The sequence below is a fragment of the Mustelus asterias genome, chromosome 13 (assembly GCF_964213995.1).
Source record: "Mustelus asterias chromosome 13, sMusAst1.hap1.1, whole genome shotgun sequence".
NCBI lineage: Eukaryota > Metazoa > Chordata > Chondrichthyes > Carcharhiniformes > Triakidae > Mustelus > Mustelus asterias.
The window spans coordinates 1,908,699-1,980,571 of NC_135813.1; the positions used below are offsets into that span (position 1 = coordinate 1,908,699).

General features: G+C 51.1%; 1 protein-coding gene across 1 annotated transcript; it reads left to right on the forward strand.

Moving 5' to 3' along the window:
- Positions 1-5,646: 5,646 nt before the first annotated feature.
- LOC144502329 (noelin-like) lies at positions 5,647-39,803 on the forward strand. The gene is made up of 6 exons (XM_078226152.1): positions 5,647-6,004; positions 15,534-15,683; positions 20,620-20,775; positions 27,681-27,900; positions 29,042-29,148; positions 38,989-39,803. Exons 1-6 carry the CDS (start codon positions 5,855-5,857, stop codon positions 39,661-39,663), a joined length of 1,458 nt encoding a protein of 485 aa, XP_078082278.1. The 5' UTR covers positions 5,647-5,854; the 3' UTR covers positions 39,664-39,803.
- The last annotated feature ends 32,070 nt before the right edge of the window (positions 39,804-71,873 follow it).

Genomic DNA, 71,873 nt, shown 5'->3' on the forward strand with positions numbered 1-71,873 from the left:
CAATATATCCTTCCGCAAATAAGGGGACCAATACTGCACACAGTATTCCAGCTGCGGCCTCACCAATGCCCTGTCCAGATGCAGCAAGACATCTCTGCTTTTATATTCTATCCCCCTTGCGATATAGGCCAACATCCAATTTGCCTTCTTGATCACCTGTTGCACCTGCAGACTGGGTTTTTGCGTCTCATGCACAAGGACCCCCAGGTCCCTCTGCACAGCAGCATGTTGTAATATTTTTCCATTTAGATAATAATCCAATTTGCTATTATTTCCTCCAAAGTGAATAACCTCACATTTGTCAATGTTATACTCCATCTGCCAGATCCTCGCCCACTCACTCAGCCTGTCCAAATTTCTCTGCAGACCTTCTACACCCTCCACACGATTCACTTTTCCACTGATCTTTGTGTCGTCTGCAAACTTTGTTACCCAACACTCAGTCCCCTCCTCCAGATCGTCTATATAAATATGTAGATGGTGCGAGATCTTGGTGTCCAAATACACAGGTCCTTCAAGTAGACAAGGCTGTAAAGAAGGAATATGGAATGCTCTCCTTCATTGGCAGAGATATAGAATATAAAAGGAAGGATGTAATGTTGGAATTGTAATAAAACATTGGTGAGGCCACAACTGGAGTATTGTGTGCAGTTCTGGTCACCACGTTACAGGAAGGAGGTCATTGCCCTGGAGAGAGTGTAGAGGAGGTTCACAAGAATATCGCCAGGGCTGGAAAATTGGAGCTATGAGGAGAAGCTGGAGAGGTTGGGTTTGGCGGAGTGGTGACTTGATAGAGGTGTATAAAATTATGAGGGAAAGAGATAGAGTAGTTCACCAGGATGTTGCCTGGTCGCGAGGGTGTTGGCTATGAGGAGAGATTGAATAAACTAGGATTGTTTTCACTGGAAAGACGGAGGCTGAGGGAGACCTGATAGAGGTCTACACACTGAGAGGCACAGACAGGGTGGATAGTCAGAGGCTTTTCCCCAGGGTGGAAGTGTCAATTACAAGGGGGCACAGGTTCAAGGTGAGAGGGGGAAAGTTTAAGGGAGATGTGCGGGGGAAGTTTTTCACACAGAGAGTTGGTGGGTGCCTGGAACGCGCTGCCAGAGGAGGTGGTGGAAGCAGGCACATTAGCAACATTTAAGAGGCATCTGGATGGGTCCATGAATAGGGAGGGAATAGAGGGACAGGGACCGAGTAAGGGCAGAAGGTTTATTTTTTAGTTCAGTTCGAGCATCATGATCGGCACAGGCTTGGAGGGCCGAATGGCCTGTTCCTGTGCTGTACTTTTCTTTGTTCTTTGGACAGGATAAAATTGAGTGTCGCACTGTCAGAGGGTCAGTGCTGAGGGAGTGCCGCACTGTCAGAGGGTCAGTGCTGAGGGAGTGCCGCACTGTCAGAGGGTCAGTACTGAGGGAGTGCCGCACTGTCAGAGGGTCAGTGCTGAGGGAGTGCCGCACTGTCAGAGGGTCAGTACTGAGGGAGTGCCGCACTGTCAGAGGGTCAGTGCTGAGGGAGTGCCGCACTGTCAGAGGGTCAGTACTGAGGGTGTGCTGCACTGTCAGAGGGTCAGTACTGAGGGAGTGCTGCACTGTCAGAGGGTCAGTACTGAGGGAGTGCCGCACTGTCAGAGGGTCAGTACTGAGGGAGTGCTGCACTGTCAGAGGGTCAGTACTGAGGGAGTGCCGCACTGTCAGAGGGTCAGTACTGAGGGAGTGCCGCACTGTCAGAGGGTCAGTACTGAGGGAGTGCCGCATTGTCAGAGGGTCAGTACTGAGGGAGTGCTGCACTGTCAGAGGGTCAGTGCTGAGGGAGTGCCGCATTGTCAGAGGGTCAGTACTGAGGGAGTGCCGCATTGTCAGAGGGCTGGTGTGGTTCACATTTCTGTTTGTGAAGCTCATTCTCATCCTCGGATCTGAGAGAATCTCACTGCAGTAAAACCGGGAGAGACAGTTGCTACGGACCATGCCCCGTTTCCATGGCAACACACTGCCTTGAGAATTCACTACACATTCCAACTCTGAACTAATAAATCATTCCAGTTTCTAAATCTCATATTCAATGCAGATTTCTTTGTAAATTTCTTCTGAATGTGTAACGGATCCCACACACACTGACTCTCACTGGGGTACGGGACCCACACACACTGACTCTCACTGGGGTACGGATCCCACACACACTGACTCTCACTGGGGTATGGGTCCCACACACACTGATTCTCACTGGGGTACGGGTTCCACACACACTGACTCTCACTGGGGTACGGGTCCCACACACTGACTCTCACTGGGGTACGGGTCCCACACACACTGATTCTCACTGGGGTACGGGTTCCACACACACTGAATCTCACTGGGGTACGGGTTCCACACACACTGACTCTCACTGGGGTACGGGTCCCACACACTGACTCTCACTGGGGTACGGGTCCCACACACTGACTCTCACTGGGGTACGGGTCCCACACACGCTGACTCTCACTGGGGTACAGGTCCCACACACACTGACTCTCACTGGGGTACGGGTTCCACACACACTGACTCTCACTGGGGTACGGGTTCCACACACACTGACTCTCACTGGGGTACGGGTTCCACACACACTGACTCTCACTGGGGTACGGGTCCCACACACTGACCCTCACTGGGGTACGGGTCCCACACACACTGATTCTCACTGGGGTACGGGTTCCCACACACTGACTCTCACTGGGGTACGGGTCCCACACACACTGACTCTCACTGGGGTACGGGTTCCACACACACTGACTCTCACTGGGGTACGGGTTCCACACACACTGACTCTCACTGGGATACGGGTTCCACACACACTGACTCTCACTGGGGTACGGGTTCCACACACACTGACTCTCACTGGGGTACGGGTTCCACACACACTGACTCTCACTGGGGTACGGGTCCCACACACACTGACTCTCACTGGGGTATGGGTCCCACACACACTGACTCTCACTGGGGTACGGGTTCCACACACACTGACTCTCACTGGGGTACGGGTTCCACACACACTGACTCTCACTGGGATACGGGTTCCACACACACTGACTCTCACTGGTGTACGGGTTCCACACACACTGACTCTCACTGGGGTACGGGTTCCACACACACTGACTCTCACTGGGGTACGGGTTCCACACACACTGACTCTCACTGGGGTACGGGTCCCACACACTGACCCTCACTGGGGTACGGGTCCCACACACACTGATTCTCACTGGGGTACGGGTTCCCACACACTGACTCTCACTGGGGTACGGGTCCCACACACACTGACTCTCACTGGGGTACGGGTTCCACACACACTGACTCTCACTGGGGTACGGGTTCCACACACACTGACTCTCACTGGGATACGGGTTCCACACACACTGACTCTCACTGGGGTACGGGTCCCACACACACTGACTCTCACTGGGGTACGGGTTCCACACACACTGACTCTCACTGGGATACGGGTTCCACACACACTGACTCTCACTGGGGTACGGGTTCCACACACACTGACTCTCACTGGGATACGGGTTCCACACACACTGACTCTCACTGGGGTACGGGTTCCACACACACTGACTCTCACTGGGGTACGGGTCCCACACACACTGACTCTCACTGGGATACGGGTTCCACACACACTGACTCTCACTGGGGTATTTTCATTAGAATCATACAATCATAACTTCAATGCTCCGTCCCAGGCAGCATCCTGGTGAATCTCCTCTGCACCCACTCCAGTCCAATCACATCCTTCGATAATGTGGTGACCAGAATTGCACCCAGTGCTCCAGCTGTGGTCTCACCAAAGTTCGATACAACGCCAACATGACTTCCTTGCTTTTGTAATCTGTGCCTCGATTGATAAAGGCGAGTGTCCCATTTGCCTTTTTCACCACCCTAACATGCCCTTCCGCCTTCAGAGATCTGTGGACAAACACGTCAAGGTCCATTTGTTCCACAGAACGTCCTACTGTCCTCCCATTCATTGAATACTTCCTTGTCAAATTACTCCTTCCAAAGTGTATCACATCACACTTTTCAGGGTTAAATTCCATCTGCCACTTCTCTGCCCATTTGCCCATTCCGTCTTTATCTTCCTGTAGCCCAAGACACTCCGCCTCACTGTTACCCACCCGGCCAATCTGTGTGTCATCCGCAAACTTACTAATCCCACCCCCCATATCGTCATCAATGTCATTTTATGTTATTTTATAAATGATGTGGAGATGCCGGCGTTGGGCTGGGGTGGGCACAGTAAGAAGTCTCACAACACCAGGTTAAAGTCCAACAGGTTTATTTGGAATCACGAGCTTTCGGAGCACTGCTCCTTCATCAGGTGAGTGGAACTTCTGTTCACAAACAGGGCATGTATAGACACAAACTCAATTACAAGATAATGGTTGGAATGTGAGTCTAAAGTAAAGTTTATTTATTAGTCACAAGTGGGCTTACAGTAACACAGCAATGAAGTTACTGTGAAAATCCCCTAGTCGCTACACTCCGGGGCCTGTTCGGGTACACTGAGGGAGAATTTAGCATAGCCAATGCACCCTAACCAGCACGTCTTTCGGACTGTGGGAGGAAACCGGAGCACCCGGAGGAAACCCACGCAGACATGGGGAGAACGTGCAGGCTCCACACAGACAGTGACCCGAGCCGGGAATCGAACCCGGGTCCCTGGCGCTGAGAGGCAGCAGTGCTGAGAACTCTGCCACTGTGGAGGTAATCAGGTCGTTACAGGCACAGACTGTGAGTGGAGAGAGGGATAATTTGTATAAATGGTGAATAACACGGGTTATTATCCCTGTGGCAGAGAATAAATATTGTTTGGTATTTTCTGGGTGTGAATGTTGGTCTATTTAGGTTGTGAGGCGGTGGGAGGTGTGGGGGGGCGGTGGGAGGTGTGGGGGAGCGGGGTGTATAAACCTATCACTGAGGCATTGGGGCAGTGTGTGGGTCGGTGTGTGTGTGTGGCGTTGTTGGGTTGGGAGCTGTGTGGTTTGGGGGGGGGTGTTTGGGAGGTTGCTGTGTGGTTTGGGGGGCGGTGTTTGGGAGGTTGCTGTGTGGTTTTGGGGGGGGTTTGGGAGGTTGCTGTGTGGTTTTGGGGGGGGTGTTTGGGAGGTTGCTGTGTGGTTTTGGGGGGGGTTTGGGAGGTTGCTGTGTGGTTTTGGGGGGGGTTTGGGAGGTTGCTGTGTGGTTTTGGGGGGGGGGGTTTGGGAGGTTGCTGTGTGGTTTGGGGGGGGGGGGTTTGGGAGGTTGCTGTGTGGTTTGGGGGGGGGGGGGTTTGGGAGGTTGCTGTGTGGTTTGGGGGGGGGGGGGGTTTGGGAGGTTGCTGTGTGGTTTGGGGGGGGGGGGTTTGGGAGGTTGCTGTGTGGTTTGGGAGGTTGCTGTGTGGTTTGGGGGGGGGGTTTGGGAGGTTGCTGTGTGGTTTGGGAGGTTGCTGTGTGGTTTGGGAGGGGGTTTGGGAGGTTGCTGTGTGGTTTTGGGGGGGTGGGTGTGTGGTTTGGTGGGGGGGTTGGGAGGTTGCTGTGTGGTTTGGGGGGGGGGGTTTAACCTGTAGCTGTGGGTTGGGCAGTGTCGGGGGCGGGGGGAGTGTCTCAGGCGGGCGGGGTTTGGGGCGGATTCTACGGGGGGGCGGGTTTTGCGCAGCCGCCGGGTGAGTGCGGCGCGGCTCCCGCTCCCCTTCCCGCTGCAGTTGCTCCGCTCCCGGCTCCAGCCCCGGCTCCGCTCCCGCTGCCCCCGCTCCGATGCCCCGCTGCCGCCGCCCCGCCGGCCCCCCGGCCCGGTGAAGCCCCCTCCCCGCCTCCCCGCTATGCGAGAGCCGCAGAGTCCCCGCAATGTCGGTGCCGCTGCTGAAGATCGGCATCGTCCTCAGCACCATGGCCATGATCAGCAACTGGATGTCCCAGACCCTGCCCTCGCTGGTGGGACTCAACTCAACCCGCCTGAGCGCAGCCAGCGCCGGCAGCCCGGACCGCAGCACCGGGGTAAGGGGGAGAGAAGGGGGAGGGGGGGAGAGAAGGGAGGAGGGGGGGAGGAGGGGGAGAGAAGGGGGGAGGGGGGGAGAGAAGAGGGGGAGGGGGGAGAGAAGAGGGGGGAGGGGGGAGAGAAGAGGGGGGAGGGGGGAGAGAAGAGGGGGGAGGGGGGAGAGAAGAGGGGGGAGGGGGGAGAGAAGAGGGGGGAGGGGGGAGAGAAGAGGGGGAGGGGGGAGAGAAGAGGGGGGAGGGGGGAGAGAAGAGGGGGGAGGGGGGAGAGAAGAGGGGAGGGGGGAGAGAAGAGGGGGGAGGGGGGCAGGGAAGAGGGGAGGGGGGAGAGAAGAGAGGGGGGAGGGGGAGTGGGAATGGGGGGGAAGAGAGGGAGGGTGGAATGGGGGGGGAAGAGAGGGAGGGGGGGGGGAGAGAGGGAGGGGGGAATGGGGGGGGAGAGAGGGAGGGGGAATGGGGGGGAGAGAGGGAGGGGGGAATGGGGGGGAGAGAGGGAGGGGGGAATGGGGGGGGAGAGAGGGAGGGGGGAATGGGGGGGGAGAGAGGGAGGGGGGAATGCGGGGGGAGAGAGGGAGGGGGGAATGGGGGGGGAGAGAGGGAGGGGGGAATGGGGGGGAGAGAGGGAGGGGGGAATGGGGGGAGAGAGGGAGGGGGGAATGGGGGGGGGAGAGAGGGAGGGGGGATGCGGGGGAGAGAGGGAGGGGGGAATGGGGGGGAGAGAGGGAGGGGGGAATGGGGGGGGAGAGAGGGAGGGGGGAATGGGGGAGAGAGGGAGGGGGGAATGGGGGAGGAGAGGGAGGGGGGAATGGGGGAGGAGAGAGGGAGGGGGGATGGGGGAGGAGAGAGGGAGGGGGGCAATGGGGGGGGGAGAGGGAGGGGGGAATGGGGGGGGAGAGAGGGAGGGGGGGAATGAGAGGGATGGGGGAGAGGGAGGGGGGAATGGGGGGGGAGAGAAGGAGGGGGGAATGAGAGGGATGGGCGAGAGGGAGGGGGGAATGGGGGGGGAGAGAGAGGGAGGGGGGAATGGGGGGAGAGAGAGGGAGGGGGTAATGGGGAGAGAGGGGAATGGGGGGGAGAGAGAGGGAGGGGGGAATGGGGGGGAGAGAGGGAGGAGGGAATGGGGGGAGAGAGAGGGAGGAGGGAATGGGGGGAGACAGAGGGAGGGGGGAATGGGGGGGGAGACAGAGGGAGGGGGGAATGGGGGGGGAGACAGAGGGAGGGGGAAGGGGGGGGAGACAGAGGGAGGGGGGAATGGGGGGGGAGAGAGGGAGGGGGGAGTGGGGGGGGAGAGAGAGGGAGGGGGAAATGGGGGAGAGAGAGGGAGGGGGGAATGGGGGGGAGAGAGGGAGGGGGGAATGGGGGGGAGAGAGGGAGGGGGGAATGGGGGGTAGAGAGGGGGCAGGGAATGGGGGGAGAGAGGGAGGGGGGAATGGGGGGAGAGAGAGGGAGAAGGGAATGGGGGGAGAGAGAGGGAGGGGGGAATGGGGGGGGAGACAGAGGGAGGGGGGAATGGGGGGGGAGAGAGGGAGGGGGGAATGGGGGGGGAGAGAGGGAGGGGGATGGGGGGGAGAGAGGGAGGGGGGATGGGGGAGAGAGAGGGAGGGGGGAATGGGGGGGAGAGAGGGAGGGGGGAATGGGGGGAGAGAGGGAGGGGGGAATGGGGGGTAGAGAGGGGGCAGGGAATGGGGGGGAGAGGGGGAGGGGGGGAATGGGGGCGGGAGAGAGGGGACAGGGAATGGGGGGGAGAGGGAAGGGGGACTGGGGGGAGGGGTGTTAGGGTGAAGGAGGGGGGGCAAGGATGGGAAGGAGTAGGGGGTGGGGTGGCTGAGAGAGGGACAGGGGGGTAAGGAGGATGGGATGAGGGCTGGAGGGGGAGAGGGATGGGAGGAAAAGGGGGCAGGGTGGGGGGAAGGGAGAGGCTGATTCCGGGGATGGCGGGACTGATGTATGAGGAGAGATTGATTCGATGAGGATTGTTTTCGCTGGAATTCAGATGAATGAGGGGGAGGGGGGATCTTGTTCTGAATTCGCGCAAAAACTGGTGTAAATCACAATTGTTTTTTCAGCGGGGGTTCAGGTTCGAACCTCCCACACTCTGTACAACGCAGACGTCGCAATCGGGAATATCAATAACAGCTCGGCGGGGTGGGGGTGGGGTTCGCGCCGGAGTCTTGACAGTTCCGGAACACTCCGCGTGCGCAGTGGCCCCGATCTGCCAGCCTGCAGTTTGCTGGCCAAACTCGATCACTCGCCCGCCCGGGACCCTTGCAGTGCTGCCCCCGCACCTCCCCCCACGGTCCGATCGCGGTCCCCCACAACCATTCCTGAGCCAGCCCAGACCACCACCATCCCCCCTCCCCCGTCACGGAGCACCCCAATCTCCCTCCCACCCCGACAGCCCACCCCGAGCACTGGCCTCCCTCCAGCCTGAACAATCCCAATGCAGAGTGGTAGCGGGATACCCCACCCCCACTGATTGCCCCACCCCCACTGATTGCCCCAAGCCCTGCCCCCTAGGCTCTGCCCCATGCCCGGTGGGCAGTGCCAGGGGCACAGGCTGGCATTGCCACGGTGCCCTCGCCCAGGGCCTGATAATGACATTCAAATAACATTTTTAAAAATTAAAATTCTTTATGGCCTTCCCACCAGTTTCCTGCGTGGTCTCGACCACACCGGAGCTCCGGTGGCGGGAGACACATGCGCGAATCGGCAGACACACACACTTCCCGACCCGACCCATCAAAATACTGGCAGGTCGGAATGGCAGAATCGCACCCTCTTTTCCACTGCCTTTTGTAGATGACCCTCTGAAGAGAAAAAATATTCCCCTCATCTCTAAGTTAAATAAACAACTCCTTCCCCTTAAATATTAACCCCTCGTTCTAGATTCTCCCACAAGAGGAAACATCCTCTCCACATCCATCCTATCAAACCCCCCCCCCCAAGGATCTTGGTCTCAATAAAGTCGCCTCTTACTCTTCCAAACTCTAATGGATACAAACCGAACCTCTCCAACCTTTCCTCATCAGACAACCCGCCCTGGTTTTAGTCTGGCGAACCTTCTCTGAACTGCCTCCAGTACAGTTACATCCTTCCTTAGACAAGGAGACCAATACTGTATCTGGAACTCCAAATGTGACCTCACCGATGCCGTGTACAACTGAAGCATAACCGTCCTACTTTTGTATTCAGTTCCCCTCATAATAAACAATAACATCCTATTAACGTTCCTAATTACTTGCTGTACCTCTATACTAGCCTTTTGCAATCCATGCACTCGGGCACCCAGATCCCTCTGTATCTCAGAGCTCTGTCATCTCTCACCGTTTAGATAATATGCTTCGTTTTTATTCTCACTGCCAAAATGGACAATTTCACATTTCCCTACATTGTGCTCCATTTGCCAGATCTCTGCCACTCACTATGTCCCTCTCTATATCCTCCTGTAGCCTCCTACATCCTCTTCACAATTTACTTTCCTACCTGGCCTTGTCAACATATTTCTCAGCCATGCCTGCGGTCCCTCCGTCCCAGTCATTTATATAAATTGTAAAGCTGAAACTCCAGCACTGATCCCTGTGGCACGCCACTCGTTACATCCTGCTCACCAGAAAGTGATGCTTTCATGCCTACTCTCTGCTTCCTATTGGCTACAGTAAGAGTCTTAACAACACCAGGTTAAAGTCCAACAGGTTTATTTGGTAGCAAATACCATTAGCTTTCGGAGCGCTGCTCCTTCGTCAGATGGAGTGGAAATGTGACGAAGGAGCATCTGACGAAGGAGCAGCGCTCCAAAAGCTAATGGTATTTGTTACCAAATAAACCTGTTGGACTTTAACCTGGTGTTGTTAAAACTCTTACTGTGTTTACCCCAGTCCAACGCCGGCATCTCCACATCATGACTCCTATTGGCTAGCCATTCTTCTATCCATGCCAATATGCTACCCCCTATACCAGGAGCTTTTATTTTCCACAACCTTTAATGTGACATTTTATCAAATGCCTTCTGGAAATCAAGGCTCACAACACCAGGTTAAAGTCCAACGGGTTTATTTGATATCAAAGAGCTACCAAGAGCGCTGCTCTTTCATCAGGTGAGTGCTACCAAATAAGCCTGTTGGACTTTAACCTGGTATTGTGAGACTTCTTAGTGTGCTTACCCCAGTCCAACGCCGGCAACTCCACATTCTGGAAATCTGGTACATCCACCGGTTCCCCTTTATCCACAGCACATGTTACTCCCTCAAAGAACTCCAGTAAACTGATTAAACATGATTTCCCTTTCACAAAACCATGTTGACTCTGCCTGATAACTTCTTCAATAATAGAACATAGAAAAAATACAGCACAAACAGGCCCTTTGGCCCACAAGTTGCACTGGTCATGTCCCTACCTACCTAGGCTTATATATAGGCTTACCTATAACCCTCAATCCTATTAAGTCCCATGTACTCATCCAGAAGTCTCTTAAAAGACCCTATCGCGTTTGCCTCCACCACCACTGACGGCAGCCGATTCCACTCACCCACCACCCTCTGAGTGAAAAACTTACCCCTGACATCTCCTCTGTACCTACTCCCCAGCACCTTAAACCTGTGTCCTCTCGTAGCAGCCATTTCAGCCCTGGGAAAAAGCCTCCGAGAATCCACCCGATCTATACCTCTCAACATCTTGTACACCTCTATCAGGTCACCTCTCATCCTTCGTCTCTCCAAGGAGAAAAGACTGAGCTCCCTCAGCCTATCCTCATAAGGCATGCCAACCAATCCAGGCAACATTTTTGTAAATCTTCTCTGCACCCTTTCAATCATTTCCACATCCCTCCTGTAATGAGGCGACCAGAACTGAGCGCAGTACTCCAAGTGGGGTCTGACGCGGGTCTTATAAAGCTGCATCATTATCTCCCGACTCCTAAACTCAATCCCTCGATTGATAAAGGCCAGCACACCATACGCCTTCTTAACCACCTCCTCCACCTGCGGGGCCGATTTAAGAGTCCTATGGACCCGGACCCCAAGGTCCTTCTGATCCTCTCCACTGCTAAGAGTCTTACCCTTGATATTATAATACCATTATAATAGCTTCTAACATTTTGCCTCTGACTGATCTTAAGCCAACTGGTCTGTAGTTTCCCAGTTTCTGTCTCTTTTTGAATAACAGAGTTACATTTGCTGCCTTCCAATCTAGTGGGACCTTCCCTGAATCTAGGGAGTTTTGGAAAATTAAAACCAATGCATCAACTCATTAGCCACATCTTTTCAGAGCTTTGGATGAAGTCCATGCGGACCCGGGGATTGGTCAGCCCCCACACCCAACAGTTTGCTCCATACCACTTCCCCGGCGATTGTAATTTCCCCCCCCCCCCCCGCCCCCTCCCATTCGCTGATTACAGCTATTTCTGGGATGTTATTGGTATCCTGTATACTGAAGACAGATGCAAAATACCTGTTCAATTCATTTGCCACTGCCCTGCTTACCATTATCAATTCCCCAGACACACCTTCTATAAGAGCAACACTCACTTTGTTAACTTTCCTTATTTAAATATCTATCAAAATTCTTACCACCCATATTTATATTACGAGCTAGCTTTCACTCAGACTCTTTCCTTCCTTATCAAGCACTTTGCTATTTTTTGATCTTTGCAATCTTTCATAAATCAGACAGTGTGTCATTATTGGCCCTTTTAAAGCTTCAGATCGAAGTGGAGGTGTTGGTTTCACTGGAGCAGCTCCGAGCTGACCCCAGAATAAGATATAAGATTATAAACTGTTTGTACCAATCCAGAGACATCCCTGCAACCAATTACTGACCTCCGAGTCGCCAACAAAGCTGCAGTGATTTTAATGTGGGAGGTACAGAATAGGAGTGGGAGGTTGGGATTAGTGAGCCGGGGGGTGGTGAGTAAAGGAATAGAATATGTGATTGTGTGTGTCAGAATTACCTCAATTACGCATGACAGAAGCAAGCTTTTTGAACTCTCTCTCCTTCACCCAGCGGATCTGGCTTCCCGTCTCCCTTGTATTTATCCAGATTCCCCTTAAATGAATCGACACTATTCATTTCAACCACTCCCCGTGGGAGCGAGTTCCACATTCTCCCCGTGCCCTGTGGGAGCGCGCCCCACATTCTCCCCACTCCCCATGGGAGCACACCCCACATTCTCCCCACTCCCTGTGGGAGCACACCCCACATTCTCCCCACTCCCTGTGGGAGCGAGTCCCACGTTCTCCCTGCACCCCGTGGGAACGCATCCCACATTTTCCCCAAGCCCGTGGGAGTGTGTCCTGCACTCTCCCCACGTCCTGTGGAAGGGAGTCCCACATTCTCCCTGCTCCCCGTAGGAGCGCGTCGCATATTCTCCCTGCCCAACCCCCTTATCCTGAGACTGTGCCCCCGGGTTTTAGGTTCTCTGACTAGCGGAAACAACCTGTGTGTCCGCACTGTCAAACCCCTCAGAATCCTGTAGGTCCCAGTGAGATTGCCTCTCATTCTAAACTCCAGAGAATATAAAGCAGTTTACTCAGTCTCTCATTATGGCACGGTAGCACAGTCGGGCGGCACGGTAGCACAGTGGTTAGCACTGCTGCTTCACAGCTCCAGGGACCTGGGTTCGATTCCCGGCTTGGGTCACTGTCTGTGTGGAGTTTGCACATTCTCCTCGTGTCTGCGTGGGTTTCCTCCGGGTGCTCCGGTTTCCTCCCACAGTCCAAAGATGTGCGGGTTAGGTTGATTGGCCGTGCTAAAATTGCCCCTTAGTGTCCTAAAATCCGTAGATTAGAGGGATTAGCGGGTAAGTATGTAGGGATATGGGGGTAGGGCCTGGGTGGGATTGTGGTCGGTGTAGACTCGATGGGCCGAATGGCCTCTTTCTGTACTGTAGGGTTTCTATGATTTCTATGGTTATGGGACAATCCCTCATCCCAATTTGATTTTTCAAGACATCAGTGAAATTGAGTAGCAGAGTGTAGTTGGCAGTTTGGTTAAATTGAGTGGTTCTGTGTAGTTTAAATATGAATGTGGGTTAAATTTCATTCCAGGTTTTCTTTCACTCTGAGTTTGTTGGAGACGATTTGACCAAAAAACTCGGAATAATAAAGAATTGCTGTTGGAAAAGGATTGGATGAAAGGGTCGGCAAGATCGTTTACATTAACATTTTTTCCCCCCAAGCGACGTAAATTCTAAATAGTTTAGCCTGTGTCTGCAATCTGATTGGTGCATGTACGCTGGGAGCTGGGCGGGTAATGGCTGATTCTGCTGCACCCTGGGTAAATCCTGGCGCACCCTGGGTAAATCCCGGCACGCCCTGGGTAAATCCTGGTGCGCCCTGGGTAAATCCTGGTGCGCCCTGGGTAAATCCTGGCGCACCCTGGGTAAATCCTGGTGCGCCCTGGGTAAATCCTGGTGCGCCCTGGGTAAATCCCGGCCCGCCCTGGGTAAATCCTGGCGCACCCTGGGTAAATCCCGGCACGCCCTGGGTAAATCCTGGTGCGCCCTGGGTAAATCCTGGTGCGCCCTGGGTAAATCCTGGTGCGCCCTGGGTAAATCCTGGTGCGCCCTGGGTAAATCCTGGCGCGCCCTGGGTAAATCCTGGCGCGTCCTGGGTAAATCCTGGCGCGTCCTGGGTAAATCCTGGCGCACCCTGGGTAAATCCTGGCGCGTCCTGGGTAAATCCTGGCGCGTCCTGGGTAAATCCTGGCGCGTCCTGGGTAAATCCTGGCGCACCCTGGGTAAATCCTGGCGCGCCCTGGGTAAATCCTGCTGCACCCTGGGTAAATCCTGGCGCGCCCTGGGTAAATCCCGGCGCGCCCTGGGTAAATCCCGGTGCACCCTGGGTAAATCCCGGCGCACCCTGGGTAAATCCCGCGCGCCCTGGGTAAATCCTGGCGCACCCTGGGTAAATCCTGGCGCGCCCTGGGTAAATCCCGCGCGCCCTGGGTAAATCCCGGCGCGCCCTGGGTAAATCCCGGCCCGCCTTGGGTAAATCCCGGCGCGCCCTGGGTAAATCCCGGCGCACCCTGGGTAAATCCCGGCGCACCCTGGGTAAATCCCGCGCGCCCTGGGTAAATCCTGGCGCACCCTGGGTAAATCCTGGCGCGCCCTGGGTAAATCCCGCGCGCCCTGGGTAAATCCCGGCGCGCCCTGGGTAAATCCCGGCCCGCCTTGGGTAAATCCCGGCCCGCCCTGGGTAAATCCCGGCCCGCCCTGGGTAAATCCCGGCCCGCCCTGGGTAAATCCCGGCCCGCCCTGGGTAAATCCCGGCCCGCCCTGGGTAAATCCCAGCCCGCCCTGGGTAAATCCCGGCCCGCCCTGGGTAAATCCCGGCCCGCCCTGGGTAAATCCCGGCCCGCCCTGGGTAAATCCCGGCCCGCCCTGGGTAAATCCCGGCGCACCCTGGGTAAATCCCGGCGCGCCCTGGGTAAATCCTGTCCAGAGACAGCCTGCACTTTGCTTATCAATCAGACAACAGCTTTTGGGCTGTGGACAGAGCGACAGGAAGGGAACATTGCAAAGAAACACTCAGGTGTTGTCTGCACCTTGCTCTGTGTCTCTCATAACCAATAAACACCTCCCTCAGCAGCTTGCTGCTCACACACATTGCCCATCGCCGATTCACTCAGTGTCTATACAGGTTATCGCACACGGGGACAGAGATAGATCATACATGAAGACACACAGTCACACTCACACACAGTCACACTCACACACAGTCACACTCACACACACTCACACTCACACACACTCACACACACAGTCACACACACACTCTCTCTCACACTCACTCACCCACACACACTCGCGCACACACACACTCGCGCACACACACACACCCTCGCGCACGCACACACTCGCGCGCGCGCGCACACACTCGCGCACACACGGTCACACTCGCGCACACACGGTCACACTCGCGCACACACGGTCACACTCGCGCACACACGGTCACACTCGCGCACACGGTCACACTCGCACACACGGTCACACTCGCACACACACTGTCTCACACACACAGTCACACACACATACACAGTCACACACACACAGTCTCACACACACACACTCACTCACACACAGTCACACACACACTCTCTCTCTCTCACACTCACTCACTCTCACTCACTCACCCACACACACTCGCGCACACGGTCACACTCGCACACACGGTCGCACACGCACACAGTCACACGCACACAGTCACATGCAGTCTCTCACATGCACACACGGTCTCTCTCTCTCACACACGCACACGCGGTCTCTCTCTCACACACACGGTCATATGGACACAATCAGTCAGAGACAGACTGTTGAAGCATGTGCCGCAGTGAATTATGGACTTTATCTGGATGTTATATTCTCTGGAGCTGAACTACACCTTGAACCAGGGAGATATTTTCCACATTCTGCCTTTTGTTTTGCCCGCGGTTTTGAATTGATTGGGTTTTGAGGATTGTGCAGGTGTTTTAATCTCAGTTTGTGGCTGCATTTTCTGCTGCTGCTGACGGTGTGTATCCTCTTCCTCCCCCCCCGCAGGTGTTGCCAGATAATGCTGAGGATGGCTGGCGCGTGTTCAGCTCTGCGCCCGACAGTGAAGGAAGATGTATCTGCACCGTGGTGGCTCCGCAGCAGACCCTGTGCTCACGGGATGCCCGCACCAAGCAGCTGAGGCAGCTCCTGGAGAAGGTATGGCAGGGGCAGGCATCGACAAGGTGGACTGAATGGCCGCCTCCTGTGCTGCAACCTTTCTGTAGTTCTGTAAAGGTTAGGCACAAGCAGAATCCGGCATCAACCCTGGCTCCCTCTGTGTAGAAAGAGAAGTAGATATCGCCCTGGGTAACAGCCCACACAAAGGGAGACCCATTGGAAACCTCAAGCTGCGCCTACACTCCCAATCGTTCTCCCCGTGTCTGCGTGGGTTTCCTCCGGGTGCTCCGGTTTCCTCCCACAGTCCAAAGATGTGTGGGTTAGGGAGATTGGCCGTGCTAAATTGCCCCTTAGCATCAGGCGGTATAGCTAGGATAAACGCATAGGGTCGTGGTTGGTGTGGACTCGATGGGTCGAATGGCCTCCTTCTGCACCATAGGGATTCTATGATTCTAAACATTGTGTTGCTTCCCAAATCCCTGTCTGTTTTTTCCACAAATCCCTGTCAGAACCTCACCGGTCAGATTTCCATTCTGGCCAAATACTGAAACCGCACTTGCCAAAGCTGCAAATGATAGCATGTGTGACCCTTATAAATGATCCTTCTGTCTGCAGCCTTTGACACGGTTTGACCCCACCATCTTCCTCCAATGCCGCTCCACTCCCAGAATCCTAGAATACTATAGCACAGAAAGAGGCCATTTGGCCCATTGCGTCTGTGCTGGTTCTTTCAAAGAGCAACACAGGTAGCCCTGCTGGTCTAGCTGTGTGTGACTGCTCACGCCCATTCCATTCTTGTCTGGAATCGTCACCAGAGAATCACTGGAAACTGCTTCTCTTCCTGTTCCCGCACAGTTACCTTAAGTTTTAAGTTTATTAGTGTCACAAGTAGGCTTACATTAACACTGCATTGAAGTTACTGTGAAAATCCCCTAGTCGCCACACTCTAGCGCCTGTTCGGGTTACACTGAGGGAGAATTTAGCACGGCCAATTCACCCTAACCTGCACATCTTAGTAGTGTGGGAGGAAACCGGAGCACCCGGAGGAAACCCACGCAGACACGGGGAGAATGTGCAGACTCCACACAGACAGTGACCCAAGCCGGGAATTGAACCCGGGTCCCTGGCGTTGTGAGGTAGCAGTGCTAACCTGTGTACCACCATGCAGCCTCTGTCCCCCACCATGCCGCCTCTGTCCCCCCAGGATCTGTCCTTGGCCCCCCCCTCCTATTTCTTCAGCCCTTCAGTGACATCAGCTGAAACACCACGTCTGCTTATACATCTACAGCAATGACATGCCAACGACACACCATTATCTCTGACCTCTCTGGATTCCTTCCTTATTTTTCCAGACTGCTTTTCTGATATCCGCTATCAGACAATCCGAACATTCCTCCGTAAGATATTATCTTTGCCAGCTCTGCAAACGCTGCAGACTCCATTCACTGACCGTGGTTTTGACCCTGGGAACTGTTCAGTTCAATGAAACCATCCCTTGGCGTTGGGTTTGATCCCGAGAATAATTGTAACCACGTATCCACACCATCGCTAAGACCACCCATTTCCACCTCCGTAACCTCACCTGCCTCGATTGGTGACTTTATTCACCTCGAGCTGAAGCCTCCATCCATGTCTCTGGCCTCGAGATTTGACTGGTTCACAGCCGTCCAAACCCGCCTGCCATTGTCCACCTGATCTGTACTCAATGAAACACAACCGTCCCAGTCTGAACTCAGACCAAATCTCCTTCACTGACTGTCCTTTCTCTGCTTCTGCTCAGACGATATCGCCATTTTAAAATTATCATTGCTGTTTTCAAATCCTCAAGTTTCAATCCCTCCTCCCAAATCTGTAACCTTCTCCTTACTAATTACTAATTAATTACTCCTTCTGTCTTACTGATTTTTGTAATCCTAGTTTCAATCTAATATTATCGGAATTTTGTTAGTTATCCATGGTTGGCACAGTGGAGAATTTGTTCCTCGAGGGATTATATTTCATTGAGAATTTTGAATTATTTCTGTAAGTGTTTATCTGCCATCGTATCTTTGAATCTACCTTTGGTCACTAGCCTTTCAACTCCATGATAGTTATTGCTCAAATTTAAAACCCTAACTTCAGACCTGACCACATCACGTGAAATTCTACCTCGTTAATGATCGCTCTGCACCGAGGATTCTTTACTGTAATATTATTAATTAACATTCTCTCATTACAGAAACCTAAATTAGCCTGTTCTATTTGTGGTCCCTCAATATATCGTTCAAGAATATCAGTAACAGATCCTCAGAGCCCTGTGTTACTGACTGTATCTGTACTGATGTTAATCCAGTTCCCTCACACTGTCACTCAGTAACCCCTCTCCCCCCAGCACCCTGTGTTACTGACTGTATCTGTACTGATGTTAATCCAGCTCCCTCACACTGTCACTCAGTAACCCCTCTCCCCTAGCACCCTGTGTTACTGACTGATGGTCCTGCAGTAACTAGGGGATGGGGGTGTGGTGGGGTGGCTTGGTGGTCATATTGGGGAGCAGATGACTGTTGGGCTGATATTGCTGCACCTATTGCATAATGTACAGGGGCAGTGCACAGACTCATGGGGGCTAAATCCTCCTGGTCTCGTGGTGCCAGGCCCAGAGGCAAAAGAGCAGGAAAATAGGGTGGGGGGAGGAATGTCAGGACAGCTGGCGGGAGCATTCCCGCTGTCTGAGCCCATTCCCAGGATGGGCCTGAAATGGGATTGGCTGCCGTTCTACACTTGGTAAGGCCAGTTGACGGTGTGTTGGAGCAGTCTCACTGTCTCAATGAAGGCCTCCCTGTGGCAAGCCGTCCGAGATAAGAAGCTCCGTTCCCAATGACAAGGCCATGGACAGCACGGTGGCACAGTGGTTAACACTGCTGCCTCACAGTGCCAGGGACCCGGGGTGGCACAGTGGTTAGCACTGCTGCCTCACAGCGCCAGGGACCCCGGGTGGCACGGTGGCACAGTGGTTAACACTGCTGCCTCACAGCGCCAGGGACCCGGGGTGGCACAGGGGTTAGCACTGCTGCCTCACAGCGCCAGGGACCCGGGATGGCACAGTGGCACAGTGGTCAGCACTGCTGCCTCACAGCGCCAGGGACCCGGGTTCAATTCTGGCCCCGGGTCACTGCCTGTGTGGAGTCTGCACATTCTCCCCATGTCTGCGTGGGCTTCCTTCGGATGCTCTGGTTTCAAAGAACAAAGAAAATTACAGCACAAGAACAGGCCCTTCGGCCCTCCAAGCCTGCACCGACCATGCTGCCCGACTTAACTAAACCCCCCCCTCCCCCCGTCTTCCAGGGACCATACTCCTCTATTCCCATCCTATTCATGTATTTGTCAAGACGCCCCTTGAATGCCATTACCGTAACTGCTTCCACTACCTCCCCCGGCAACGAGTTCCAGGCACCCACCACTCTGTGTGTTAAAAATCTGCCTCGTGCATTTTCTTTAAACCTTGCCCCTCGCACCTTAAACCTGTGCCCCCTAGTAATTGACTCTTCCACCCTGGGAAAAAGCTTCTGACTATCCACTCTGTCCATGCCTCTCATAATCTTGTAGACTTCTATCAGGCTGCCCCTCAACCTCTGTCGTTCCAGTGAGAACAAACCAAGTTTCTCCAACCTCTCCTCATAGCTAATGCCCTCCATATCACGCAACATTCTGGTAAATCTTTTCTGTACCCTCTCCAAAGCCTCTACATCCTTCTGGTAGTGTGGCGACTAGAATTGAACACTATATTCCAAGTGTGGCTTAACTAAGATTCTATAAAGCTGCAACATGACGTGCCAATTTTTAAACTCAATGCCCCGGCCGATGAAGGCAAGCATGCCGTATGCCTTCTTGACTACCTTCTCCACCTGCATTGCCACTTTCAGTGTACCTGTACACCCAGATCCCTCTGCCTATCAATACTCTTAAGGGTTCTGCCATTTACTGTATATTTCCCATCTGTATTAGACCTTCCAAAATGCATTACCTCACATTTGTCTGAATTAAACTCCATCTGCCATCTCTCCGCCCAAGTCTCCAACCAATCTATATCCTGCTGTATCCTCTGATGGTCCTCACCGCTATCCACAAATCCACCAACCTGTGTCATCTGCAAACTTACTAATCATGTTACTAAATCGCAAACTTAGTAATCCTCCCACACTCCAAAGCTGTGCGTGTTAGCTGGATTGGCCATGCTAAATTGACTGTAGTGTCAGGGGGATTAGCAGGGTAAATGTGTGGGGTTGAGGGAATAGGGTCTGGGTGGGATTGTGGTCGGTACAAACCCGATGGGCTGAATGGCCGCCTTCTGTGCTGCAGGGATTCTATGAGAGGCTGTGCCCAGGCAATTCCTCCCGTAGGGTTTCCCTCCCCTCCGAGGGGCTTACAGAATTTGGCGCTGATGTTTTAATTGGATCCACAGCTCTGTGTTGAGGGGCCTGTGCAGTCCCCATCCTGCCTGAACATTACTCTCCTCTTCCAATGAGCCCCAAAACTGCTGACCCTCTGATTGGCTGTGCAGCACCAGGGACCCACCCGCCATTCCTCATTGGCCACTCGCTGTCCTCTTAGAAGGCTTCCTCCCAAAGGATTGCGCCACCCGTCTTGCTGACAGCAGATATGGAGTCTGGAATCCCACTCGGTGCTGTGGGAAAATCCAGTTCCTGGTGTCATTGTTTTCAATCCTAATTATCAACACTTTTTTATTCAATTTTGGCATGTCACCTGTCACGGTGCAGTTGGATATTGTCGCCATTAGGTGTTTCAGGTGAGTGCGACTCTCCCAATTCTTTGATCCTGTAGAAATGATCTTTATTTGGAGCCTGTGAATCCGGCTGATTTATCTCCGAGTCAAGCGTGCTGCGTTCCTGGTTGGTGATCAGCAGTGAGACGGTGGGTGATCTATGGGCTATTGGTGGACGTACCTGGCGATCTCACTCCCCCTTCACTGTTACAGGTGCAGAATATGACTCAGTCTATCGAGGTCCTGGATCGGCGAACGCAGCGCGACCTGCAGTACGTGGAGAAAATGGAAACGCAAATGAGAGGCTTGGAAACAAAATTCAAACAGGTGGAGGAGAGTCATAAAGCACATCTCTCGCGGCAGTTTCAGGTATGAGCTGTGGGGGAGTTTCACAATCTCTGCTTGTGGGGGCTGCTCTGTGGGACAGAGAAAGGTTTGCCAGCCACGCGTGTAGTCAGAGGAATTTGGCACCTTCCAAAGTCACCGGCTTTGTCACAGAGATCCCCTTCTCAAGAGGAGTCCAATAACCCAGTGCGTCGATTGGCCAGGCCAGCAAATGGTAAACCCCTCTCTTCACGTGAAGGAGGGAATAACATTCGGCCCATCAAACCCATTCTAACCTCCTGCGTGGGCACCTCTACATGTCCCCCTTTCGCCCATCCCACCAACTCCAGGACCTCCACCCTCTCGCCCCCAGAGTAATCACTCAGATGGAAATCTTGCCATCCCTCATTTCTCGATCCAGTTTCCTTTCAGAGGTCCTGAATTAACTTTTTGCTAAAGCTGGTCCACATTCACTGCCCTCTGCGAGCTACCTGAGTTCACCAAGTTTAAAAATCATTGGCTACAAATGCTTAAAGCACAGGAGGAGGCCATTCAGCCCGTTGTGCTTGTCCAAGCTCTTTGTTAAGGAGAGCAAAATGGCAAGAGATATTGAATAATAATGATAGTTACCAAGGATATAAACATGGTGGACATGATGTTGGAGGAAAAGATAAAAACAACATTTAAGATTGAATTCGGGAGGTAATTGATAAACTAATCAAACTTAGACCGGGCAAAACCTCAAGTCCAAGTGGATTACATCTGATTCAACGCAGGAGCTAATTCCACTATTACACAAATATAACAATTGATTAGAATAGACTAACGTGCAAGAGAACTGGTGGACAGTTAATGTGATTTCTATATTGCAAAGGGAGACAGAGCAAACTCAGGCAGTTATAGAATAAATTAGCTTAATGTCACTGACAGGAAAGGTGATGGATTCCTTACTGAAAGCTGAAGGCTAAAATGGAAAAAGTTCCCAGAAATGGAATTGTTTTGTAAAGTCATCCGCATGGTTTTCAAGCCAGAATGTTCTGCTTCACCAGCCTCATTGAATTCTTTGAAGAATTCACAACCTGGATGAGGGTTATGTAGTAGATGTAATAAAGTTTAATTTTCAAAATGCCTTCAATTAGATACAAAATCGGCACGTGAATCAGATCAGAATGTGTGGAGTTGGGGGGCCAGGAGCAGAATGGTTAGAAAGCTGTCTACAAAATGGTTGGGATTAAAAGTAGTTGCTTAGGCTGGCAGTGGACGGGAAGTGGCACTCCCCAGAGATTGATCCTGGAACCTCTGGTGGTCACCATTTACGGTAACAAATTGGACTCTGGAATTGGGAGCACACTTGGACAACTGACACCAAATGAGAGGGTGTAGCTAATACTGAGGAAGACTGTGGGAAAATACAGAGAGAGAATAAAATTACAGAATGGACATGTCAGTGATAAATAACTTCATTATCGGTAAGTGTGAGATGGTACATTTTGACAGGAAATTTTAAAAGAAATGTTATTCTTTTCTCAAAGTTACGAAGCCACCACGCAGGGTGGACAGAGCAAGCCCTTAATCTATCTCCTTGCTTGCTCCGAAAACCAATTCAACTGCAAAATGAATCCAAATCATGGTCCCTACAAAAGAGACATACAGGATACAAGCTGACGAGAACAGGAATTGCACCTGATCTTGGACTTGGTTCTTGCCAAAAGGCCGAGAAGTGAAAAATAAGGAGGCGACATATCCCTCGGAAATGCTGATTCTAAATGGGGTGAAGGGTCAGCGGGATCTGGGGGAACAGATACACAATCAGTAAAAATAGTCACACGGATTTATAAGCTCATAAAAAACAAACACTTGGATTCATTTCCAGAGCGATGGAATTGAAAAGCAGAGAAGTTATATTAAACTTCTGTAGAACCTTTGTTAGACTACACTTGGAGCACAGGCCTGGTCTCGATATTATACAACTACATAGAGGCACTAGGAAAGATCCAAAATTGATTGACAAGGATCATTCCCAAACTGAGAGGTTACAATTGTTAAGAAAGACTGAACAGGCTGAGATTCTTTTCTCTAAAAAAGTGAAGGTTGAGGAGTGACCTAGATTTAAAGATGTTTCCACTTGTTGAGGGGACAGGAACTTGGAACCATCAATAAAATTCAGTCAGTAATAAATCCAGTCTGTAATTCAGGAGAGATGTCTTTACCCAGAGAGTGGTGAGAATGTGGAGCTGGAGGGAGCCAGTGTTCGGATCTGCTGGAAGGGGTGATGAAGGGTGGGAGGAGGTTCTGGAGTGTAAATACTAGCGTGGGCCATTTGGGCCACACGGCCTGTTTCTATAAGGACATAAGGCACAGGAGAAGAGTCGGCCGTTCAGCCCATCGAGTCTGCTTCACCATTCAATGAGATCATGACTGATTTGATATAATAACCCTTAACTCCACTTTCCCGCCTTATCCCCATAACCCTCGATTCCCTTACTGATTAAAAATCTTGTATATGTCAGCCTTGAACATACTTAACAACCCAGCCTCTGCAGCTCTTCGAGAGAAGAAGTTCCTCCTCATCTCTGTCTTCAGTGGGTGACCCCCTCACTCTGAGATGATGTCCTCTGGTCCTAGACACTCCCACACGGGGAAACAACCTCTCAGCATCAACCCTGTCAAACCCCCTGGAGAATCTGATATGTCTCAATAAGGTCGCCTCTCATTCTTCTAAACTCCAATGAGTTCAGGCCCAACCTACTCAACCTCTCCTCATAAGAAAATCCCTCCATACCCGGGATCAATCGAGTGAACCTTCTCTGAACTGCCTCCAATGCCAGCATATCATTCCTTAGATAAGGGGCCCAAAACTGTTCACAGTATTCCAGGTGGGGTCTAACTCATGCCTTGCATAGTGTTAGCAAGACTTCCTTATTTTTATACTCCTTTCCCTTTGAAATAAAGGCCAACATTCCATTTGCTTCCCTATTACCTGCTGAACTTGCATTTAGCTTTTTGTGATTAATGCACAAGGACCCAAATCCCCCCGTGCTGCAGCTTTCTGCAGTCTTTCTCCATTATAATATTCACCCAAACAGATTGGGGTGACGATGGAACACACACAGCTTTGATATTGGGTTTATCAGTTTTGAGGATTCTGCTGTTATCCCAATGGGAATGTTGACAGATCGAGGAACAGTCCAGGCCAAATTTCCCAGAAAATAAACACCCGGACAGAAAAATTGTTTCCACCCTGAATTCTCACTCATCATTTGTTCATCAAACTCGACATAAGTCCATCCAAATGGTTGGCTGACCCTTATGGAGCAATAATTCTATTAAAATCTGCCTGCCTCACTCTGATCCACAAGGTCTTATCTCCACCGTTCTGTTCAGTTCAATTTGCCACCAGCCCCATTTTTAAAAAGATGATTTCTGATTTGAATTAAACGTGCAAGTTTTGCAGATATATCCCCAGTGAGGGTCAGTGTGTGTGGGACCCATACCCCAGTGAGGGTCAGTGTGTGTGGGACCCGATTCCCAGTGAGAGTCAGTGTGTGTGGGACCCGTACCCAGTGAGAGTCAGTGTGTGTGGGACCCGTACCCCAGTGAGAGTCAGTGTGTGTGGGACCCGTACCCCAGTGAGAGTCAGTGTGTGTGGAACCCGTACCCCAGAGAGTCAGTGTGTGTGGGACCCGTACCCCAGTGAGGGCCAGTGTGTGTGGGACCCATAGCCCAGTGAGAGTCAGTGTGTGTGGAACCCGTACTCCAATGAGAGTCAGTGTGTGTGGGACTCGTATCCCAGTGAGAGTCAGTGTGTGTGGAATCCGTACCCCAGTGAGAGTCAGTGTGTGTGGAATCCGTACCCCAGTGAGAGTCAGTGTGTGTGGAACCCGTACCCCAGTGAGAGTCAGTGTGTGTGGAACCCGTACCCCAGTGAGAGTCAGTGTGTGTGGGACCCATACCCCAGTGAGAGTCAGTGTGTGTGGAACCCATACCCCAATGAGAGTCAGTGTGTGTGGGACCCGTACCCCAGTGAGAATCAGTGTGTGTGGGACCCGTACCCTAGTGAGAGTCAGTGTGTGTGGCACCCGTACCCCAGTGAGGGTCAGTGTGTGTGGAACCCGTACCCCAGTGAGAGTCAGTGTGTGTGGAACCCGTACCCCAGTGAGGGTCAGTGTGTGTGGAACCTGTACTCCAATGAGAGTCAGTGTGTGTGGCACCCGTACCCCAGTGAGGGTCAGTGTGTGTGGAACCCGTACCCCAGTGAGGGTCAGTGTGTGTGGCACCCGTACCCCAGTGAGGGTCAGTGTGTGTGGGACCCGTACCCCAGTGAGGGTCAGTGTGTGTGGAACCCGTACCCCAGTGAGGGTCAGTGTGTGTGGAACCCGTACCCCAATGAGAGTCAGTGCCTTCAGGGCCGCTGCTAGTTTGAAGGTATTTTGCTTCATAACTTGTTGTAAGCTGTGACAAATTTGGAAATAATTCTCTTTGGCAATATTGTGGACTGTACGGTTACTCTCAGTACCTGAGGGACACTCGGGAGTGGAGAAATGATGATGCCGGTGGCCTCAAAAGTAAAGTTTATTTATTAGTCACAACTAGGCTTACATTCACACTGCAATGAAGTTACTGTGAAAATCCCCTGTGTGTGTATGTCGCTCTGTCACTGGGGGGGTGTGTGTGTGTGTGTGTGTCTGTGTGTCGCTCTGTGTGTGTGTTGCTGTGTCTGTGTGTGTGTGTCGCTGTGTCTGTGTGTGTCGCTGTGTCTGTGTGTGTCGCTGTGTCTGTGTGTGTCGCTGTGTCTGTGTGTGTCGCTGTGTCTGTGTGTGTCGCTGTGTCTGTGTGTGTCGCTGTGTCTGTGTGTGTCGCTGTGTCTGTGTGTGTCGCTGTGTCTGTGTGTGTCGCTGTGTCTGTGTGTGTCGCTGTGTCTGTGTGTGTGTCGCTGTGTCTGTGTGTGTGTGTCGCTGTGTCTGTGTGTGTGTGTCGCTGTGTCTGTGTGTGTGTGTCGCTGTGTCTGTGTGTGTGTGTCGCTGTGTCTGTGTGTGTGTGTCGCTGTGTCTGTGTGTGTGTGTCGCTGTGTCTGTGTGTGTGTGTCGCTGTGTCTGTGTGTGTGTGTCGCTGTGTCTGTGTGTGTGTGTCGCTGTGTCTGTGTGTGTGTGTCGCTGTGTCTGTGTGTGTGTGTCGCTGTGTCTGTGTGTGTGTGTCGCTGTGTCTGTGTGTGTGTGTCGCTGTGTCTGTGTGTGTGTGTCGCTGTGTCTGTGTGTGTGTGTCGCTGTGTCTGTGTGTGTGTGTCGCTGTGTCTGTGTGTGTGTGTCGCTGTGTCTGTGTGTGTGTGTCGCTGTGTCTGTGTGTGTGTGTCGCTGTGTCTGTGTGTGTGTGTCGCTGTGTCTGTGTGTGTGTGTCGCTGTGTCTGTGTGTGTGTGTGTCGCTGTGTCTGTGTCTGTGTGTGTCACTGTGTCTGTGTGTGTCGCTGTGTCTGTGTGTGTGTGTGTCTCTGTGTCTGTGTGTGTGTGTCGCTGTGTCTGTGTGTCTCTGTGTGTGTGTGTCTCTGTGTGTGTGTGTGTGTCGCTGTGTCTGTGTGTGTGTGTGTCGCTGTGTCTGTGTGTGTGTGTGTCGCTGTGTCTGTGTGTGTGTGTGTCGCTGTGTCTGTGTGTGTGTGTGTCGCTGTGTCTGTGTGTGTGTGTGTCGCTGTGTCTGTGTGTGTGTGTCGCTGTGTCTGTGTGTGTGTCGCTGTGTCTGTGTGTGTCGCTGTGTCTGTGTGTGTCGCTGTGTCTGTGTGTGTGTCGCTGTGTCTGTGTGTGTGTGTCGCTGTGTCTGTGGGTGTGTGTCGCTGTGTCTGTGGGTGTGTGTGTTGCTGTGTCTGGGTGTGCGCAGCCTGTGTGTGTATGTGTCAGTCTGGATTTGTGGAGCTGGGTTCTTGTGTCTCTGGGATTTGGGAGTGGGGAAATTTCAGGAACACCTCAATAGCATCGCTCTCATCTTTGTTTGTTTGCAGGGCTAAGTTTAAGAAAGTTTTTTTGAAAAGCGGCATTGATTGAACGAAGATACAAGTCCAGGTCTTTGTAAGCGTGGACTTGGCCTCCTGACCTTGCACTATTATATAGTTTCAGAAAAACTCAAAAAAAAAACCACCTGAAAATTTTAAGGCTTTCTTTAATACTTGTCGAGCTGACTTGTTAATCTTTGCTGTGATTCGCCTGCATGTTAAATCGTTGAACCATCTATAGTTTTAAACAAACTTAAAATTTATATATAAATATATCAAACAATTGTTGATGCATCTCTACTGAATGTCCTTTTGTTAAAGTGATTGAACGCATGTTAATCCAATCGCATTCTAAAAAATAAAAAAAATAAAGGCTTTTTTTCCCAAATTATTTTGGTGTAGTGTTCACTCTGCTCACCTTCAGACAAGAATGCCAGGGAGTAGCAACCAGTTCCTGTGGAACCCATACCCCAGGGAGACTCCATTCAGGGACCCGCCTCTCGCACACACACACACACACACACACACACACAGATTGGAGCACGTAATCCAGCCTGACATTCTAGAGCAATACTGAGGGAGCCCTGCACTGTTGGAGGTGCTGTCTTTCAGACGTTTAGTTAAACCGAAGCCTCGTTGTCCCTCCCTCTGAGGAGGACACACAAGATCCCAGAGCCACTCATTGAAAGGCAAAGCAGGCGAGATCTCCCTGGTGCCCTCGTTGAAAAAAAGATTATCAGGTCATTATCTCATTGCTGTTTGTGGGAGCTTGCTGTGCACAAACTGGCCGTTGAGTTTCCTACAGCAGTGAGTACACGTCTTTATTGGTTGTTAAAGAGTTTGAGGCCTCCTGAGCTTGTGAAGGAAGTGGGAATTATTTTTCTGATAGTTTTAGACAGGGGTCGCGGGGAGCTGTTGGGGTTTTTATTTTTCCACACTTGCGACTGAATAGAGATTATTTTACCCGTTGCAGGCCCTAAAATCGCGAATGGATGAACTGTTGCCTTTAATCCCCGTGCTGGAGCAATATAAAGCTGACGCCAAGTTGGTGTTGCAGTTTAAAGCGGAAGCGGCGAACCTGACGGCTGTTCTGGCCGAGCTTCAGGACGAGATCGGAGCATACGGCTACGAAGAGCTGCTGCGCAGAGTCTCCAGTCTTGAGGACAGGCTTCGGGCCTGCATGCAAAAATTAGGTAGGCCCCAAAACCGCGCGTCTTAAACAGCTTACGCGGAATTGGCTGCTCCCCTCGGCTGCCGAGGGGGGGTGCTGAATCGCGGATCGGAGGCGGCGACAGTGGGGTCCTGAGGGTCTCTGGTTGCTCCCCCCCCCCCCCCCCCCCGCACACAGGTGGGGACGGCGGAAAGGCAAGCCCGAAATTCCCAATTTCCCCACCCCTCCCTGCCTGACGGGAAACACAGCTTTCTCCCTACTTGCCTGAGTGACTGAGGTTTCAGTGTCCCCCTCCCCTGGGTGGGGACAAAGTGGCTCGTTGTTGGTAGGTTACTGAGGCTACGAGCGAACCCCTTCCCACCCAATTGAGCCTTTCCGTCAGCGGGGTTGCAGGCTGGGTAATGATCAGGTGCTCGGGGCCCAAACAGCTTTCTTTCTCGACCCCTTCACTGGTGAAATGACATCTCCCCAAAACATCTAGCACAGGCCGAGGTGAGTGAGCTCCACACTGACCAGGGATGAAATTTGGGATCTTTCTGTTCCCTCTCACAGGCACAATGTGACATTTATCCAGCAGGCCCTGAGTGGGGAACAGGATCCTTTTAACCCCAAACAAGCTGGGTGCTGGGGTAAATCACCATGGCAATGGGGGAAACATACAGACAGTCAGCTGTGGTAGGCATCACAGTGAGACAATTGCACTGGAGTTCCATGGCTTTCCAACTGGGATAGCCAATATTCGAAAGGGGGAGGAGTCTGGCAGCATTCCCCTCTCCCTCTGCCAGGCAAGCGGGCACACTGAAGGTAGATAGTCCCCAGTTGGAGCCTCGTGCCTGACTACAGATCCGAGCGAGGGGATTGGCTCCTGAGTAGAGCAGCTGCAATGAGCTAAGTTTCTAATGGGTTCCACAGTCAGAGTTAAACAAAGGCACAAACACAAAATCTCAACATAAACCTCACCATCGTAAGCCAAGAGCTCTGCCCCCATCCCCTGGGACACATCTCAGCGCCCCCTCTACCATGCTCGCCTAGGGCCATTATCCTGTGGGGAGGGAGGGAGGGAGGGACAGTTACGAGGTCTTGTGACAAACCGAGAGCACTGCCAGACTGATACCAGCACACACTGCCCCCCAGTCCAGTCACACTCTCTCCATCAATTACAGCCTGCGGAAAACTGACGGGAATCAGCAACCCACTCACCGTCAAGACATCCGGCTCACGGTTTGGTGCCTGGATGACCGATCCGGCTTCACCAGAGGGTGACACCAAGGTACGTGCAAGCGGTCACCGAATCAGCGCAAACTCAGCCAATGGTACTTAAATTGACTGGGGGGCGGGGGGAGGTGGAGAACAGAAATGAGAGGCTAAAACAGAGAGAGCACATGGAAACAGTGGGATAAGTATTAAAGTTTAAGTTTATTTATTAGTGTCATAAGTAGGCTTACATTAACAGTGCAATGAAGTTACTGCGAAAATCCCCTAGTCGCCACACTTCGGCGCCTGTTCGGGTACACAGAGAGAATTTAGCATGGCCAATGCACCCTAACCAGCACGTCTTTTGGACTGTGGGAGGAAACCGGAGCACCCGGAGGAAACCCACGCAGACATGGGGAAAACGTGCAGACTCCACACAGACAGTGACCCCAGCCAGGAATTGAACCCGGATCCCTGGCGTTCTGAGGCAGCAGTGCTAACCACTGTGCCACCTTGCAAAAATTGGCCTTGTTTTGTGAATAGAGGATTGGGGTAGGAGCTGGGAGAAGGGCAGTGGGGAAGGCATGTTTCTCAAACTGGCGTCTGGTACTGTCTGTGCTGCCCTCTGGGGCTGGTATTAGTGCCACTGTATTGCATTATGTACGTGTGTAAAACCTGGAGTGCACAGAATGAAGTCCCGAAATAAAGGAGTTCTATTAACCCGTTATCCTAATGTTGTCGTGAGGATAGAGTGGAGGATTCTGGATGTAGACAGGAGCATTGTCAAGATCACAGCCATCTCTACCAATCAGATAGGCAGATCAGGCTGCCCTTGTACAGAGAATGGACGGTTGGAGTGTGGTCCCAGCGGAGAAATAACAAATAAACAACATTTATCAAGTGAGAACAGAGAGGAAAATGGATCTGAATTCTGAGGGACAGGATTGCAATGAAGGACTTGGTTAGACCCAGCTTGGATCAACAACTCCAGTCTCCATATTACAAGGAGGAACTGGGGGAGGTTGTGATTAAGGAGGTAAAACATCTCCCATTCTGTGAAGAAAGATGGGACAGGCTGGGGTGGGCACAGTAAGAAGTCTCTCAACACCAGGTTAAAGTCCAACAGGTGACCTGGTGTTGTGAGACTTCTTACTGTGCCCACCCCAGTCCCAACGCCGGCATCTCCACATCTTTGGGAAGGCTGAGGGGTGACTCGATAGAAACCTTTAAAAATTATAAGTTTGGTGGGTGGACAGCGATGTTCCTACTCGGGGATGGGACCGGAACGAGGCGCCACAAATACAATGTATTCACAGGAGGAGGCTATTCAGCCCATTGAGCCTGTGCCAGCTCTTTGCAAGAGCTATCCAATTAGTCCCCAACTTTTTATCTAATTTCCTTCCCAAAGTTCCTGTTGAATCTGCTTCACCAGCGCCTTCCAGATCACAACAACTCGCTGAGTAAAAACTTTCTCCTGATCTCCCCCTCTGGTTCTTATTCCTTATGCTAATTTCCTTAAAATTGTCTCCTCTGGATATCTACCCTCTTGCCGAGGGAACCAGTTCCTCCTTATTTACTCCACCCGAACCCTTCCTAATTTCCAACGCCTCGATTCAAATCTCCTACTTAACCTTCTCTGCTCTGAGGAGAACAATCCCAGCCCTTCCAGAGATGAAAACAGAAAATTCTGGAAATACTCAGCAGGTCAGGCAGCATCTGTAGGAAGAGAGAGAGAGTTAACGTTTCAGGTTGATGACCTTGTGTTAGAACTGAGGGGAAAAGGGTAAGGTCTGTGATTGGGTGGAGAGATGGCAAGATGGTAATGGCTAAAAAGAGATGAGGCGCGAATGGCTGGAAATGTCGGAATGCAAAGAGAAGAAAAAGGAAAGAAGAGAAACCAGCAACAAAAACAATGCACAAAATGGAGGCAGAGATTATCGAGTGTGCAGCGGGACCTGGGTGTCCTTGTGCACCAGTCGCTGAAGGTAAGCATGCAGGTGCAGCAGGCTGTAAAAAAGGCAAATGGTATGCTGGCCCTTCATTGCGAGAGGTTTCGAGTACAGGAGCAGGGATGTGTTGTTGCAATTACACAGGGCCTTGGTGAGGCCACACCGAGAGTATTGTGTGCAGTTCTGGTCTCCTTTTCTGAGGAAGGATGTTCTTGCTCTCGAGGGAGTGCAGTGAAGGTTTATCAGGCTGATTCCGGGGATGGCGGGACTGATGTATGAGGAGAGATTGACTCGGTTAGGATTGTTTTCGCTGGAGTTCAGATGAATGAGGGGGGATCTCATGGAGACTTATAAAATTCTAACAGGACTAGACAGGGTAGATGCAGGGAGGATGTTCCCGATGGTGGGGGGAGTCCAGAACCAGGGGTCACAGTCTGAGGATTCAGGGTAGACCATTTAGGACGGAGGTGAGGAGACATTTCTTCACCCAAAGAGTGGTGAACCTGTGGAATTCATTGCCACAGGAAGTAGTTGATGCCAAAACATTGAATGTACTCGAGAGGCAGCTGGATATAGCACTTGGGGCGAATAGGATCAAAGGTTATGGGGAGAAAGCAGGATTAGGCTATTGAATTGGACAATCAGCCATGACCCTAATGAATGGTGGAACAGGCTCGAAGGGCCGAATCTTCTATGTTTCTATGTTATTCAATGGCCCACTGCTTCCACTGTTGCCTGGGGAGAGAATTTCAAACACTAATGACTCTCAGAGTAGAAACCACTCCTCATCTCTGTTCCATTGAGGTTTTCCCTGCCTGTGTGATTCTCCAGAACTACAAAGCTGAAAAAGAAATCTTTTTGTTAAGAATGCCTGTTTCATGGCCTTCAGGCCAATCCACATCCACATCCAACAACCTGCTGTGAAAACTCTGCCCACATTTTGCCAGCTGTGACAATTCCAGCAGAACCGCTGAGACCCAGCGAGGGACCAGCTCGGGTAAATGCATGGGGTTATGGGGATAGAGCCTGGGTGGGATTGTGGTCGGTGCAGACTCGATGGGCCGAATGGCCCCCTTCTGCACTGTAGGATTCTAGGATCTCGACTGTGTGAATCAATTCACCTCTTTCCGAATCAAACAATCCACAGCATTCTTACAAAAAAGTCAGTTCTCCCGATCCACCAATGTTAACAAACCCTGTTTAAAGTAAAAACATTCCAGGATTCAGATTCACACCTTGGCCAAGAGCTAATCCGCTGTCCCTCAGACCACAGCCCTCTGTGGTTATCCAGTTTTGTTAAAATCGCCCATTATTTTTTGAGATTCGTGATTTACAAACAGACTTAAAAATCAGGAGCAAAAGCCTTGCCTCCACCAATGCTTTATGGCGGGGGGCGGGGGTGGAGGTGGGGGGCAGAGAGGTGAATGAGGTGTAAAACACAGGTCCTCTCTGAGGGAATGAATGTCAAGATCCCATGGCTCTATTTCAAGGAGCAGGGGAGTTCCCCCCCCCCCCCAACGCTCCACTCGATCTTTATCCAACACCTAAAAGCAGAATGCTGGTCATTAGCATCTTGCTGTTTGTGGGATCTTGCTGTGCAGGTTATCTACATTGCAGCAGTGTTAACGCATGTTGGTTATAAAAGTAGGGACATGCTGAAGTGGTGAAAGGTGCTATATCAATGAAGTCTGTTTTTATTTAATGTGCCCCTTCCGGACTCCACAAGTGCAGCTTTCCCGACCCCGGCAGAATCTCTGCCTGCTCTCTACTCCAGTATCCACCCTGTCAGGACTTCCACCGTGTCCACATCCACATTCCTTCATCTCAAAAAAAAAAGAACAGTACAGCACAGGAACAGACCCTTCGGCCCTCCAAGCCTGTGCCAATCATGATGCTCGAACTAAACGGAAAAAACCTCCTGCCCTGACTCGGTCCGTATCCCTCTATTCCCTCCCTATCCAGGGACCCATCCAGATGCCTCTTAACTGTTGCTAATGTGCCCACTTCCACCACCTCCTCTGGCAGCGCGTTCCAGGCACCCACCACTCTCTGCGTGAAAAACTTCCCCCACACATCTCCCTTAAACTTTCCCCCTCTCACCTTGAACCTGTGCCCCCTTGTAATTGACACTTACACCCTGGGGAAAATGCCTCTGACTATCCACCCTGTCTGTGCCTCTCATCATTTTGTAGATCTGTCAGATCTCTCCTCGGCCTCCGTCTTTCCAATGAAAACAATCCGAGTTTATTCAACCTCTCCTCATAGTCAACACCCTCGAGACCAGGCAACATCCTGGTGAAGCTTCTCAGCGCTCTCTCCAAAGCTCCCACATCCTTCTGGTAGTGTGGGACCAGAACTGCACGCAATACTCCAAATGCGGCCGAACCAAGGTTTTATATATCTAACGCTTGCATATCTCCGCATTCTATCCTCTTTGCCGGCCATTTCTGTCTCTCGTATTTTCAAACTCAAATCGATTCTGAAATTGATTTCCCGCGTGGTAATGACTTTAATTCTGCTGCTAAATTTGAGCTCAATCCCCAGTCTCCCTGTTCCTGCTGCCAAAATCTTCAAGCTCAAACTCCATGGAAATAGCAAAATGTCCCAGCACTGACCCCCATGGACCAGTAAACATCCCCCCACCCCCCCCCCCCCCCCAGCCCCTCTCCGACTGTGGACCCCCTCTGACCCACCACCCCCTCTCTGACCCACACCTCCACTCCCCCCACTCCCGCTCCACTCCCCCCACCCACCCCCGCTCCACTCCGCCCCCACCCCTGCTCCACTCCGCCCCCACCCCCGCTCCACTCCGCCCCCACCCCCGCTCCACTCCGCCTCCGCCCCCGCTCCACTCCGCCCCCGCTCCACTCCGCCCCCGCTCCACTCCGCCCCCACCAACGCTCCACTCCGCCCCCACCCCCGCTCCACTCCGCCCCCGCTCCACTCAACACCCCCGCTCCACTCCCCCCCCCACCCCCACCCCCGCTCCCCCCCCCACCCCCACTCCACTCCCCCCACCCCCACTCCACTCCCCCCGCCCCCTCTCCAACCCAGCCCTCCCCATAAACCCAGCGACCCCCCCATACTGAGGGTGCAGTGCCCAGTATTGACCGCAGTTGTCTGAAACTGGGGTTCCTTTACATTGAGTCGAAACTATTGCATCAACGCTGAGCGCCGGTGAGGACAGAGATCAGCTGTAAGGGTCAGTATTGTAGAGAAATACTCGGATAACTTTTATAAATCATTGATGCAGCGTCACTTACTGTGTCACAGTGCGGGGAGAATATCCTGCCCACAAACAGGATAAAGAGAGCAGCCGGAATGAGTGTGAGGACGGAGGAATTGAGCGATGATCTGACCGGAAGAGAGATTCAGAGGTGATCTTAGTGTGTCCAGCATGCTAAAGGCACTGGGTGATGTGGAAGATAGCTCGCTGCCTCACCTCAGGCCAGCCCGGAGCTCCAAGTGCTTGGTTGGGGGGTGCGGGATAGAATCTAATGTATGAACTCAGTGAGTGAGTGCACAGGCTGTGGGTCAGAGTTCCGAGTGAGATGGTGGGAGCGACTCAAGAACGGATTTGCAAGATTTAATTCGGAAAGTAACATTTTGTGATCCAGTTTGTGAAGAATTTAAGATGTGACCTGGTGTGAGGGCAGCAAGTTTGAGTAGACCCAGTGATTTTGGAGCAGTGATTGCCAAAGCTCTCCCTGTTCCTTGCCTCGTCCATAAAGATTTATCACTGATTTGGTCACCAATTCGATTCTGTGGTGTAGAGGATAACTGCAAGCTCCAGAACGATAAAGATGGATTGGTGGAGTGAGCAGGAAAGTGACAGATTGAGTTCAGCTCTGTTAAGTGTGAGGTAATGTGTTCACAGACATCAAACAGTAAGAGGAAATTCACAATTAACAGGAATACACTGAGAGGGGTGGATGAAGTGAGCGATCTTGGTGTACAATTGCACAGATCCCTAAAGGACCTGTGCAATTGTGCACCAAGTTTAGAGTATAAAAGTAAGGCTATCATGATGAAACTGTATAAAACACCGGTGAGGCCACAACTGGAGTATTGTGTGCAGTTCTGGCCACCACATTACAGGAAGGAGGTAATTGCTCTGGAGAGAGTGTAGAGGAGGTTCACAAGAATGTGGCCCAGGCTGGAGAATTGTAGCTATGAGGAGAGGATGGAGAGATTGAGATTATTTTCCTTGGAACAGAGAAGGCTGAGGGGTGACATGATTGAGGTACAGAATTGTGAGGGGTCAGGGAGGGAGTAGGCAGAAGGAACCTGTTTCCCCTGGCAGAGAATTCAGAAACCAGGGGTCATAGATTCAAGATAGGCAGAGGGTGGTGGGTGTCTGGAATTCACTGCCTGAGTTGGTGGTGGAGGCAGAGACCCGAAACTCTTTTGAAAAGTACCTGGATCCACATCGTAAGTGCAGGGTATGGGTCGGGTGCAGGGAGATGGGGTTAGAAAGGACACCTGGGTGTCCTGGGGCATGGATAAGATCAGTGATGTATCATTTCTATGGTTCTATGATAGAATGTGGGGGAGCAGGAAGGTGTTTTGAATCGTAAAGTGCATTGGAACAGTCTAACACGGAAGGAGCAAAGGCCGAGTGAGGGTTTCAGCAGCAGAGGAGCTGAGACAGACAATGGAATGAAAATAGAAACAGGCAGTGAAATCGTCAGAAATACACTCGGGGTCAAAGCTGACAGCAAGGTTGTGAAGTGGCTGTTTCAGGATCAGGGGAACGGATGGAGTCAGAGGATAAGGAACAGCAACTTGGAACAAAGACTGAAGGCAATGGATTCACTCTTCCCAATATTGAACTGGAGGAAATTTCTGCTCCTCTAATACCGGATATCAGATAAGCAGCCGGATAATTTCACAACAGTGAACTGGGGTGTGGTGGTAGGAGGGGAGGGGGGGGGGGTGGGAGGAGGGGATGGCGGAGGGTGGTAGGGGATGGCTGGGGGGGTGAGGGAGGCAGGGGGGATGGCGGAGGGTGGTGGGGGGGCGGAGGGGGCTGGGGGATGGCGGGGGGCAGTGGGGGATGGCGGGGGGGTGGGGGATGGCGGAGGAAGGAGGGGTAGAGTTGGGTGTTGTCGGTGCACACGGGAAAACTAACGCTGTGTCTTCAGATGATATATATGAATATGTGGAGGAACCAACTAGAGAGCAGGCCATCTTAGACTGGGTACTGTGTAATGAGAAGGGAATCATTGCTAATCTATCTGTATGAAACCCCTTGGGGATGGGCGACCAGAAGATGATAGAATTTTTTATCAAGATGAAGTAGTTGATTCGGTGACGAGGGTGCTGAATCTTAAAAAAGAAAACTATGGGGATATGAGGCGTGAGTTGGCCTTGATAGATTGGGGAGAGTTACTTAAAGGGATGACAGTGGGTAGACAATGGCAAACATTCAAGGAATGCATGGGGGAATTGCAGCAACTGTTTATTCCTGTCTGGCACAAAAACAAAATGGGTAAGAGGCTTACAAAGGAAATTAGAGAGAATATCCGATCGAAGGAAGAAGCGTACAGATTGGCCAAGAAAAATAATAGGTCTGAGGATTGGGAGCAGTTCAGAATTCAGCAAAGAAGGACCAAGGGATTGATTAAGAAGGGGAAAATACAGTACGAAAGTAAGCTTGCAGGGAACATAAAGACTGACACTAAGAGTTTCTATGGATACGTGAAGAGAAAGAGGTCGGTGAAGACAAATGTACGTCCCCTACAGACAGAAACGGGGGAATGTGTAATCGGGGACAAAGAAATGGCCGAGCAACTGAATACATACTTTGGTTCTGTCTTCACAAAAGAGGACACAAATCAGATGCCAGAAATGTTGGAGAATGCAAGATTTAGTGAGAGGGAAGAACTGAGGGAGATCAATATTAGTAGAGAAATGGTGCTGGGAAAATTGATGTGACTGAAGGCGGATAAATCCCCAGGGCCTGAAAATCTACATCCCAAAGGACATAAGGAAGTGGCTCTAGAAATAGTGGATGTATTGGTGGTCATCTTCCAGGATTCTATTGACTCTGGAACAGTCCCTGCAGATTGGAGGGTAGTTAATGTCCCTCCAATATTCAAAAAAGGAGGCAGAGAGAAAACAGGGAATTATGGACCAGAAAGCTTAACATCATTAGTGGGGAAAATTCTCAAATCCATTATCAAGGACTTTATAGCAGAACATTTAGAAACAGTGGCAGGATCAGACAGAGTCAGCATGGATTTATGAAGGGGAAATCAGGCTTGACAAATCTGTTGGAATTCTTTGAAGATGTAACTAGTAGAGTTGACAAGGGGAACCAGTAGATGTGGTATATTTGGACTTTCAGAAAACGTTTGACAAAGTCCTGCAAAAGAGATTATCGTGCAAGATTAAAACGCATGGGATTGGAGGAAGTGTATTGAGATGGATAGAAAACTGGTTGGCAGAGAGGAAACAAAGAGTAGGAATTAATGGGTGCTTTTCAAACTGGCAGGCAGTAACTAGTGGGGTGCCACAGGGATCGGTGCTGGGACCCCAGCTATTCACAATATATATTAATGATTTGGATGAGGGAACAAAATGTAACATCTCAAAGTTTGCAGATGACACCAAGTTGGGTGGGAGGATGAACTGTGACGAGGATGCAGAGATCCTTCAGAATGATCTGGACAGGTTGGGTGAGTGGGCTAATCAATGACAGATGCAGTATAATTTGGATAAATGTGAGGTTATTCACTTTGGAAGCAAAAACAAGGCGGCAGATTACTACCTGAATGGGTGTAAATTGGGAGAGGGGAGTGTGCAGCGGGACCTGGGTGTCCTTGTGCACCAGTCGCTGAAGGTAAGCATGCAGGTGCAGCAGGCGGTAAAGAAGGCAAATGGAATGTTGGCCTTCATTGCGAGAGGTTTCGAGTACAGGAGCAGGGATGTGTTGTTGCAATTATACAGGGCCTTGGTGAGGCCACACCGAGAGTATTGTGTGCAGTTTTGGTCTCCTGAGGAAGGATGTTCTTGCTCTCGAGGGAGTGCAGCGAAGGTTTACCAGGCTGATTCCAGAGATGGAGGGACTGATGTATGAGGAGGGATTGACTAGGTTAGGATTGTTTTCGCTGGAGTTCAGATGAATGAGGGGGGAATCTTATGGAGACTTATCAAATTCTAACAGGCCGAGACAGGATGGGCGCAGGGAGGATGTTCCCGATGGTGGGGGGAGTCCAGAACCAGGGGTCACAGTCTGGGGATTCAGGGTAGACCATTTAGGATGGAGGTGAGGAGACATTTCTTCACCCAAAGAGTGGTGAGCCTGTGGAATTCATTACCACAGGAAGTAGTTGATGCCAAAACATTGGATGCATTCAAGAGGCGGCTGGATATAGCACTTGGGGGCGAATGGGGTCAAAGGTTATGGGGCAAAAACAGGATTAGGCTGTTGAGTTGGATGATCAACCATGATCGTAATGAATGGCGGAGCAAGCTCGAAGGGCCGAATGGCCTCCTCCTGCTCCTATCCTCTATGCTTCTATGATATAACCGAGGGGCAGCATGGAGATGAGGAATAGGAGGGCTCCAAGGACAGATCCTTGAGGGACGCCAGTGGCAACAGTGCAGGAGCAGGAAGAGAAGCCATTGTCAGAGATTAGATAGATAGGAATGGACCCCAAGTGAGAGCAGTCCCAGCCAGCTGGACAGCAGTGGAGCGGTGTTGGAGGCGGAGGATGTGGTCAATGTGTCGCAAGCTGCAGACAGGATGAGGGGGGAAAGTTTCCCTTTGTCCCAGTCACACAGGATCTCATTTTGCTCAGAGCAGCCTCGATGCTGAGGCAGAAAGCTGATGGGAGTTTGAGTAGACAGAGTAAAGTTGGGCCCGGGTTTCAGTCACGTCTGATCTGCTGTGATGTTCACTCCAGTGCGTACATTTATCTGACAAATCCATCTTGATGCTGTCTTGTTTGATCTTCCTTCAGGTTTATTACATGGATGGTTACCATAACAACCGCTTTGTGCGTGTTTATAAGTCCCTCCAGGATTTTATGAGTACCGATAATTTCACAGTGCACCGCCTGCCTCACCCCTGGTCTGGGACAGGCCAGGTCGTCTACAACCAGACCTTATACTTCAACAAGTACCAGAGCCACATCATCATCAAATTCCACATCCCGACCGAACGCCTGCTCACTCAGCGCAGCCTGGACTACGCAGGATATAACAACATGTACCCTTACTCCTGGGGAGGCCATTCTGACATCGACCTGATGGTGGATGAGGGGGGGCTGTGGGCAGTCTATGCCACCAATCAGAATGCGGGCAACATTGTCATCAGCAAGCTCGACCTGGGGACCCTGGAGGTGCTACGGAGCTGGAACACTGGCTACCCCAAACGCAGTGCTGGCGAGGCCTTCATGATTTGCGGCACTCTGTACATGACCAACTCCCACCTGGGTGGTGCCAAAGTTTACTATTCGTACAACACCAACACTTCCACCTACGAGTACACTGACATCCAGTTCCATAACCAATACTCCCACATCTCCATGCTGGATTACAACCCCAAGGATCGAGCCCTGTACACCTGGAATAACGGTCACCAGGTTCTGTACAACGTCACGCTGTTCCACATCATTAAATCAGATGAATTATAAAACCACACAAACTCCTTCATTTCCACAATGACACAGTATAAAGATATATAAATCTGTAGGACCTGTACAGATATATATATATATTCTGTAGAAAGGACACATAGCATCGTTGACAGTCTTAGCTTTCTGGGCTATTGCCCTCTCCGTGGGAGGGATTTTCCCAAGAAGCGACGTCCATCCGTGTTTCCCAACTCAGCGGGATGACAATTGGAATCAATCAATGGAAAAGCCCCTCCACTCCCTCCCCCCCCCCCCCCCCCCCCCCCCCCCGTGTCCCTTGTCTCCGTCCCTTCCTTCCCCTTATCCCTCTCCTCTCCCCTCTTCCCCCTCCCCCATCCGACCCTTCCACCCAATCCTCCTCACCCTCTCCTCTGCTCCCCCTTGCCTCCTCTCCTGAATTCTTCCTCCCTCCACCTGCCTCTTCCCCTCCCTGTGTTGCAGCCAATATTAAGGACAGCGAGAGTCTCATTATTCCCAGTGAGCTGGGGGGAAAGTACAGCAGGAGCAGGGAGTGAGTAACCACGGCAACCGTCCCCACCGATGGATCCGAGGCATCTTCATCATCACTTGATCCTCAACAGTCCTGCGAGATGTGTCGGGGGGGAATGGGGAGGGGGATTAATTCCCTCCATCCCCCTTCCCCCCTCCTTTGAAACATCCCCACTTCTTCGAGAGACTGTGTTCGATGTTGGTTACTGTCGATGGCCACACAAATGGATGGATTATTTGGATATGCAACTGTTGGACTGACTGGATTTCACCTCACTATCTCCGGCATTTAACCTGCTACAGAATTACTGAGCTGCCTCATCTATTATGGGAGGAATTTGCTGTTTAATCTGAAGAGATATAATTATTTGAAAAACAATTTCTGCATCAAGTCTGTTGTGTGGTGAATAGTGTGTCACAGCTTGTCAGTGACACGTCGTAACGACCCATTTATCATCTGTGTTCAATATTCCAGTGTGAGGTACATCATTAACCAGAGTATTCGCCCCAGCCAAGCACCTGGTACTTTAAGATTCTGTCCTCAGTTCAACCCAGGTCTGTTTATAGAGTTTAAATATTTCATATCTAGCCCATCTCTATCCATTGCACATTATCACATTAATGGATGACCAAATGTTAGAATATTATTTAATTCTTTTGCAAAGCTGTGGATTTCTGTGAGTGAAAGTGGGAATATATCTGCACATGCGTTTCGTCTGTGTGTGCACATCTGTATACCTGATTCTGTCTTTGTGTATACCTGTGTGTTTGTCCTTGTTACTGTATCTGTGTGTGTCAGTATGTGGGACCGTGTGTGTGCCAGTATGTGGGACCGTGCGTCAGTATGTGGGACCGTGTGTGTGTCAGTATGTGGGACCGTGTGTGTGTCAGTATGTGGGACCGTGTGTGTGTCAGTATGTGGGACCGTGTGTCAGTATGTGGGACCGTGTGTCAGTATGTGGGACCGTGTGTGTGTTAGTATGTGGGACCGTGTGTGTGTCAGTATGTGGGACCGTGTGTGTGCCAGTATGTGGGACCGTGTGTGTGTCAGTATGTGGGACCGTGCGTCAGTATGTGGGACCGTGTGTGTGTCAGTATGTGGGACCGTGTGTGTGTCAGTATGTGGGACCGTGTGTGTGTCAGTATGTGGGACCGTGTGTGTGTCAGTATGTGGGACCGTGTGTGTGTCAGTATGTGGGACCGTGTGTGTGTCAGTATGTGGGACCGTGTGTGTGTCAGTATGTGGGACCGTGTGTGTGTCAGTATGTTGGACCGTGTGTGTGTCAGTATGTGGGACTGTGTCAGTATGTGGGACCATGTGTGTGTCAGTATGTGGGACCGTGTGTGTGCCAGTATGTGGGACCGTGTGTGTGCCAGTATGTGGGACCGTGTGTGTATGTCAGTATGTGGGACTGTGTCAGTATGTGGGACTGTGTGTGTGTGTCAGTATGTGGGACCGTGTGTGTGTGTCAGTATGTGGGACCGTGTGTGTGTGTCAGTATGTGGGCGCGTGTGTGTGTGTCAGTATGTGGGACTGTGTCAGTATGTGGGACCGTGTCAGTATGTGGGACTGTGTGTCAGTATGTGGGACCGTGTATGTGTCAGTATGGGGGACCGTGTGTGTGTCAGTATGGGGGACCGTGTGTGTGTCAGTATGTGGGACTGTCAGTATGTGGGACCGTGTGTCAGTATGTGGGACCGTATGTGTGTCAGTATGGGGGACCGTGTGTGTGTCAGTATGTGGGACCGTGTGTGTGTCAGTATGTGGGACTGTCAGTATGTGGGACCGTGTGTCAGTATGTGGGACCGTGTGTGTGTCAGTATGGGGGACCGTGTGTCAGTATGTGGGACCGTGTGTGTGTCAGTATGGGGGACTGTGTCAGTATGTGGGACCGTGTATGTGTCAGTATGTGGGACCGTGTGTGTGTGTGTCAGTATGTGGGACCGTGTGTGTGTGTCAGTATGTGGGACCGTGTGTGTGTCAGTATGTGGGACCGTGTGTGTGTCAGTATGTGGGACTGTATCAGTATGTGGGACCATGTGTGTGTCAGTATGTGGGACCGTGTGTGTGTCAGTATGTCGGACTGTGTGTGGGACTGTGTGTGTTTGTTTTTGGGAGGGGTAGCCATCTCCATGTGTGTGCGCGTTGGTGTCTATGGATCTGTCTGCCACCATGTGCCAGTTTATATATGTGGACAAGAAAAGGTCTGTGCATGTCTGTTGGTGTGTGTTAATGTTGGTGCATGTATATGTCACTGCTTGTGGGCATTTGGTGGGTGGGGGTGTGGGTGTGTGTGTGTAAGTGTCTCTGTGACTGCATCTGTCTGACAGTGTGTATGTGAGTCTATAATAGTATGAGTGAGAGTCAATTGGTCTTCATGAATGTGTGTCTGTGTGTGTCTTTATCAGTCTGAGTGAGTATGAGTCTCTTGTGTGTGTCTTGTGAGTGTGTGTTGTATGTGTGTGTCTGTCTGTGTGTCAGTCTGTTGGTCAGAGTGTGCGTGTGAGTTTGTGAGCGTGTCTGTGTGTGTGCGCGCGCGCGCGTGTGCGTCTGTGTGTGTGCGTGCGTCTGTGTGTGTCTCTGTGTGTGTGTGTGGGTTTGTAAGTACGTCAGTCTGTGTGCGTGTGTGTGTGTGTGTGTGCGCGTCTGTGTGTGTGTGTGCGTCTGTGTGTGCGTGTGCGTCTGTGTGTGCGTGTGCGTCTGTGTGTGTGTGTGCGTCTGTGTGTGTGTGTGTGCGTCTGTGTGTGTGTGCGTCTGTGTGTGTCTGTGTGTGTGTGGGGGTTTGTAAGTACGTCAGTCTGTGTGCGTGTGTGTGTGTGTGTGTGTGTGCGCATCTGTGTGTGTGTGTGCGTCTGTGTGTGTGTGCGTCTGTGTGTGCGTCTGTGTGTGTGTGTGCGTCTGTGTGTGTGTGTGCGTCTGTGGGCGTGTGTGTGTGGGGGTTTGTAAGTACGTCAGTCTGTGTGTGTGCGTGTGCACGCGCGCGTGTGCATCAGTGTGTATATTAAAGTTTTATCTCTTGTTCTTCACCATGGCAGTGAATGGAGAGGTTGGCATGTGCTGCTACTGACTGTTGTTACAGGGAAACAGTACGACTGTTAAATTCAACCTCTGTACTTGCCCCTTTCTATTTTATCATTAAAAGGAGTCCAAGGTGAACAGCAATGTGAATCTTTCGGTTTTTGTGCATTTGATCCGAGGCTCTAACTTGAGACATTTCTTATTCTGCAACCATCCTGAGCAGTTTGTGAAATGTTAACTCTGTATCTCTCTCCACAGACACTGCCTGACCTGCAGAGTGTTTCCAGCATTGTGCTTTCATTTCAGATTTCCAAAACTTGCAGCGTTTTTCCTGTGTGTTGCCAGAATCTTTGGAATGCACAAGAAACACATTGTCACCAAATGTCCTTCCAGTCTCCACTCAGAACCTTAGCGCACAGAAAGAGGCCGTTACACCATTGGCCCATTTCTCTGGTCTTTCCCAATAGTCCTGTAACTATCACTGCTTCAAGCCGCCATTCTGCAGTACGGGACTTGAATATTTCTGAGAAAAAGAGGCTTTTATGTCAAAGCTTTTCATCTTGCACTCAGGACAATTTGAAAGAATACCCAGGTGTATGCACCAGTGTGTACTATTGACAAGATGCACTGCAGCAGTCCACCAAAGATCCTAGACAGCACCTTCCAAACCCATGGCCACTTACACCTAGAAGGACAAGGGCAGCAGATAAATGGGAACACCACCACCTGCAAGTTCCCCTCCAAGCCACTCACCATCCTGACTTGGAAATATATCGGCCGTTCCTTTGCAGTCGCTGGGTCAAAATCCTGGAATTTCCTCCCTAACAGCATTGTGGGTCAACCCACAGCACGTGGACTGCAGCGATTCAAGAAGGCAGCTCACCAACACCACCTCAAGGGCAACTAGGGATGGGCAATAAATGCTGGCCTAGCCAGCGACACCCATGTCCCACGCGTGAATGCAAAAAGTACTGATTTGTTGGCAATTGGGCTCTGAGTTGTAGAGGTGTTGCATTATAGAACATATATAGAAAAGCTACAGCACAAACAGGCCCTTCGGCCCACAAGTTGCGCCGAACATGTCCCTACCTACTAGGCTTACCTATAACTCTCTATCTTACTAACTTCCATGAACTTATCCAAAAGTCTCTTAAAAGACCCTATCGAATCCGCCTCCACCACCACTACCGGCAGTCGATTCCACGCACCCACCACCCTCTGAGTGAAAAACTTACCCCTAACATCTCCTCTGTACCGACTCCCCAGCACCCTAAACCTGTGACCTCTTGTGGCAACCATTTCAGCCCTGGGTAAAAGCCTCTGAGAATCCACTCTATCAATACCTCTCAACATCTTATCCACCTCTATTACTGTCACAGTAATGTGGTTTATGAATTTCGGTGCCAGTGTGATGTTAGGTATGTACGCCGTCCATCCCAGTGACTGGTGGATCGTATCAAAAGGCATGTCCCAGCCACTGTTTGTAATGGGCAAGGTACAGACCATACCCAACCAGCCGCTGTTCGTAATGGGCAAGGTACAGACCATACCCAACCAGCCGCTGTTCGTAATGGGCAAGGTACAGACCATACCCAACCAGCCGCTGTTCGTAATGGGCAAGGTACAGACCATACCCAACCAGCCGCTGTTCGTAATGGGCAAGGTACAGACCATACCCAACCAGCCGCTGTTCGTAATGGGCAAGGTACAGACCATACCCAACCAGCCGCTGTTCGTAATGGGCAAGGTACAGACCATACCCAACCAGCCGCTGTTCGTAATGGGCAAGGTACAGACCATACCCAACCAGCCGCTGTTCGTAATGGGCAAGGTACAGACCATACCCAACCAGCCGCTGCTTATAAAACTCCAAACGCAGTGTTCAACATTAGATCTGATTCTGTGATTGGACAACAATTGCTAAATAATCCTCAGTGTGCTAGGAATTACACTGACAACCAATTTACATCAGAAAAGCATTATCTGGTCATTAGCACCTAACTGTGGGAGTCTGCTGTGGGCAAATTTGCTGCCACATTTATTACATTACAATCATGGCTATGCTTAAAAAGTACCTCATTAGGTGTAACACACTTTACGACTGTAATAATTTGACACGCATTGCTGTGTCAAGTAACTAACTAAAGGATTTATTGATTGAGAATAATTATATTTAAGATTGTCAGGCTTGCAGTGTGGTGCATTTGCCGATACTGGAAGCTACATTTTTTTAAAAGTTTATTAATTGGTGTCACAAGTCACTTTACATTAACACTGCAATGAAGTGACTGTGAAAATCCCCTAGTCGCCACACTCTGACGCCTGTTCGGATACACTGAGGGAGAATTTAGCATAGCCAATGCACCTAACCAGCACGTCTTTCGGACTGTGGGAGTAATCCGGAGCACCCGGAGGAAACTCACGGGGAGAACGTGCAGACTCCGCACAGACAGTGACCCAAGCCGGGAATTGAACCCAGGTCCCTGGCACTGTGAGGTAGCAGTGCTAACCACTGTGCCACCCTATTTCCAGACAGAAATAACATGTACACGCGTTGCGCCTATTTCAGTTAAACAAAATAAGTGACAACAGTTCACTGGTTCATTCCTCAGGGCAATGTCTTAACCAATCAGAATCAAGCTGCCTGGTTTAAATTTAAGCAGGGCTTGATGGTTGACTGTCAGTCACCATCAACTGGTGCATTCTCCATGGTAATGCCTTCACCAGTGAGAGATCACTTGCCAATCAATCAGCACTCTCCTCACACAGGGGAAGTTGTTGTTTCCGCTGACATGGGTTTTCTTGTGAACTGACCTGATGAGTGCAAGACGTAAAGCTTCGACAAAACAGTCTCTTCTTTCAGCTTTATCAAGTATTTAATCAGTTCCCCTTTGGAAAGTTCTGGATGAATCTGCATCTACGTTAGTTTCAGGCAGCCACTTCCAGATCACAGCAACTCGCTGTACAAAAGAGACTCCCCATGTTATGTGACTCTTTTCCTGATTCTCTTCAATCTGCATCCCTCTGGTTACCCACCCTCCTCCCACTGGAAATACTTTCTCCTTATTTCTCTATTCAATCTCCATTGAAGCATCACTGCTCTAAATCCTAACATCAATCGAGGAAAACCTGATAATCTGTATCTAACTCCATGCTGTCCTTGTCCTGGGAGTGTTTGATGGGGACAGTGTAGAGGGAGCTTTACTCTGTATCTAACCCCGTGCTGTACCTGTCCTGGGAGCATTTGATGGGGGCATTGCAGAGGGTGCTTTACTCTGTATCTAACCCCGTGCCGTACCTGTCCTGGGAGTGTTTGATGGGCACAGTAAGAGTTTTAATAACACCAAGTTAAAGTCCCACAGGTTTATTTGGTAGCAAATACCATAAGCTTTCGGAGCGCTGCTCCTTCGTCAGATGGAGTGGAAACTGTGTTCACCCCAGTCCAACATCGACATCTCCACATCAGTGTTTGATGGGGACAGTGTAGAGGGAGCTTTACTCTGTATCTAACCCCATGCTGTACCTGTCCTGGGAGTGTTTGATGGGGACAGTGCAGAGGGAGCTTTACTCTGTATCTAACCCCGTGCTGTACCTGTCCTGGGAGTGTTTGATGGGGACAGTGTAGAGGGAGCTTTACTCTGTATCTAACCCCGTGCTGTACCTGTCCTGGGAGTGTTTGATGGGGACAGTGTAGAGGGAGCTTTACTCTGTATCTAACCCCATGCTGTACCTGTCCTGGGAGTGTTTGATGGGGACAGTGTAGAGGGAGCTTTACTCTGTATCTAACCCCGTGCTGTACCTGTCCTGGGAGTGTTTGATGGAGACTGTGTAGAGGGAGCTTTACTCTGTATCTAACCCCGTGCTGTACCTGTCCTGGGAGTGTTTGATGGGGACAGTGTAGAGGGAGCTTTACTCTGTATCTAACCCCGTGCTGTACCTGTCCTGGGAGTGTTTGATGGGGACAGTGTAGAGGGAGCTTTACTCTGTATCTAACCCCGTGCTGTAACCTGTCCTGGGAGTGTTTGATGGGGACAGTGTAGAGGGAGCTTTACTCTGTATCTAACCCCATGCTGTATCTGTCCTGGGAATGTTTGATGGAGACAGTGTAGAGGGAGCTTTACTCTGTATCTAACCCCATGCTGTATCTGTCCTGGGAATGTTTGATGGAGACTGTGTAGAGGGAGCATTGGTTCTTCTTTAAGCCTCAGTTTATCTGCACTATTGGGAGTTTGACATTAATTGGAGTGAAACCTTGGCAGCAGGGTTTGCAATTGGGGAGGTTTTGAGCTCCCATCTGCACGCTTTGCCTTTAGTTTATTTCAGGTTGTTTTCACAGCTGACTGTGATGGTCCGCACTTTGACCTTAGTGTCAGCAATGACCTTCCAGTCTGCGCCTTCCTGACAGTGAGCTGGCAGAGTTAGTGCCGCTAACAGACTCCGTGTGAAACTGACCTTTATTTGCTGCAATGCGGAAATTGATACGTGATAAATTGATAAAATTTCCTGCGCGATGCAGTGTAACAACAACCTGCATTTATATTGCATCTTTAACACAGTAAAATGTCCCGAGGTGTTTCCGAGCAATTTTATTCGAGATAAATTTGACGTTGAGCCAGCTGCAAAAGGGAAGAGCGGCGGTGTGGGATTCACTCAATAACTCTCTCCAGCAGATTTTATTTGATCCTGATCTTTACTCCGTCCACCTGCCTCATCTCCACATCTTTGTCCGGTTTTGGTAAAAACAATCACACCATTGCAGATTTGCAGTGAATTGTTGGTGTGTGTGAGCCACGCTCTCTCTGCTGTGCTTTGTTCTCTGCACTACAATTCCGATTAGTGGCAGGATTCAGTTGCTGCCGCCGCCATTCTGCTCAGAAACCAGTTTGCATTGTCACAGGGAGTGAAGTGAATTGTCTGGACACCCAGTTATTCACGTGGGAACCACGAGGTGTGTCTGGGGTAATGAAACTCCATTCCGTCTTTTGGATGCAGATTGTCTCCTGTGTTTGGGCCCCACGGTGCCTGGGACCACCCCTGCCCGTTCGTAGAATCCCAACAGTGCAGAAGGAAGCCATTCGGCCCATCTGGACTCTACTGACAACAATCCCATCCAGGCCCGATCCCTGTAACCCCACATTTTTACCTCCCGACTCGAAGGGACAATTTAGCATGGTCCATCTACCTAACCCACAAATCTTTGGACTGTGGGAGGAAACTTGAGCACCCGGAGGAAACCCACACAGATACGGGGAGAATGTGCAGATTCCGCACAGACTGGAAGGCTGGAATTCACAGACCCAAGGCTGGAATTGAACCCGGGTCCCTGGCACTGTGAGACAGCAGTGCTAACCACTGTGCTGCCCCGGGCCCCTGGCACTGGGAGACAGCAGTGCTAACCACTGTGCCACTGTGCTGCCCGGGGCCCCTGGCACTGGGAGACAGCAGTGCTAACCACTGTGCCACTGTGCTGCCCGGGGCCCCTGGCACTGGGAGACAGCAGTGCTAACCACTGTGCCACTGTGCTGCCTGTTGTTGTCTGGTTATCCATCAACATTCTGTACTGGGACAGCAAAGCTTTGTCCTGATGTGTTGTCTGTGGGACTGTCTGTCCTGTAGCTAAGCAGCTCGAGGCTCCCAGTTACAGAGCTTCAATGTGCTGAATCTAGATCTTGTTCGCTGTCTGCCTATTCCTCCTGTCAGAGTATAGCCAGAACCACACACAATATCGCAGCTGTATCCATTCCTCGTCCTATGGGCATCCCCCACTGATCCACCACCTTCAGCAACCTTTCGATATTTTTCTATTAATTTATTCTGGAGATGCGTGTCGCTGCCAATGGTTGGCATTCCTCACACATCGCTAATTGCTCTCCGAAGGAGGCATCGACTCTGTTAATTTGACACAACTGAGAGGCTCATTAGCACACTTTAAAAACCAAATGTCCATCAGGTCAGTTTGGGTCTGGAGTCACGTTCTCCACCAGGGAAGCAGTTGGGTTTGGATGAAAATCCAGTCACTTTCTCACTTACTCATCCCATCACACAATTTCCAGAGTTTCATTGAACACTTCTCAGAGGGTCAGTGCTGAGGGAGTGCCGCACTGTCAGAGGGTCAGTGCTGAGGGAGTGCCGCACTGTCAGAGGGTCAGTACTGAGGGAGTGCCGCACTGTCAGAGGGTCAGTACTGAGAGAGTGCCGCACTGTCAGAGGGTCAGTACTGAGGGAGTGCCGCACTGTCAGAGGGTCAGTGCTGAGGGAGTGCCGCACTGTCAGAGGGTCAGTACTGAGGGAGTGCTGCACGGTCAGAGGGTCAGCGCTGAGGGAGTGCCGCACTGTCAGAGGGTCAGTGCTGAGGGAGTGCCGCACTGTCAGAGGGTCAGTGCTGAGGGAGTGCCGCACTGTCAGAGGGTCAGTGCTGAGGGAGTGCCGCACTGTCAGAGGGTCAGTACAGAGGGAGTGCCGCACTGTCAGAGGGTCAGTGCTGAGGGATTGCCGCACTGTTAAGAGAGTCAGTACTGAGAGAGTGCCGCACTGTCAGAGGGTCAGTACTGAGGGAGTGCCGCACTGTCAGAGGGTCAGTGCTGAGGGAGTGCTGCACTGTCAGAGGGTCAGTGCTGAGGGAGTGCCGCACTGTCAGAGGGTCAGTACTGAGGGAGTGCCGCACTGTCAGAGGGTCAGTGCTGAGGGAGTGCCGCACTGTCAGAGGGTCAGTGCTGAGGGAGTGCCGCACTGTCAGAGGGTCAGTACTGAGGGAGTGCCGCACTGTCAGAGGGTCAGTACTGAGGGAGTGCCGCACTGTCAGAGGGTCAGTACTGAGGGAGCGCCGCACTGTCAAAGGGTCAGTGCTGAGGGAGTGCCGCGCTGTCAGAGGGTCAGTACTGAGGGAGTGCCGCACTGTCAGAGGGTCAGTACTGAGGGAGTGCCGCACTGTCAGAGGGTCAGTGCTGAGGGAGTGCCGCACTGTCAGAGGGTCAGTACTGAGGAAGTGCCACGCTGTCAGAGGGTCAGTACTGAGGGAGTGCCGCGCTGTCAGAGGGTCAGTGCTGAGGGAGTGCCGCACTGTCAGAGGGTCAGTACTGAGGGAGTGCCGCACTGTCAGAGGGTCAGTGCTGAGGGAGTGCCGCACTGTCAGAGGGTCAGTGCTGAGGGAGTGCCGCATTGTCAGAGGGTCAGTGCTGAGGTAGAGGGATATGGGGCATGTGGACCTTGGGGGTTAAATATAAGAAATTGGTTTGTAAATTAGCACCCAGCTTTTGAAATATTTGAATGTGATTGTTCAATAACGATTGGGAAAGTTTAAAATTGATTTTTCAATTGGATCCTCGAGAATTTCTCACTGTTAACTGGACAATCAGAGCCAACTGCTTGCTGGGAAATACTCCCTCCAACAGAAGAAGCTGCCTGACAGAGAAACAGTCAGACTGTCTGGGAGAGGGACAGTGAGACTGTCTGGGAGAGAGACAGTCAGACTGTCTGGGAGAGAGATAGTAAGACTGTCTGGGAGAGAGACAGTCAGACTGTCTGGGAGAGGGACAGTCAGACTGTCTGGGAGAGAGACAGTCAGACTGGGAGAGAGACAGTCAGACTGGGAGAGACAGTCAGACTGGAAGACAGTGATACTGGGAGAGAGACAGTGAGACTGTCTGGGAGAGACAGTGAGACTGTCTGGGAGAGAGACAGTGAGACTGTCTGTGAGAGAGAGAGTCAGACTGTCTGGGAGAGAGACGGTCAGACTGGGAGAGACAGTCAGACTGTTTGGGAGAGAGACAGACTGGGAGAGAGAGTCAGACTGTCTGGGAGAGAGACAGTCAGACTGGGAGAGAGAGTCAGACTGTCTGGGAGAGAGACAGTCAGACTGGGAGAGAGACAGTCAGACTGGGAGACAGTGAAACTGGGAGAGAGACCGTGAGACTGTCTGGGAGAGACAGTGAGACTGTCTAGGAGAGAGACAGTGAGACTGTCTGGGAGAGAGACAGTCAGACTGTCTGGGAGATAGACCGTCAGACTGTCTGGGAGAGAGACCGTCAGACTGTCTGGGAGAGAGACAGTCAGACTGTCTGGGAGAGGGACAGTCAGACTGTCTGGGAGAGAGACCGTCAGACTGTCTGGGAGAGAGACAGACTGTCTGGGAGAGAGACCGTCAGACTGTCTGGGAGAGAGACCGTCAGACTGTCTGGGAGAGAGACCGTCAGACTGTCTGGGAGAGAGACAGTCAGACTGTCTGGGAGAGAGACAGTCAGACTGTCTGGGAGAGAGACAGTCAGACTGTCTGGGAGAGAGACAGTCAGACTGTCTGGGAGAGAGACAGTCAGACTGTCTGGGAGAGAGACAGTCAGACTGTCTGGGAGAGAGACAGTCAGACTGTCAGGGAGAGAGACACTGAGACTGGGAGAGAGACAGTGAGACTGTCTGGGAGAGAGACAGTCAGACTGTCTGGGAGAGAGACAGTCAGACTGTTTGGGAGAGAGACAGTCAGACTGTCAGGGAGAGAGACAGTCAGACTGTCTGGGAGAGAGACAGTCAGACTGTCTGGGAGAGAGGCGGTCAGCCTGTCTGGGGAAGTGCCCATATCATATCCACTCCCCAAACCTCCCTCCCCAGATCATCCCTGTTGCTCTGTCCCCTTTCCCCTTGGGTTTGAGTCCTGTGCTCTTGGTGTGTGGGCCATGAAATATTTTATCACTTCATCCCATTCCCAATCCCACTCCATCCCATTCCCAATCCTACTCTAACCCATTCCCAATCCCTCTCTACCCCATTCCCAATCCCACTCTACCCCATTCCCAATCCCACTCCACCCCATTCCCAATCCCTCTCTAACCCGTTCCCAATCCCTCTCTACCCCGTTCCCAATCCCTCTCTACCCCGTTCCCAATCCCAGTTCATCCCATTCCCAATCCCATTCTACCCCATTCCCAATCCCACTCCACCCCGTTCCCAATCCCTCTCTACCCCATTCCCAATCCCACTCCACCCCGTTCCCAATCCCACTCTACCCCATTCCCAATCCCAGTCCACCCCGTTCCCAATCCCATTCTACCCCATTCCCAATCCCACTCCACCCCGTTCCCAATCCCTCTCTACCCCGTTCCCAATCCCACTCCACCCCGTTCCCAATCCCACTCTACCCCATTCCCAATCCCACTCCATCCCATTCCCAATCCCATTCTACCGCGTTCCCAATCCCACTCTATCCTGTTCCCAATCCCACTCTCCCCCGTTCCAATCCCACTCTACCCCGTTCCAATCCCACTCTACCCCGTTCTCAATCCCACTCTATCCTGTTCCCAATCCCAGTCCACCCCATTCCCAATCCCACTCTACCCCATTCCCAATCCCACTCTATCCCGTTCCCAATCCCACTTTATCCCGTTCCCAATCCCGCTCTCTCGTGTACCCATTGCCATTCCACGGGACACTGGTGCCATTGTAGTAAATGTTTACAGAGGGTGCGTCGTTAACCTCTGACCCCCAGCTTCCGCCCCTCTGGCAGAGCGAGGTGTTAGTTTAATTACAGCGGGAATGTCGCAGCTTCCCTGAGGAACGTCAAATCCCAAATCATCTCATCACACGGCACGGATCAGCCAATCCCTGTGAGTCTCTACACACACAGTCACACAAACATGTTTTTAATGGTCTTTTTGTGTCAGTGTTGTTGTTCGATCGCGGTTATTTTGCCGCAGGCTGTGTGTGGAAACGTTGACGTGCCTTCACATTCCCTCTCACTGACGCACTGTTCATTTACAAATCCCTCGACCCTGTCCTTCTGAACTCTATCTCATCATCCTGTGACCCTCCGCCAGCTGTGGCACATTTACTACCTCACCTCGAAGGTGGGGAGGCCATGGCCTAGTGTTATTATCGCCGGACTATTAATCCAGAAACTCAGCGGATGTTCTGGGGACCCGGGTTCGAATCCCGCCACGGCAGCTGGTGGAATTTGAATTCAATAAAAAATATCTGGAATTAAGAATCTACTGATGACCATGAAACCATTGTCGATTGTCAGGAAAAACCCATCTGGTTCACTAATGGCCTTTCGGGAAGGCAATCTGCTGTCCTTACCCGGTCTGACCTACATGTGACTCCAGACCCACAGCAATGTGGTTGACTCTCAACTGCCCTCCAAGGGCAACTAGAGATGGGTAATAAATGCTGACCCAGCCAGCGACGCCCGTGTCAGGTGGTTCAAATCGCACTCTAGAAGTGCAGCACAAAATCCAGGCAGACACTCATAGTGCAGTGAGTGAGGGAGTGCCACACTGTCAGAGGGTCAGTGCTGAGGGAGTGCCACACTGTCAGAGGGTCAGTGCTGAGGGAGTGCCGCACTGTCAGAGGGTCAGTGCTGAGGGAGTGCCGCACTGTCAGAGGGTCAGTACTGAGGGAGTGCCGCACTGTCAGAGGGTCAGTACTGAGAGAGTGCCGCACCGTCAGAGGGTCAGTGCTGAGGGAGTGCTGCACTGTCAGAGGGTCAGTACTAAGGGAGTGCTGCACTGTCAGAGGGTCAGTGCTGAGGGAGTGCCGCACTGTCAGAGGGTCAGTACTGAGGGAGTGCCGCACTGTCAGAGGGTCAGTACTGAGAGAGTGCCGCACTGTCAGAGGGTCAGTACTGAGGCTGTGCCACACTGTCAGAGGGTCAGTACTGAGGGAGTGCCGCACTGTCAGAGGGTCAGTACTGAGAGAGTGCCGCACCGTCAGAGGGTCAGTGCTGAGGGAGTGCCGCACTGTCAGAGGGTCAGTACTGAGGGAGTGCCACACTGACAGAGGGTCAGTACTGAGGGAGTGCCGCACTGTCAGAGGGTCAGTACTGAGAGAGTGCCGCACTGTCAGAGGGTCAGTGCTGAGGGAGTGCCGCACTGTCAGAGGGTCAGTGCTGAGGGAGTGCTGCACTGTCAGAGGGTCAGTACTGAGGGAGTGCCGCACTGTCAGAGGATCAGTACTGAGGGAGTGCCGCACTGTCAGAGGATCAGTACTGAGGGAGTGCCACACTGTCAGAGGGTCAGTACTGAGAGAGTGCCACACTGTCAGAGGATCAGTACTGAGGGAGTGCCACACTGTCAGAGGGTCAGTACTGAGGGAGTGCTGCACTGTCAGAGGGTCAGTACTGAGGAAGTGCCGCACTGTCAGAGGGTCAGTACTGAGGGAGTGCCGCACTGTCAGAGGGTCAGTCCTGAGAGAGTGCCACACTGTAAGAGGGTCAGTGCTGAGGGAGTGCTGCACTGTCAGAGGGTCAGTCCTGAGAGAGTGCCACACTGTAAGAGGGTCAGCGCTGAGGGTGTGCCGCACTGTCAGAGGGTCTTACCATGCACACATTGGTTGCCATGTTTGCTCCGTTAGAAAGCTGACTACACTTCACAAGCTGCTTCACTGATTGGCAAAGGCTTCGAGCGATGCTGTGAGTGTTCTGTTTGGCCCTATCTATCGCTGTGTTCCTGGCTTCAAGTTTGTTGCAAACACTCCCATTCAAACTCATGCCTTCCCCATTGCCCCAGACTTGTTCAGCTCCCCAAGCCATTCACTCAGCCTTCAGTGCAGAGCCTGGAGTCACTGGGTGTGTAGCCACTCTCCACACTGCCCTATGTCCACAGCGGAAAGCGAAATCTCAATGAGGACTTCGGCTGTGACTCTGTCGTGAAGTTCGAGTGAAGATCATTCCTTAATGGAGTCTCACTCCTCCCCAGTTCAATACCTAGTTGGGGTTGACAGTTACTTCACAGTGTGTCTGTTGGCTGCCCCAGACACTAAGGGTAGAAATGGGCTTCACCAAGGTATTTGACAGGCCAAATCACTACTCACCAATCTACAGATGTGGTGAACACATCCCTTTAATCGGCACATCTGTGTCTTCTGTCTAGGCTGACACTCCCATGTGTTACTGAGTGAATACTGCATCATCAGCTGAGAACAAGGCCCTTTCTGACTGACATCACACTGAATTAAAGACCCCCTGGTACAAGAGGCAATCTCCCTGTCATCCTGGGCAATATTTATCATCCTCCCAACTGACCCATCTCCTCCCAAGGCTGGACAGCTGGTGTGGTGCCAACAGTCTTGCTACAACTGTGCAGGGCAACACCAGAGTACTGAGCGCAGTTTTGGTCCCCTCACACCCAGGAGGGAGATAATTACATGAGAAACTGTTCAGAGAAGATCCACTCGACTGATCCCTGGGATGAAGGGGTTTGTGATATGAGGAGAGGTTGTGTAGGTTGGGCCTATACCCATTGGAGTTTAGAAGAATGAGAGGTGAGCTTATTGAGACATATCGGATTGTCCAGGGGATTGACAGGGTGGATGCTGAGAGAATGTTTCCCCTCTAGGGGGGTGGTGGGGGGAAGTCTGGAAACAGGAAACAGTTTCAGAACAAGGAGAATAAGAAGTTGTCCATTTAAGACGCTCTCTAAAGGCTTGTTAATGTTTGGAATTAAAGGAGAGAACAAAGAACAAAGAAAATTACAGCGCAGGAACAGACCCTTCGGCCCTCCAAGCCTGCACCGACCATGCTGCCCCACTGAACTAAAACCCCCGACCCTTCCGGGGACCATATCCCCCTATTCCCATCCTATTCATGTATTTGTCAAGACGCCCCTTAAAATCACTATCGTATCTCCTGCCACTACCTTCCCTGGCAACGAGTTCCAGGCACCCACCACCCTCTGGGTCAAAATCTGCCTCGTACATCTCCTTTAAACCTTGCCCCTCGCACCTTAAACCCGTGCCCCCTAGTAAGTGACTCTTCCACCCTGGGAGAAAGCTTCTGACTATCCACTCTGTCCATGCCCCTCATAATCTTGTAGACTTCTCTCAGGTCTCCCCTCAACCTCCGTCGTTCCAGTGAGAACAAACCAAGTTTCTCCAACCTCCCTTCATAGCTAATGCCCTCCATACCAGGCAACATCCTGGTAAATCTTTTCTGTACCCTCTCCAAAGCCTCCACATCCTTCTGGTAGTGTGGTGACCAAAATTGAACACTATTTTCCAAGTGCGGCCTAACTAAGGCTCTATAAAGCTGCAACATGACTTGCCAATTTTTAAATTGAGGGTAGCACAGTGGTTAGCACTGCTGCTTCACAGCTCCAGGGACCTGGGTTCGATTCCCAGCTTGGGTCACTGTCTGTGTGGAGTTTGCATGTTCTCCTTGTGTCTGCGTGGGTTTCCTTCGGGTGCTCCGGTTTCCTCCCACAGTCCAAAGATGTGCGGGTTAGGTTGATTGACCATGCTAAAATTGCCCCTTAGTGTCCTGAGATGCGTAGGTTGGAGGGATTAGTGGGTAAATGTGTAGGGATATGGGGGTAGGGCCTGGGTGGGATTGTGGTCGGTGCAGACTCGATGGGCCAAATGGCCTCTTTCTGCACTGTAGGGTTTCTATGTTTCTAAACTCAATGCCCTGGCCAATGAAGGCAAACATGCTGTATGCCTTCTTGACTACCTTCTCCACCTGCATTGCCACTTTCAGTAACCTGTGTACCTGTACACCCAGAATCCTCTGCCTATCAATACTCTTAAGGGTTCTGCCATTTACTGTATATTTCCTATCCGTATTAGACTTTCCAAAATGCATTACCTCACATTTGTCCGGATTAAACTCCATCTGCCATCTCTCCGCCCAAGTCTCCATATCCTGCTGCATCCTTTGTCAGTCCTCATTGCTATCTGCAAATCCACCAACCTTTGTGTCGTCCGCAAACGTACTAATCAAACCAGTTACATTTTCCTCCAAATCATTTATATATATTACAAACAGCAAAGGTCCCAGCACTGATCCCTGAAGAATGCTACTTGTCACAGCCCCTCATTCAGAAACGCACCCTTCCACTGCTACCCTCTGTCTTCTTTCACCGAGCCAGTTCTGTATCCATCTTGCCAGCTCACCTCTGATCCCATGCGACTTCACCTTCTGCACCAGTCTGCCATGAGGGACCTTGTCAAAGGCCTTACTGAAGCCCATGTAGACAACATCCACTGCAACATCCTCATCAATCATCTTCGTCACTTCCTCGAAAAACTCGATTAAGTTAGTGAGACAGGACCTCCTCTTCACAAAACCATGTTGCCTCTCGCTAATACGTCCACTTATTTCCAAGTGGGAGTAAATCCCATCTCAAGGAATCCTCTCCAACAATTTCCCTACCACTGACAGAAGGCTCACTGGCCTGTAATTACCTGGATTATCCTTGCTACCCTTCTTAAACAAAGGAATAACATTGGCTATTCTCCAATCCTCTGGGGCCTCCCCTGTAAGAAGTTTAACAACACCAGGTTAAAGTCCAACAGGTTCATTTGGTAGCAAACGCCACTAGCTTTCGGAGCGCTGCTCCTTCGTCAGGTGGAGTGAGAGATCTGCTCACAAACAGGGCATATAAAGACACAAACTCAATTTACAGAATAATGATTGGAATGCGATTCTTTGCAGCTAATCAAGTCTTAAAGGTACAGACAATGTGAGTGGAGAGAGCATTAAGCACAGGTTAAAGAGATGTGTATTGTCTCCAGACAGGACAGCTAGTGAGATTTTGCAAGTCCAGGCAAGTTGTGGGGGTTACAGATAGTGTGACATGAACCCAAGATCCCGGTTGAGGCCGTCCTCATGTGTGCGGAACTTGGCTATCAGTCTCTGCTCAGCGACTCTGCGTTGTCGTGTGTTGTGAAGGCCACCTTGGAGAACGCTTACCCGAAGATCAGAGGCCGAATGTAAATTGAGTTTGTGTCTCTGTATGCCCTGTTTTTGAACAGACCTCCCACTCCACCTGATGAAGGAGCAGCGCTCCGAAAGCTAGTGGATTTTGCTACCAAATGAACCTGTTGGACTTTAACCTGGTGTTGTTAGACTTCTTACTGTGCTTGCCCCAGTCCAACGCCGGCATCTCCACATCATGACCTCCCCTGTAGCCAGTGAAGATACAAAGATTTCTCTCAAGGCCCCAGCAACTTCCTCCCTTACCTCTCTCAGTATTCTGGGGTATATCCCATCAGGTCCTGGGGACTTGTCTACCTTAATGTTTCTCAAGAGCCTCAATACCACCTCCTTTTTGATCTCAACATGACTCAAACTATCTACACATCCTTTCCCAGACTCATCATTCACCAAGTCCTTCTCTTTGGTGAATACTGACGCAAGGTACTCATTTAATACCTCGCCCATTTCCTCTGGCTCCACGCATAGATTCCCTCCCTTGTCCTTGAGTGGGCCAACCCTCTCCCTGGCTCCCCTCGTGCTCTTTAGATATGTATAAAAAGCCTTGGGATTTTCCTTAATCCTGCTGGCCAATTACTTTTCATGACCCCTTTTAGCCCTTCTTATTCCTTGCTTAAGTTTCTTTCTATTTTCCTTGTATTCCACACTTGCTTCGTGTGTTCCCAGCCTCCTAGCCTTTACAAGTGCTTCCTTTTTCTCTTTGACTAGGCTAATAATATCTCTCGTTATCCAAGGTTCCCAAAACTTGCCATGCTTATCCTTCATCCTTACAGGAATGTGCTGGTCCTGAATTCCTATCAACTGACACTTGAAAGCCTCCCACATGCCAGATGTTGATTTGCCCTCAAACATCTGCCCCCAATCTACATTCTTCAGTTCCTGCCTAATATTGTTGTAATTAGCCTTCCCCCAATTTAGCACCTTAACGTGAGGACTACACTTATCTTTATCCATCAGTACTGTCTCCCCAGAGAGCAGTGCATGCTGGGTCATTGAACATATTCAAGGCTGAGTTAGACAGAGATTTCATCAACACACTGGGGGAGAGGGGTCAAGGGTTACGGGGGACAGGAATGAAGTCATAATGAGATCAGACATGATCTTATTGAATGGCGGAGCAGGCCCAAGGGGCTGAATGGCCTACTCCTGCTCCTATTTCTTATGTTCCTGTGCAACTCATCCCATTCCCTCACTCCCTATCCCCAGTTCATCCATCATCCAACTCATCCCATCTTTCCAATCCCCCAGCTACTTTCCCGTTGGTTTTACTGTGGATTTTAAAGTTCAAAACATCACTGAAAATCTGAATAGATTCTAATTTTTCGTGGCTTATCTGAAGGTCTTGGTGCAGTATTCACTGTCAATGTCACGACATCACTGTATCATGGAAAATAAAACACGCAACCCACATGCAGCTTCATGTTATGGACACATCAACTCTCCAGTTGCCGGATTGACCAGAAGTTGAGAAAAGTCAAGAAAAATCCAACACATTTCACTTATTCACTTAAAGCCACCTTTAGGAAGGAGCACTGTTCTGGACACCCTATCGTAGAAAGGACATTATTAAGCTAGAAAGAGTGCAGGAAAGATTTACTAGGATGCTACCGGGACTTGATGGTTTGAGTTATTAGGAGAGTCTGAATAGACTGGGAATTTTTTTCTCTGGAGCGTAGGAGGCTGAGGGGTGACCTTATAGAGGTCTATAAAATAATGAGGGGCATAGATCAGCTAGATAGTCAACATATTTTCCCAAAGGTAGGGGAGTCTAAAACTAGAGGGCATAGGTTTAAGGTGAGAGGGGAGAGATACAAAAGGGTCCAGGGGGGCAATTTTTTCACACAGAGGGTGGTGAGTGTCTGGAACAAGCTGCCAGAGGTAGTAGTTGAGACGGGTACAATTTTGTCTTTTAAAAAGCGTTTAGACAGTTACATGGGTAAGATGGGTATAGAGGGATATGGACCAAAGGCAGGCAATTGGGACTAGTTTAGTGGTTTAAAAAAAAGGGCTGGCATGGACAAGTTGGGCCGAAGGACCTGTTTCCATGCTGTAAACCTCTATGACTATTTCCCACTTCCTCGAGTCTGGAAAAAGCAGCAAGGAAGCAGAAAAGAAACAGCAATGTTGTTCAGTATTTGAACACCATTTTCCAGTCCCTTATGCTGTGCATTGCTCAGTAAATTCACCTCCTCTGGGACAGTCACACCTGCCAGGGAAATTAGTGGAAAAATGTTATTGATGTGGAAAGTAAGGTGTATGAATCATCTTGATGAATGTGTTTTGTTGCTGAACTGACAGTCCTGAATTCACGGCACCGACTCGGGAAGAATTTCCGAGTCTCTGGGTCTTCCTTGTTTTTCATTTTACAACTTAAATCCCTGAGATTACTCAGAGCGCCGTCAACAGCTGGGTGAACATCCGCAGAGACTCGCTTAGATGTACTGACCTTCCAGACTGGGCAATACAGGCTGGGTTACGTTCCTGATGGGGTTGGATGGGGGTTGGGGATGATGGGGGAGTCGGTGGGTGATGGGGCTGGGTGATGGAGGGTGGGTGGGTAATGGGGGGTGATGGGGGGGTGGGTGCTGGGGGGATGGGTAATGAGGGGTGATGGTAGGGTGGGTGATGGGGGTGGGGAGAGGGGGGTGATGGGCGGGTGGGTGGGTGATGGGGAGTGGGTGATGGGGGGTGGGCGATGGGGGTGATGGGGCTGCAGAGATGGGTGGGTGATGGGGGTGGGGGGTGATGGGGGTGGGGGTGTGATAGGGATGGGGGTGTGATGAGGGGGTGATGGGGGCAAGTGATGAGCTGCGGGTGGGTGATGGGGTGGGGGGTAATGGGGGGTGATGGGGGATGATGAGTGGGTGGGGGGGAGGGGGAGAGGGATGAGGGGGAGGGGGGTGATGGGGTGGGGGGATGATGGGGTGGGGGTTGATGGGGGTGGGAGGGGGTGGGGGTGTGATAGGGGTGGGGGGTGATGAGGGGGTGATGGGGGCAAGTGATGAGGGGTGGGTGGGTGATGGGGTGGGGGTGATGGGGTGGTGGGGGGGAGGGGGAGGGGGGTGATGGGGTGGGGAGTTGATGGGGTGGGGGGGTGATGGGGTAATGGCAGTTGGTTGCTATGGTGATGCCCTTTTTAATTTTGATTGGATGGGGCTGTTCCGATCCAATAAGCAGCAACCAATGGAAAGCAGCACATTCTGAAGGAGAGTGGAACATGAACTCACTTCCTCCATCCGCAGATACTGCCCGAGCTTCCGAACCTTCCCAGAGTGTTCCACCTCACCTGGAAACAGGGAGGGGTTGGGACTAAGAGGTTGGAAGATGTGGATGGTGATAGCTTGTCTCTCAGAAATTCTGCCGATAGAGTGATGAAGTGTGCTGAGAGTTTGCTTTGACATTGGACCAATAACCCACAGCTTTCTCTTCATTCTGGGGGCGCTGCGGCCAGTGAGACGGTGAAGTTATTCTCACCGTCTCCAGAACTCACCAGCATCGGAACATTGAGCTAAAAGCAGCCACTGACTGGGTGAAGACTTCAGTTCGGAGCGAGTGATCTAGAGGCATTGATTAGTGATGTTTATTGTCATCTAACTCGAGATCCTAAACAGCTGGAGATTAAGCCATCAGAGAACCATTGTAAATTTTTAAAACCACAACAGAAGAAAGTCATTAAGATGATTCAATTCAGCGGAAGGTGGAATGGGATCACCAGAGAATTGTTCTCTCAGGGATCAGAGTGTGATATTTGTGTAAAGTTCTCTCACCTTGGCTCACATTGACCCAACCTCAGGAAATCAACAGCTTTTACAACCAATCAGCTCTTATTGAAGTTCAGTCATTGTTGCAATATACAAAAGATTGCAGTTAAATTCTGCACAGTAAGATCCCACAAGGCACCCATGACAAAGAGCAGCTACACTGCTCTTGCTGGTTTGAGGATTTATTTTGGGGACAGTCAGCGGGGAGATCCACAGCTTCTCACCAAAACTACAGAGTCAATCACATTCACCAGAGAGGACACAGCAGCGAAACAATTAACATCCAAAAGATGGCACCTCTCACAGTGCAGCACTCCCTCAGTACTGACCCTCTGACAGTGCAGCACTCCCTCAGCACTGACCCTCTGACAGTGCGGCACTCCCGCAGCACTGACCCTCTGACAGTGCGGCACTCCCTCAGTACTGACCCCTCTGACAGTGCGGCACTCCCTCAGCACTGACCCTCTGACAGTGCAGCACTCCCTCAGCACTGACCCTCTGACAGTGCGGCACTCCCTCAGTACTGACCCTCTGACAGTGTGGCATTCCCTCAGTACTGACCCTCTGACAGCGCGGCACTCCCTCAGCACTGACCCTCTGACAGTGCGGCACTGCCTCAGCACTGATCCTCTGACAGTGCGGCACTTCCTCAGTACTGACCCTCTGACAGTGCAGCACTCCCTCAGTACTGACCCTCTGACAGTGCGGCGCTCCCTCAGCACTGACCCTCTGACAGTGTGGCACTCCCTCAGTATTGACTCTCTGACAGTGCGGCGTTCCCTCAGTATTGACCCTCTGACAGTGTGGCACTCCCTCAGTACTGACCCTCTGACAGTGCGGCACTTCCTCAGTATTGACTCTCTGACAGTGCGGCACTCCCTCAGTACTGACCCTCTGACAGTGCGGCGTTCCCTCAGTACTGACCTTCTGACAGTGTGGCACTCCCTCAGTACTGACCCTCTGAAAGTGCAGCACTCCCTCAGCACTGACCCTCACAGTGCGGCAATCCCTCAGCACTGACCCTCTGACAGTGCGGCATTCCCTCAGCACTGACCCTCTGACAGTGCGGCATTCCCTCAGCACTGACCCTCTGAGACACACACACAGATCATACAGGAGCTGACACTGAGACACACACAGACAGACAGTCTGTACAGAAGCAGGGTGGTTGCAGCAGTGTAGGTGTTTAATTTTTGAGGCATCAACACTCAGCCTATCCTGTGAGTGATTGAGTGTCACACTGGATTGGGAATTTGATGAATGTTCTTCATTCCAGAGCCAACATTCCATCCACTGACACCAAGAAAATTGGTTTGTAAGATTCAAAATTTGGCTTGAACATATTTTCTGTGAATAGTGATTGTATTTCTGGGGGCTGTTGCATGCAGAATCTGTCTAAACTCAATCTGCTGGACCCCCTCGCAGTTCAGAATGGAGTTTATGGGGGCTCACACCCCACAATGTCAGATCAAACTGTGTCTTTTGGCCAGCGGCTTGGCTCCAAGCTCCTGGCCAGTTAATCAGATGAACGCAGGATGGTTTGCCCAGTCCCATTTAAACACTTCCAGTAGATCAGTGAAATCCCCATTTCAAAGACCGGACTGAGATTTTTCTGTTTGATGTTCAATTGTTGAAACCATTAGACACTGAGGAATGATCAGACAGACCCAGCCTGCAGAAGTGGCGTCTGATCAATCTGAAATTACAGCAACACAATTCGCTTCCCATTATTGTAATGTTCTAAGATTCAATAATCAGCGAACCTCAGCGACTTCATCAGAATAACACCCAGGTTAAAAAGATTCAATTACAATAACATTTTGCAGAGAAGGAAACCAGCCTCCCATCCATTGACTCTGTCTACACTTCCCGCTGCCTCGGCAAACAAGCCAGCATAATCAAGGACCCCACGCACCCCGGATATACTCTCTTCCACTTTCTTCCATCTGGAAAAGCATCGGGCGGCACGGTGGCACAGTGGTTAGCACTGCTGCCTCACAGCACCAGGGACCTGGGTTCGATTCCCGGCTTGGGTCACTGTCTGTGTGGAGTCAGCACGTTCTCCCTGTGTCTGTGTGGGGGCATAGCCTTAAAATACGGGGGAGTCAATTTAGAACAGAGTTGAGGAGGTACTTCTTCTCCCAGAGGGTAGTGAATCTTTGGAATTCTCTGCTCAATGAAGCAGTAGAGGCTACCTCGTTAAATGTGTTTAAGTCACAGATAGATAGATTTTTAACCATTAAGGGAATTAAGGGTTATGGGGAGCGGGCGGGTAAGTGGAACTGAACCCACTATCAGATCAGCCATGATCTTATTGAATGGCGGAGCAGGCTTGAGGGGCTAGATGGCCCACTCCTGCTCCTATTTCTTATGTTCTTATGTTTCCTCCGGGTGCTCTGGTTCCTCCCACAGTCCAAAGATGTGCGGGCAAGGTGGATTGGCCATGCTAAATTGTCCCTTAGTGTCAGGGACTAGCTAAGGTAAATGCATGGGGTTATGGGGATAGGGCCTGGGTGGGATTGTGGTCGGTGCAGACTCGATGGGCTGAATGGCCTCCTTCTGCACTGTAGGGATTCTATGATTCTATACAAAACTCTGAGGTCACGTACCAACCGACTCAAGAACAGCTTCTTCCCTGCTGCTGTCAGACTTTTGAATGGACTTACCTTGTGCGGTGAACCATAGATGGTTACCACTATGGGTACTGAACCAGAGATGGTTATCACTATGGGTACTTGTACATATGTTACTCTTGTTACTGTTGGGGTTAGGGTTGGGGTGTTCCACCTGTTGGTATTGTTCTGTGGTACACTCCGGTTGGCTCCGCCTTCCTATAGGAGTATAAAAGTCACTGCACTTCCTAGTGACCCCTTAGTCTGGGATTGTATTGTTAAGCAGTATGCTCCATTCTTGTTGCTAATAAAAGCCTTTATTCCCGGGTACGATCCAGCCTCCCGAGTGGATTAATCGCGCATCACCTTGCATTAAGTCGATCTTTCTCTACACCCTAGCTATGACTGTAACACTACATTCTGCACTCTCTCCTTTCCTTCTCTATGAACGGTATGCGTTGTCTGTATAGCACGCAAGAAACAATACTTTTCACTGTATGTTAATACATGTGACAATAATAAATCAAATCAAATCAAAACGAGGTTTATATTTCTGAGTCTAGGGGAATCTAATCGAGGTCTTTAAGATGATTGAAGGAATTCGTAAGGTGAATAGAGAGGAACTATTCTCTCTGGAGGGGGGAGTCCAGGACTCGGGGTTGGAACCCAAAAATTAGAAGCAGGCTGTTCAAGGATGATGTCATTGAAACTCTTTCTCACACGAAGGAGATCGGAAAACCGGATTCCTCTCCCACAGAAAGCTGTTGAGACGGAGGGGTCAGCTGGAGTTTTGAGGTCAGTAGATTTTTGTTGGGTAAGGAGTGTTAAGTGTTACAGAACCAAGATGGAGTTAAGATCAGCCATGGTCTAACTTAAAATGAAATATAAGCCAAAGGGGCTGAATGGCCTCCCTCCTGTCCCTATGATGGGATTCAGGCAGGTAAATACTTACATTACAGGCTTGAATTCAGCTGAGAGTCAATATTTAGGATCCCTAAAAAACGTCAGGAATTTTGAAAATACAATCTGAGACAGTCTGGGACATTGACACATTCCGCTTTCTGGGGAGAACATTCCAGAACACTATGTTCTCTCCTTTTTTATCGGGCTGTTTGCACAGAACATCCGCTCACTGCAAACAAGCAGCACAAGACTCACAGGAGGTGACAGGAATCAATACAGAGAAGGCAGAGCAGCCGCTAGCGGAGAGGGATGGATCATTACCACTTCCCAGCAACATGCTAAACATGGAACTGAGAGACACTAACACATCTGAACAAACTTCTGTAGCTCCTGTCGCACCCAGTCCTGAATGGTGATTGCTAACAAAGCAACCAATAGATGCCATTTCCATCTCCAATCAGTGTAAAGGATAAGGTTGAAGCATTCATAACAACCTTCAGCCAGAAGTGCCGAGTGGATGCTCCATCTCGGCCTCCTCCAGAGGACCCCAGCATCAGTCTTCAGTTAATTCGATTCACTCCACGTGATATCAAGAAACGACTGAAGGCAGTGGATACTGCAAAGGCAATGGGCCCTGATAACATTCCACAATCGTCCTGAAGATTGGTGCTCCAGAACTTGCCGCTCCCCTAGCCAAGCTGATCCAGTACAGCTACAACACTGGCATCTCCCCGGCAATGTGGAAACTTGCCCAGGTATGTCCTGTATGCAAAAAGCAGGACAAATCCAACCCGACCAATTACCGCTCCATCAGTCTATTCTCGATCATCAGTAAAGTGACATGATAGTGCGATCAAACCTGCTCAGCAATAACCTGCTCAGTGACGCCCAGTTTGGGTTTCGCCAGGGTCACTCAGCTCCTGACCTCATTACAGCCTTGGTTCAAACATGGACAAAAGAGCTGAACTCCAGAGGTGAGGTGAGAGTGACAGCCCTTGACAACAAGGCAGCATTTGACCGAGTGTGGCATCAAGGAGCCCGAGCGAAACTGGAATCAATGGGAATCAGGGGGGAAACTCTCCGCGGGTTGGAGTCACACTCGGCACAAAGGAAGATGGTTGTGGTGGTTGGAGGTCAATTATCTCAGCTCCAGGACATCTCTGCAGGAGTCCCTCAGGGTCAGTGTCCGAGACCCAACCATCTTCAGCTGCTTCATCAATGACCTTCCCTCCATCATAAGGTCAGAAGTGGGGATGTTCGCCGATGATTGCACAATGTTCAGTATCATTCGCAACTCCTCAGATACTGAAGCAGTCGGTGTCCAAATGCAGCAAGACCTGGACAATATCCAGGCTGGGGCTGACAAGCCACACCAGCGTCAGGCAATGACCATCTCCAACAAGAGAAAATCTAATCATCACCCCTTGACATTCAATGGTGTAACCATCGCTGAATCCCCCACTGTCAACACCCTGGGGGTTACCATGGACCAGAACCTGAACTGGATATATACCTGCCAGAGCAGGTCAGAGGCTGCGAATCCTGCAGCAAGTAACTCACCTCCTGACTCCCCAAAGCCTATCCACCATCCACCAGGCACAACTAAAGAATGCAATGGAATACTCTATATTTGCCTGGATGAGTACAGCTCCAACAACACTCAAGAAGGTCAACGCCATCCAGGACAAAGCAGCCCACTTAGTTGGCATCCCTTCCACAAACCTTCACTCCCTCCACCATCAACACCTAGTGGCAGCAGGATGCACTGCAGGAACTCACCAAGGTTCCTTCAACAATATCTTTCAAACCCATGACCTTTACCCATCTAGAAGGACAAGGGCAGCAGATACCTGGGAACCCCCCCCCCCCCCCCACCTGGAGGTTCCCCTCCAAGTCACTCACCATCTTGACTTGCAAATATATCACAGTTCCTCCACTGTCACTGGGTCAAAATCCTGGAATTTCCTCCCTAACAGCACTGTGGGTGTACCTACACCACGTGGACTGCAGCGGGTTCAAGAAGGCAGCTCATCACCACCTTCTCAACGGGCAATTAGGGATTGGCAATAAATGCTGGCCTAGCCAGCGACGCCCACATCCCGTGAGTGAATAAAAAAAGTCACAAAGCCTAAAAGGTGAGTGAATGATTGCTTTTTACCTGTATGTCCTCTTCACATTGAGTTTATTCCAGTGTTCGGTAGGATTATTACATTTGATGGACAGAGTGAAGCCTGATTATGCTGGCACTAATCTTTAAGGTGCTTATTACCCGACTGTAACAACTGTTTGAAGTCTTTTACATGTTTCAACATAATGTCAATATAAAATATAATTATTATTATCAGTGTCTGTCTCCTCAGGATGAAATTAAACAGGTGATTAGCTCTCCTTAGAATTTTTGCTTCTCTGTCTCTCTCTATCTCTCTCTCTCTGTCTCTAAATTTATCTCTATTTCTCTCTCTCTCCCCATCACTCTTTCTATCTCTCTGTCTCTCTCTCTCTCTGAATCTCTCTCTCTCTCTGACTCTCTAGAGGTAGAAGAGAACATGCCACTGTCTACATCAACGGGGACGAAGTAGAAATGGTCGAGAGTTTCAAGTTTTTAGGTGTCCAGATCACCAACAACCTGTCCTGGTCCCCCCATGCCAACACTATAGTTATGAAAGCCCCACCAACACTTCAGCTACGACTCTCACCAACCTTTACAGATGCACCATAGAAAGCATTCTTTCTGGTTGTATCACAGCTCGGTATGGCTCCCGCTCTGCCCAAGACCGCAAGAAACTACAAAAGGTCATGAATGAAGCCCAATCCATCACGCAAACCAGCCTCCCATCCATTGACTCTGTCTACACTTTCCGCTGCCTTGGCAAAGCAGCCGGCATAATTAAGGACCCCACGCACCCCGGACATTCTCTCTTCCACCTTCTTCCATTGGGAAAAAGATACAAAAGTCTGAGGTCACGTACCAACCGACTCAAGAACAGCTTCTTCCCTGCTGCTGCCGTCTGACTTTTGAATGGACCTACCTCGCATTAAGTTGATCTTTCTCTACACCCTAGCTATGACTGTAACACTACATTCTGCACTCTCTCCTTTCCTTCTCTATGAAAGGTATGCTTTATCTGTATAGCGCGCAAGAAACAATACTTTTCGCTGTATGTTAATACATGTGACAATAATAAATCAAATCAATTCTCTCTCTCTCTGCCTCTCTCTCACTCTCTTTGTTTCTCTCTCTGGGTTTTCTGATCAGATTTCATTTTTCCGTTAACAGACCTCCTTTTGCAGGTTGGTGATTTCTCGCTGTGAGTTTGGATAACTGAGGAGGAGGCGAGAGAGCGAATCGGGAAAGCGACAGAGTGAGGGTTGGCGTGAATTTCAGTTCTATATCTGATACCAACCAGAGTGCTGAGCAGCCACAGTGGCCAGGGTAGCAGCAGTGGGCAATCGTACAGGGGAGAATGGGTACAGCACTGAAGGAGGCCATTCAACCATTGGGTGAGATTCTCTGGCTTCACAGCCGGGTCTTTCCCGCTGGTGAGAGGTCACGCGTTGTTTGCCAGCAACGGGATGCTCTGATCCTGCCACTGTCAATGGGAATTCCCATTCGCCGCAGGAAACCCGCGCGGTGGGGGGGGGGTGCGCTGCTGGTGGGGATCAGAGAATCCCGCCGGTGTGAACGGCCGGAGAACTCCGGCCATTGTGTCTGTGCTAGCTTTCTACACGAGTTATTCACCCAGTCCCACTCACCCTCCTTTTCCCTGCAGCCCTGTGAATTTCCCTTTTCAGATAATGATCCAACTCTCTTTGGAAAGCCCAGATTGGCCCTACGTCCACCACACTCTCAGGCAGTGCGTTCTGGACGCTAACCACTCGCAGCGTGAAGAAGATTTTCCTCAAGTCGCCTTTGCTTCTTTTGCCAATCATCAGCACTTGTGCCCCACTCATTCTCAACCCTTCTACCAATGGGAACAGCCTCTCTCTACCTACCCTGTCCAGACCACTCATGATTCTGAATCCCTCTCTCAAATTGCCTCTTCTTTCTTTCTCAACGGAAAACAGCCTATCCTGAAGTTCCCGTGAGTCTTTTCTGCACTCTGTCCAATGCCTTCACATCTTTCCCAAAGTGCAGCACCCCCACCCAGTACTGCAGCTGAGGTCGCAATGGTGACTTGTACAACTTCAGCCTCACCTCCTTGTTCCTGTACTTTATACCCCTATTAATGAAGCCCAGGACACTGTATACTTTATTCACTGCCCTCCCCACCTGCCCCGACACATCGGCCCAGCTCCCTCTGCCCCCCTGCACTCCAAGGCAAGACTGAGATACTCAGTTCATGAAGACGAATAAAGGTTGGGACAAAGTAAAGGCTTTGGAAACATCTACTTTTTGTAACCTGAGGTCAATTTTTAAAGGGGTTACAATATTATGGTTGTGTCACACCCCCCCCCCCCCCCACACACACCACCCCACCCACCCCCCCTCGCCACACCCCACCCCACACCCCCCCCCCTCGCCACACCCCACACACCCCCCCCCACACCCCACCCCACACACACCCCCCCACCCCCCCCCCACACCCCACCCCACCCAACCCCCCCCTCGCCACACCCCCCCCACACCCCACCCCACCCAACCCCCCCCTCGCCACACCCCACCCCACACACCCCCCCCTCGCCACACCCCACCCACCCCCCCTCGCCACACCCCACCCCACACACCCCTCCCCCCCTCGCCACACCCCACCCACCCCCCATCGCCACACCCCACCCCACACACCCCTCCCCCCCTCGCCACACCCCACCCACCCCCCCTCGCCACATCCCACCCACCCCCCCTCGCCACACCCAGGCAGCGACACGCATGTTCCATCAATAAACGAAAAAAGTGACCAGGAAGCTGTTGGATTGTCATTTAAAACCCAACTGTGTAACTAATGTCCTTTAGGGAAGGGAATCTGCTGTCCTTACCCAGCCTGGGCTCACCTGTGACTCTTAACCGCTGCCCTGAGATGGGTGAACAAAGCACTCAGATATGTCAAAGCTGCGATCACTGCTGCAAGGTGAAAGGTCATCACCATCTGCCCAGGGCAGCCAGGGATTGGACACAAATGCCAAGTTATATTCACCATTTTTGTTCACCAACTACTCAGGCCACAGTTCACAGTGGATGCAGAGTGAGTGGATGCAGAGCGAGTGGATGCAGAGCGAGTGGATGCAGAGCGAGTGCAGAGTGAGTGGATGCAGAGCGAGTGCAGAGTGAGTGGATGCAGAGCGAGTGGATGCAGAGCGAGTGGATGCAGAGCGAGTGGATGCAGAGTGAGTGGATGCAGAGCGAGTGCAGAGTGAGTGGATGCAGAGCGAGTGCAGAGCGAGTGGATGCAGAGCGAGTGGATGCAGAGCGAGTGGATGCAGAGCGAGTGGATGCAGAGTGAGTGGATGCAGAGCGAGTGCAGAGCGAGTGGATGCAGAGCGAGTGGATGCAGAGCGAGTGGATGCAGAGTGAGTGGATGCAGAGCGAGTGCAGAGCGAGTGGATGCAGAGCGAGTGGATGCAGATCCTTAATTATGTTGGCTGCTTTGCCAAGGCAGCGGGAAGTGTAGACAGAATCAATGGATGGGAGGCTGGTTTGCGTGATGGATTGGGCTACATTCACGACCTTTTGTAGTTCCTTGCGGTCTCGGGCAGACCAGGAGCCCCATACCAAGCTGTGATACAACCAGAAAGAATGCTTTCTATGGTGCATCTGTAAAAGTTGGTGAGAGTCGTAGCTGACATGCCAAATTTCCTTTGTCTTCTGAGAAAGTAGAGGCGTTGGTGGGGCTTTCTTAACTATAGTGTCGGCATGGGGGGGATCTGTTGTTGTATCTCTGGTCCTCAATCAGGGCATAAAAGTCAAATCACGCACCAAGGTTTGGGATGGGGGGGGTCAGGGGTCAGGAGCCTGGGGTCAGGGTGCATCAGTGTGTGCTATAAAATTCATAGACTTGCTCCCAGCTAGAGTTTGAATTTGTAACTGAGGCAAGGATTCTCCCGAAAGAATCAAGCGAGGATAAGCTCGGTCTGCGGTTGTCAAGACAATGCGTTACCATGGAGACAATTTGCATTCTGTCAAATTCTCTGGGTAATGGAGGAGGATGTCAGAGTGAGATATAAAGATAAAGAGAGGAAGAGCAAGAGACAGGGAAAGAGAGAGAGTGAATGAGAGAGAGTGTGAAAGATCGAGAGAGACACAGACAAACGCCTTGTCCTGGAGATTTCTTTAGAGCAGAGCTGGTTAAGGGATGATTATAAGTTTGGGGATAAGGGGTAAACCTTTTATGACTGAGGTGAGAAGAAATTTCTTCACCCAGAGGATGGTGAATGTGTGGAATTCACTCCCACAGAATGCAGTTGTGAGAGAGTGTGTGTGAGAGTGTGTGTCAGTGTGTGTGAGAGAGTGTGTGTCAGTATGTGTGAGAGTGTGTGTCAGTGTGTGTGAGAGAGTGTGTGTCAGTATGTGTGAGTGTGTGTGTGTCAGTGTGTGTGAGAGAGAGTGTGTGAGTGTGAGAACAAAGAACAAAAAACAAAGAACAGTACAGCAGAGGAACAGACCCTTCGGCCCTCCAAGCCTGCACCGACCATGTTGTCCTATCTAGACCAACTGCTAAAATCCCTCTATTCCCCGCCTGTTCATGTGTCTATCCAGATAAGTCTTAAATATCGCTAATGTAACTGCCTCAACCCCC

Bases quoted from the DNA above. Each gene is read 5' to 3' on its own strand.
- LOC144502329 (XM_078226152.1), top strand. From the start codon at position 5,855: ATGTCGGTGCCGCTGCTGAAGATCGGCATCGTCCTCAGCACCATGGCC. The intron at 27,901-29,041 runs GTAGGCCCCAAA...CATCAATTACAG, and splicing joins GGCCTGCATGCAAAAATTAG to CCTGCGGAAAACTGACGGGA. The intron at 29,149-38,988 runs GTACGTGCAAGC...ATCTTCCTTCAG, and splicing joins CACCAGAGGGTGACACCAAG to GTTTATTACATGGATGGTTA.